The 71,844-nt window shown below is 44.3% G+C and overlaps 1 protein-coding gene across 1 annotated transcript; it reads left to right on the top strand.

Annotated features, from left to right (window-relative positions):
* The first annotated feature begins 24,842 nt into the window (after nucleotides 1–24,842).
* On the top strand, nucleotides 24,843–69,986 carry LOC143285665 (lysosome membrane protein 2-like). Its single transcript, XM_076593061.1, has 9 exons — nucleotides 24,843–24,853; nucleotides 26,816–26,904; nucleotides 29,353–29,422; nucleotides 34,201–34,385; nucleotides 44,275–44,405; nucleotides 45,314–45,387; nucleotides 61,038–61,089; nucleotides 62,310–62,471; nucleotides 65,366–69,986. The coding sequence occupies exons 1-9, from the start codon at nucleotides 24,843–24,845 to the stop codon at nucleotides 65,549–65,551; spliced, it is 960 nt and encodes a 319-aa protein (XP_076449176.1). The 3' UTR covers nucleotides 65,552–69,986.
* The last annotated feature ends 1,858 nt before the right edge of the window (nucleotides 69,987–71,844 follow it).

The following is a 71,844-nucleotide window of genomic DNA, read 5'->3' as shown; positions in this document are numbered from 1 at the left end:
AAGTAACATGTCATATGCCTGTCTGCATAACCTGTTTGTAGGGAGCTGAGTAAGTCTTAACCAATACTTGATGCATTTAACAACAGTTTTAATATAAAGAGGATAGCTTCCAGAGTCACCGTATGCCATCGTATTAGACGAGTGTAATGGAATATTCATGAATCTCTTTATGGCAAAGGTGTGTACTTTTTCCATTTCAAGATTTTCTTCAAGGCCCCATACTTCTGCTGCATAAGTTATCACTGGTTGTATTTGTGTATCAAATAACTTCCAAAATAAATCTGGATCAATTGTTCTCAGTTTCTTAGTAGATTTTAGAATTTCTGTTACTCCCCTTTTCCCTTTCCTACACATTTCTGACCATCCCGTTTTTAAACTCAACCTAGTCGTAAATACCATTCCTAAATACTTGTATGCGTTGATGACTCGTACTTCTACATTACCATACAACCATTTTTCCCACTGTGATAAATGACCTCCGTTACGAAAAACAATAATATTTGTCTTATCCATATTAACAGTTAACTGTTAGTAGTTTATCTGCTTCGTTTTTTAATTCATTAAGCTGATTCTGTAATCCAACTACAGTGCTAGAGAGCAAAATCACATCATCTGCAAACATCAACAAAAATATTTCCACAGCACCAGGGATTAACTGAATACCATGCCTACCTTTCTCTGACATTTCAATAGCTAATTCATTTATTAAGAATGCAAATAGTTGAGGACTTAAGAGACAGCCTTGTTTTACCCCACGGGGGCAACTATAGAAATCAGAATATACTCCCTTTTCGCGCACACATGCCATGACTGAATTGTATATACCTCGCAGTGCATTGTACAATTTTCCATTAATACCAGTTTTTCTCAAAACATGCCACAATACATTTCTGTTCACAGAGTCAAATGCCTTTTTAAAGTCAACAAAAGCAACATATAACTTAGTATTCTTCATAAGAAATTTCTGAACCAAAGCATATAAAGTAAAAATATGATCTACAGTACTAAATCCTACTCTGAATCCTGCTTGTTCTTCAACAATTATTTCCTCTCTTTCGGCCCACTGGACAAGCCTTCTATTCGAAATATGTGTATATACTTTACTAATTACGCTTGTTAGAGCTACACCCCTATAGTTGTCTGGATTATTAGTGTCTCCTTTCTTATGAATTGGTACAATAATGGATTTACACCAAGTTGTCGGAAATAATCCATCATCAAACAATTTGTTAAATAGTGACACAAGAAAATAAAAAAAAACAATTGCATTGACATTCTTCAGCATCTCACCGATTATCTTATCTGGGCCTGCACTTTTTCCATTTTTCAGACTTCTTACACTGGCCTTAATTTCATCTATAGTTATAGGATCATTAAACAAAGGTTCATTAAAGATTTCTTCTTCGTCTTCTTCTTCTCCTGTATCTGCGGTGTCTTGCCCCCCATCAAAGGAATTAAATACATGATAAAAATGATCGTACCATTGCTGTGAAGTGATTTCATTATAAATGACTGATTTCCTATTGACTGATCTAATAGTTGCCCAAAATATTTTTGAATCCTTTATTGATTCTTTTAACTGTTGCAGTTTCTTTTCATCAAAATCTTGTTTCTTCTCTTTCCTTAACTTAATATACTGTTTTCTTTCTTCTACATAAATGTTTTTCGCTTCAGCTTTTCCTTCAACTGTTTTAGCTCTTTGAAACTTTTGCAACAGTCTCCTTACCTGTCTTTTCTTTTCCCTACATTCATTGTTGAACCATTCGTTAACTGTTTGCTTTTTTCTGCCCACTGCCCTAACCATGCATGCAGCAGCTCCATAAAATGCATTGACAAAGAGCTCAATAGATTTGTTGATATCTGTAGCCAGAGTCTCCATGACTGTATTCATGCACATTTTAAACTTATCAGAAGTCAGTTCATCTTTAAAAGTCTGTATATTTTCCTCTGACCACACCACCCTTTCTTCGCCACATTGTGCTACACATGGTATAACTTTTTTGTCAGTACATTGTTTCCATGTGAGCTGAACTGGCAGATGCTATGAAAAAAGAGAATAATTTATTTTTAAATCACAGTTTGAAACAATTTCTCTAGACACCAGAAAATAATCGATAACACTACATCCATGAGGAGATACAAAAGTAGATTCTCCCTCTGAATCAGTAATACAGGACCCATTCATGATGAAAAGATCAAACAAAAAACAAAAATCTAACAAGGATTTGCCAAAACTGTTCACAACTGTGTCTTTCGAACAACGCTTTCCACAATCATAATCATCATCATTATCATCATCCGTACTCTGTATATAACTAACCATTTGTTCCTCTTTTGGTTGTTCATTACCTGTCCTGGCATTCAAATCTCCACAGACAACAAAATAAACATTATCATTACAAACTGATTCTAAAATATTTTCTTCTAAGATAAGGATTCCACCTTTTAATTGTGTGCGAATGTAAGCTGGCCCACCCTCTGGCACAACATAGCAGGCAACAAGAACATCATCTTTATTAACACCAAACACACATTTATCAATATGCACAACCACCACATTGTCACAATTTAACTTAATTTCTTTAACAAACTGAGCAAATTGCTTTCTTATCAGTAATAAAACCCCTCCTGAATGTCTTCCATGAGCTGATAATTTTTTCACAGGGGCACTGAATTTTATATAATCAATAAAGATTGAATATAATCAAATGAATCATTCACGAATGTTTCTGTCAGACACACGAAATCATAGTTAGTAACAAAATTCATGAAAGAAACGTCTAAGTTTGCTGTACAAATTTTCTACATTATAATTCAGAAATGTTAATTCCGACACTTGATGATCAGGCCTGTCCTATTTACAACTGTTCGACCGCAAAGTCCGGCCACTGCTCCCAGCAGGTGACTTGTTCAGATGACGGGTCTGCCCTCTCAAGTAACCATGGATACCTGCTTGCTGTCCACCTCTGCCCGTCAAGCTTGAACCACCAACTGAACGATGCCCCACGCCCTGCCTGCCAACACGCGTGCTGCTGTCACTGCGGGAGTGAGCGCTGTCACCGGTGTCACTTTGGTCAGCTGCACGTGGAGCGGGGTCTGTGTTGTCACGAGTCCGACCTGTTGAGATGCCACTGCCATTGGCTGCAGCCCGGTCACATGGTGGGGAACCCTTTCAATTGACGTCACCAGTGACGATGGGTGGGAATTCCTGGGTGGGGAGAAGGGAGGGGTGACTGTGATCAAGGCCACGGCGGGTGCGGGTGGGGCTAGGGGTGGGGGTGGGACTGATGTTGCTCTGTGGTACAGCACTGGAACCAGCTGTCCCTTCAGCATGATGCCTTGAATCTGGTCTGCGAGGTCCGATCGTCAGCTTTCCCCTCACAAAGAACATCACCTTCCCTTCTCTCTTTGCTGCCGCTACCATGCCTGCTTGTCTGCTGGTCAAGTCGTTTGCCACTCTCACCCCTCTATCCTCTAACTTTGTTCGCAACTGTCTGTCTTTGATCAGCATCATTTTGTCTCTCCAACACTTAAACTTAACGATCATTGTCTTTGGTTCTCCTGGCTTTGCCTGTCCCACTCGATATGCCCGCACTGGTGGTGTGTCCATTGAGATCGATGATGATCATCGTTGTCATCCAGCTGGGGGATGGGGGGAGGGTGGTGGTGGGGTGGGGGGGAGGATGCTCATGAATCTATCTGTGAATGCGCAGATGGCTGAATAGTCCAATCTGCGCACGAAATGTTCGCTGACAGTTGGGGCAGACAAAGACAGGCATACCATTGTCAGGGAGCTTGTTTGCCCGTGACTTTCTGGCCTGCCTCTTCTGAACAGCTGCAGCAGTCCTGTTGGCCTCGCACAACTTGGCGCCTTTGTGCACAGCAGCGCGCCATTTGTCACGGTCCACTGCAGATTCCTCCCAGGAGTCAGGGTTGATATCAAATGCTTTCAGAGAGACTTTCAGAGAATCTCTGAAGCGCTTCTTTTGACCTCCGTGTGATCTCTTCCCTTGTTGCAGCTCGCCATAGAAGAGCCTTTTGGGCAGCCGATGGTCTGGCATACGCGCCACGTGTCCAGCCCAGCGAAGCTGGGACTTCATCAGGATGGTGAAGATGCTGGGAAGGGTGGCTTTTGCAAGCACCTCTGTGTCTGGGGTCCTGTCTTGCCACTTGATGTTCAGTAGCTTCCTGAGGCATGTTGTGTGGAAGTGGTTCAGCTTCTTGGCATGTCATTGGTACACTGTCCAAGTTTCGCAGGCGTACAGTAGTGTGGGGAGAACTACTGCTCTGTAGACCTTTAGCTTGGTCTCAAGACTAATGCCTCTTCTGTTCCAGACATTTGCACTGAGTCTGCCAAAAGTTGCGCTTGCTCTTGCAATCCTGACGTTCACTTCATCGTCGATGGTCGCATATCATGACAGTGTGCTGCCGAGGTATGTGAACCGCTCCACCGCACTGAGTCTCTGACCGTTGACTGTGATGTTGGGCTCAATGTAGGGTTTCCCTGGGGCTGGCTGATGGAGAACTTCAGTTTTCCTCGTGCTGATGGTAAGGCCGAAGTTCCTGTTGGCAGTGGCAAACTTGTCGACGCTGAGTTGCATGTCAGCTTCAGATCCAGCGTTGAGGGCACAATCATCAGCAAACAAAAAGTCTCTGATGATGTCTGTCATGACCTTCGTTTTTGCTTGAAGCCTTCTGGGGTTAAACAGCTTGCCATCTGTTCGGTACTTTAGGCCGATTCCAACATCGCCATCTCTGAAGGCATCAGTAAGCATTGCAGAGAACATGAGGCTGAACAGCGTTGGAGCCAGGACGCAGCCTTGCTTGACACCATTTGTGACAGCAAAAGGAGCAGATGTTTCGCCATTGTCCTGGACTCGAGCCTGCATGCCTTCATGGAATTGGCTGACCAAGGAAATAAATTTCCGAGGGCATCCGTACTTGGCCATGATCTTCCACAGTCCCTCTCTACTCACAGTGTCGAAGGCCATAGTGAGGGCGACATAGGTGGAGAACAGATCAGCATTTTGCTCCTGACATTTCTCTTGCAGCTGCCTTGCAGCAAACACCATGTCGGTGGTTCCGCGCTCTTTCCGGAATCCACATTGGCTCTCAGGCAAATGACCTTGGTCAAGGTGTGCTGTAAGGCGGCTTAGTAGGATCCTGGCAAGTATCTTGCCTGCGATGGAGAGCAAGGAAATGCCCCGATGGTTATCACAGGCTTGCCGGTTCCCCTTTCGCTTGTACAAGTGAATGATAGATGCATCTTTGAAATCCTGGGGGATCGTCTCTTCTTTCCACATGAGTGAGTACAGCTGATGGAGCTTCTCAGTCAGCACAGTGCCTCCATCCTTGTAGATCTCTGCTGGTATGGAGTCTGAGCCAGGTGCTTTGCCACTGGATAGCAGACGGATTGCTTTATGGGTCTCAAGAGGTGTTGGCGGATCGTCCAGTGCTTCGTTGATGGGGACTTGTGGGAGACGGTCTATGGCTTCATCATTTATGAAGGAAGGGCGATTCAAGACACTGTTGAAGTGCTCAGCCCAGCGTTCGAGAATTTTCTCCTTCTCGGTGATCAAGGTATTCCCATCTGCACTGAGGAGGGGGGATGATCCTGAGGATGTCGGGGCCGTAGACTTCTTTTAAGGCATCATAGAACCTCTTCATATCGTGCCTGTCAGCATATCCCTGGATCTCATCAGCTTTGTCACTCAGCCACTTATCCTGCATCTGGTGTAACTTTTGCTGAACAGTCCTGCGGATGGCATGGCATCGTACGCATCCTTTTTTGATGTGGACTTTGGGTTGCTCAGGTAGGCTTGATGCAGACGGCGTTTCTCATCCAGAAGCTGCTTGATTTCATCACAGTTTTCATCAAACCAGTCTTTGTGCTTTCTGGTCATGGGTCCCAGGGTCTCTGAAGCTGTACTATAGATCAGCTCACGCAGGGTCCTCCAGTCAGACTCCACATTCTGGTTGTCCAGAGAGGCGGATTCCAGACGATCTTCCAGCAGCTCCACAAAGGACTGTTTGATGGTGATGTTTTTCAGCTTAGTGATGTTAAGCCGTTTTGGAGCCTTCTGGCCTTGGGGGCGTCTCTTGGGCTGGATTCGAATATTCAGCTTCGAGACTACAAGGCGATGGTCTGTCCAACACTCGGCGCCGCACATGGTCTTTGTAACATGTACATCTTGCCTATCCCTTTTCCTGACGATGACATAATCGATGAGATGCCAATGCTTTGAGCGAGGGTGCATCCATGACGTCCTGTTACGGGTAGGGAGGCAGAAAACTGTGTTGGTTATCAGCAGTTCATGCTCTGCACAGGTGTGAAGCCAAAGCAATCCATTTGGGTTGCAGTGGCCCACACCGTGCTTTCCAATCACTCCATCCCAGGAGATGTAGTCAGAGCCAACTCTAGCATTGAAGTCCCCAAGAATGATGAGCTTATCTGCTTTAGGGATAGCAGCAATGACAGAGTGAAGGTCCTCGTAGAACTTCGCCTTCACTTCATCCGGGTTGGTCATGGTTGGGGCGTAGGCACTGACAATGGTGAGGTGCTTCTGGCCAGATGCCAGTGGGAGTTTCATGGTCATAAGCCTATCGTTGACTCCCTTTGGGATTCCAGCTAGCTTGCTGACAAGTGCTGTTTTTACTGCAAAACCAACACCAGCCTCACGTTGCTCTTCGCTTCCTCGTCCACTCCAGAAGAAGGTGTAACCAGATCCCTGTTCACAGAGCTCGCTTTCGCCTGCAAGCCGAGTCTCACTCAAGGCTGCGATGTCAATGTTGTATCTGGCGAGTTCAGATGCAACTAGTGCCGTTCTCCTTTGGGGTCTGTCCGCGTTATCTCTGTCCAGGAGAGTCCTTATGTTCCAAGCACCAATGGTGAGAGGAACGATCCTTGTTTTTTTCTTTTCTTTCTTGTTTCGACCGCTGATGTAGGGTCCCCGCCAGCCGCGGTATGCTGGCCAGGGTGATATGGAGCAGGCAATTTTTAGGGCACCTTTTCTAGCCCCTTCCTCATGCCAGGGAGGTGTGCAGTGCATTCCTAAAGAGGGCTGCTCAGACGGCTGCCGAGCTCCATCGCTGCTCCTGTCGACGAAGAACGACCCTATGGCCTGAGCCGCCTGCGTGCAGGTCTGCGGCTGCGACTGCCAGTGTACCCACACCTGTCGTTTCATCGCTCGCCTGTCGCCACAGGACTTGGGGGTGATGAAATGATGAAGGATGAAAGGTCATTTTGGATGACTGATGACTTGCGCGATGAGTTTGTTTAAAGTGAAGAGGAGTTGCGCAACATCAACCTCACTCTCTCGTCCGGGTCCACCAATTTCCAGTGGCAAGACTAAGTCGAGACGACTGGAGGATGAGCACGGATGCAGTGGATGACCAAGATATCCTTTCGGTGTCTCATCTTGCTCTCTGCACTCCACAGTGCGTTGCTGTAACCGCCTTCCTCTCCGTTGAACCGATAGGTTTCTTCCGCAGATTCTGCCGGATCCAGACTTTGCATGCATGGGTAGACACACCCCGGGGGCCAACTGCGTGTGGCATGCACACAGCACGGTGGAGCTAGATGGTCGTCGGTGGCTGTCCTGAGCCAACGCCCTTTTATGGATCTCCATAAGGGTGTCTAGCCACCTGCCTCACCAGTCCCGGAAGGGAGCGGTGGGAGTGCCGGTTTAGTCGCCGGCAACCCGACCCTGAACAGGTTGTACTGGATTACAGGTTATCAGTAGCAGATCTAATGACCTGACCTGACTATGTCTTCTTCTGTCCACTCTCTCTTCTCCTCTACCTTGTTGAGCACCTCACATACTGCTCTGGCACATGAATCATAGTCCTCTTTTTCACTTGGATTTAAGGGAGGAATGCCGAACAATCTAAGGTTGTCTTGCCGTGAAAACTCCTCCAATCTGTCTATCTCTTCATTGATTTTGCACAGTTCTTCTTTCATTTCCTCTACCGTTGATGACACCCTCGCAACCTCCTCCCTCTCTTCCCTGTTTTCCGCAAACAAGTCAGTGAGATCAGCAGACACTTCGTCCACCCTGCCCCGCAACTGACTGCTCTCGTGTTCCAGTTTGTCACATCGCAGATTGATTTCTTCACACTTCTCAGCTACTTTTCCTAAATCATGTTTTATGTCACCCAGTTCTTCTCTAATGGCTTGATGCTGTTTTGTTTGTTCCTCTCTGTGTTGTCTAGTCTGTTCCTCAAACTGTGCTTTGAACTGCTGACTTTGGAGTTGGAGAGCCGCCAGAATTTCCGACACAGCTTGTGAAGTGAAAGTGGTATCCCCGCCCACTGGTGTCTCCTCTGACCCACTTTTCTGACTGTCTTTCCTGTGCTGCCCGTGAAGGGGCCCTGGATTCTCCTCTACGTCATTACTCAGCAGGATTCTCCACACTGACAGCACAGCGTTGACAGCACACATGGAAAACACCACCGGCACGTGCATGGCAAACTTGACCTGGTTTGACCTGACATATTCCTGACTCACTTCCTCGTCATATGGCGTTGTCCCTGTATTTATTATTTGGTCGAGTATTGTCCATTGCAAAGGTACATTGTTCATCATATATAAATATTATGTTCGAAGACAAACAAGAAAATCTTCACCAATGCAAGAAGCAAAACACATGCTATGAGAATGTCACTGAGTGTCACGTCAACTGTGTCGCCGCTCACCTGTACTGTCCCATGCCTGACAAATGACCCACTTTTCACTGACCAGAGAAAAAGGCCAATTCTAGCCCTCCACATGTTCACATGGATCATTTTGTTGTCTTTTCAGTGTCCACACTCAATGTTACTTCCCACCAACAAGGCACTTCACTGTAGTGTTTGTATAGCACCTTAAATTCCTCTTTGAAAAGGAGAACATTCCCGTCAGCTGCTTACTGGTCGCCATCTTGCGCATGCCCCCCGACAGGGCAGAGAGAGAGAGAGGGCAGAGAGAGAGAGAGGGCAGAGAGAGAGAGGGCAGAGAGAGACAGAGAGGGCAGAGAGAGACAGAGAGGCAGAGAGAGAGAGAAAGGGGGAGAGAGTGAGGACAGAGAGAAAGGGGGAGAGAGAGAGGGAGGGGCAGAGAGAGGAATGGGGAGAGCCCATTTTCACTGCAAAAAAAGGAATTTTTAACCCCCCACGCTACTTTTTAAAATTTGTTTTTAGGCCCACCAAATTTTCCCCAAAAAAGGCCCTTTATGTTTTTTGTTTTTCCTCTTGGGGTTTTTCCCCTTTTCCTCAACTGTGTTTGAAACGGAAAAAACCGGAGGGAGGGGCCGGGGGGGGCCAGAAAGACAAGGGGAAGGGGAAAAGGGTACCCGGGCCCAGGGGCCCGGAAAAAAAGGGGAAAAGGGCCCGGGGGGCAAAAGGGAAGGGGGGGTTTTTCCCAAAGGAAAATAAGGGGTTTAAAAATTTTGGGGGGGGAGCAAGGGAAGAAAAGGGGGGAAAGGAGTGGGGGGCCCAAAAAGGGACCGGAGACGGAAAAAAAAAAAGGGGAAAAAGGGGAAAGGGGGCCGGGGTAAAACAAAAAGGGAAAAGAAGGAAAAAGGGGAAAAGGTACAAAAAAAAAGACAAAAGGGGAAAAAAAGAAAATTTCAAAGCCAAAAGGGGGCAAAAAAGAGAAAAAGGAGAGGAAGGGCAAGGGGGCCCCGAGGGGGGAAAGGCCGGACAAAAAAATTTTTAAAGAAAAGAGAAAAAAAGGGGGAAAAAACCCCACGAAAGGAAAAATAAAAAGGGGGGAAAGGGCCAAAAAAGAAAAAGGAATTACGAGGGAAGCCCCTTAAAACCCGAAAGGAGAAAAAAGGGGGGTTAAGGGGGAAAGGGCGAGGCCCGAAAAAAAAAGGGAGGAGAGAAAAATTGGGGGGAAGAGAAAAAAGGGGGAGAGAGGGGGGCAGAGAGGGGAAGAGGGCAGTAAGGAAGAGGGGGGGAGGAGGGGGAAGGAAGAAAAGGGGGGAAAAGGGGGAGGACAGAGAAAAAAAGGGGGAGAGAGAGGGGTTAGGCAAGAGAAAAGGGAATGGGGGAGAGATGGGAGAAAAGGAGAGAAAGGGGAGAAAAAGAGAGGAGGGGCAGGAGAAAAGGGAAAAACCAAGAGGAAAAACAGAGACAGAGAGAGAAAAAAGGGGGAGAGAGAGAGGGAGAGAAAAGAAGAGGGCAGAGAGAGAGAAAAGGGGGGAAAAGGGGGCGAGAGGAGGGGCAGAGGGGAGAGAGAGAGGGAGGAGAGAGGGAAAAAAAACCAGAGAGGGGAGAGGGGGAAAAAGGGGGAAGCCGGAAGAGAAAGAGAGAAAAAGGGGCAAAAAAGAAAAAGGGAGAAAGGGGGAGGGGAGAGGGCAGAGGAGGGAAAAAGGGGAAAAAAGTAAAAGAAGGGGGAAAGAGAGAGAAAAAGGGGGGGTTTAGAAAAGGGGGCAAGAGAGAGAAAAAGGGGGAGAAATCAAAAGACAGAGAGGGCAGAGAGAGAGAGGGGAAAGGGAGAGGGGAGGGCGGGTGGGGGAGGGGAAGAAGAGAGAGAAAAAGGGGGAGAGGGAAAAGAGGGGGTAAGAAAAAGGGAGAAAAGAGAGAAAGGGGGGAGAGAAGAGGAAGGGTGAGAGAGAGGGAGCAGAAGAGAGGGACAGAGAGGCAAAGAAAAAGAGTAGGGGAAAAGGGGAGAGGAGACAAAAGGGGCACAGAGAGGAGAAGGGGGGAGAGAAGGGATTTGAGGGCACAAAAGAGGGGAAAAGGGGAGAGAGGGTGGGGGCAGAGGGAAGAGGGCAAAGGAAGAGAGGGGGAGAGAGTGAGGGCACAGGAGGGGAAAAAAAGGGGAGAGAGAGTGAGGGCCAGAGAAAAGAAAAAGGGGGGGGTAGAAGAGTGGGGCCCGGAGAGAAGGAAAGGGGAAAATGGGGGGAAAGGAGAGAGAAAAAGGGGGGAAACAAAAAGAGGGGAGGAGAAGGGGGGAGAGAGGGGCCCGAGAAGAGAGAAAGGGGGCAGAAAAAAAAGAGAAAGGGGAGAGAGGGGCAGAGGGAGAGAGAGCCGAGAGGGAAAAAGGAAAAAAAGGGGGGGGAGACGCAGAGAGAAAAGAGAGACAGAGGGGCAGAGAGGGGAAAAGAAAGGGGGGAACGGCAGAGAGAGAAAAGCAGGGAGGGCAAAAGGGGGAAAAAGGAAAAACGGAGAAAGGGGGGGGGGGAGAGGGGAGAAAAAAAGGGAAGGGCAAGAGAGAGAGAAAAAAGGGGAAGAAAGGGGAGAAAGGGGGGGAGGCCCGAGGGGAGAGAAAGGGGGAGAGAGAGAGAAAAAGGGGAGAGAAGAGAGAGAGGAGAGAGAAAACCCGGGACAGGGGAAGGGGGGGAGAGAGAGCGAGAAAAAGAGTAAGGGGCAAAAGAGGAGAAAAAGGGGGGAAGAAAAAGGGAAGAGGGGAGAAAAGGGGAAAAAGGTAGGAGAGGAAAAAGAGAGTGGGGGCAAGAAAAGAGAAAAAGGGGGAGAGAAAAAGGGGAAAGGGGGGCAAAGAAAAGAGAAAAAAGGGAGAGAAAGAAAAAGAAATTTGGGGGAAGAGGAGAGGAGAGAAAAGGGGGAGAGAAGAAAGGGGGAGAGAGAAAAAGAAAGGGAGAGAGAGAAAAGAGAGAGGGGTGGGGAGAGAGAAAAGAGGGGGAAAAGGAAAAAGGGGAAGAGAGAGAGAGGGGGGAAGAGGGGAAAAGGGGGAGAAAAGAGAGGGGGGGGCCCAAGGGGAGAGGGGGAAAGGGGGGGAGAGAGGGGGACGGGGGGGGGAGAGGGGGCCGAGAGAAAAAAGGGAGAAATGGGGAGAGGGGGGGAGATGGTGGGGAAAGGAGAGAAAAAGGGAGAGGGGCGGGGAGAGAAGAAAAAAGGGGGAGAGATAGGGGGGCAGAGAGAGGGGGGAAGGGGGAAAAAGGGGGAGAGGGGAGAAGAGGGCAGAGAAAAAGGGTGAAAAAAAGGGGGAGAGAGGGGGAGGAGAAAGGGGCGAGGAGAGAAAAAAGGGGGAAGGGGCAGAGGGAGAGAAGAGAAAAAGGGGGGAAAGAAAATGGGGGAAGAGGGGGGGGGAGAAAAGAGAGGGGGCCGGGAGACGAAAAAGGGGGAGAGAGAAGATTTGAGGGCAGAGAGAGAGAAAAGGGGGGAGAAAAGTGGGGCAAAAAGAAAGGGGGAGGGAAAAAGAGAGAGGGGAAAAGGGGGTGGGGGGGAGAGAGAGAAAAGGAGAGAGTGGGGGAGAAAGGGGGGAGAAGAGGGGGGGGGTGAGGGCAGAGAGAGGAAAAAGGGGGAAAGGGGGGGCAAAAGGGGAGAGAAAAAGGGGGAAAAAGGGGGAAAAGAGGGGGGCGGGAGAGAGAGAAAAGGGGGAGAGAGGGGAAGGGGGAGAGAGAGGGAAAAAAGGAGGGGGGGGGGGGCAGGAGAGGGGAAAGGGGAGAGAGAGAGGAGGGGCCAGAGGAGAGAGAGAAAGGGGGAGGAGAGAGAAAAAAGGGGGAGAGAAGAGGGGAAAAAGGGAGGGGGGAAGAGGAGGGGAGAGAAAAGGGGAAAAAGAGGGGAGAGAGAGGGGAGGGAAAAGAGAGAAGAGAAAAAGGGGGAGAGAGAGAGAGAGGGGGGGAGAGAGAAAGGGGGAGAGAGAGAGAGGGGGGGGGGGGCAGAGAGAAAAGAAAAAGGGGAGGGAAAAAGGTAAAGGGGCGGGGGCGAGAGAGAAAAGGGGAAAAGGGAAGGGGGGGGGCAGAGAGGGGAAGGGGGAGAGAGGGGGGAAAGGGGGGAGAGAGAGTGAGGGGGGGAGAGGAGAGGGGGGAAAGGGGGGAAAAAAGGGAGAGAGGGAGTGGGGGGAGGAGAGAGAGGGGGGGGCAAAGGGGAAAAAAGGGGAGAAAAGAAGGGGAAAAAGGGGAGAGAGAGGGCAGGGAAAAAGGGGGGGAGAGGGGGAGGGGGGGGGTAGAGGGGGGGAAGAGGAGGGGAAAAAAGGGGGAAAAGAAAAAGAGGAGGGGGGCAGAGAGAGAAAAGGGGAGAGAGAGGTGAGGGGAAAAAGGGGGAGAGAGAGAGAGGGGAAAGAGGGAGAGAAAAAAGGGGGAGAGTGAAAAGAGGGGGGGGAAAAGGAGAGAGGGAGAGAGGGGAAAGAGGGGGGAAATGGGGGGGCCAGAGGAGAAGAGAGAGAGGGGGGAAAGGGGGAAGAGAGAGAGAAAAAGGGGAGGGGCGGGAACGGAAAGAGAAAAAAAGAGGGGAGGGGAGAGGGCACAAGAAAAAAGGGGGAGAGAAGAGGAAAAGGGGGGGGGGAGAGAGAGAGTGGGGGCATAAAACGAAGAAAAGTGAAATGAAACAAATTTTTTTTTCCCACGAGGGTAGGGGAAACCCCAATAGGTTTTTTTAAAACCACCCCTAAAAGGAAAAGAAAAACGAAAAAAAAAAGGAAAAAAAAAAGAAAAAAGGCAAAACACACCAACCACCCCACACACACAAAATACACCACGCACGCATGTCACGCAAACACACACACGCATAATCACTATGAAAAAAAAAAATTAAAATGAAAGCATTTACATTCCCAAATTTTTAATATACGAAAAAACAGACAGTTTAACCGTTAAAAACGTTTAAAAACCCACTTTGGGAATCCCTTTTTTTTAATATTTTTAAGTACATTTTGAAATGGGGAAAAATTTATGTAAAAACCCCTAATCAAAAAAACAAAAATAATACAAATACTAAAAATTTAACTACAAAAATCATGGTATTTTATTTAACATTGCCTTTTTTAAAGTAGAAGGGCATTGGATGGGGTTTGATTTACTCATTTTGTTTTTTCCCTTTTTTAATCAAAAAAAAATTTTTTTTTTTAAAGAGTTTTGAATTTAAAACACTATAGTTATCTTTTAAAAAAGAGGGAGAAAAGGAGGGGGGGCACAAAAGAGAAAAAAACCCAAAGAGGGGGAAAAAGGGGGAAGAGAGAGAGACCCCAGAGGGTTTTATTCATTTTTGGGCCCAAACCCCCTTTTGAAGGTGTCTGTAAAACATTTTCTTTTTTTTTATAAACAAAAATTCCCAATGTATGTAACGCCCAAACTTTTAAACCCAAAAAATTTTTGGGAAGAAAAAGGCTACAGTTTAGGGAGAGAGAGAGAGAGGTCCCAGAGAAGATAGGTGACGACAGAGAGAAAAAAGGAAAGGGAGAGAGAGAAGCAGGAGAAGAGAGAAAAGGGGGGGTGGGGGTGGGGGGTGGGGGGGCGGGGAAGGGAAAATTTTGGGGGGGGAAATTTTGTGGGGGGAAAAGCGGGGGTTGGAAAAAAAGGGGTGGGGGAAGGCGTCCTTTTAAACCCTTTGGGGGATGGGAAGACGGGGGTTTGATACCCAACAACGGTGAGCTGGGGGACTTGATTTGTTTTTAAAACCTTTGTGGGGATGTGACCGATGGGTGGGGGGATTTTGGGCCAATTTTCGGGTTGGAAGGCGGGGGTGGGGGATGTTTGGGAGTGCCCTTTAAACCCTTTGTGAGGATGTGAAAGGGTGGTGATACCCAAACAACGGTGAGCTGGGGGACTTTTGGAGTGTTTTTAAACCCTTTGGGGGATGGGAAAGCCCGGTGTAATACCCAACAACGGTAAATTTGGGGGCCGTTTGGATGTTTTTAAAACTTTGGAGGATGGGACAGGGGGGGTGATGGGCCAAAATGAGCGGGTGGGACTTTGGGGATTGCCCCTTTAAACCCCTTTGTGAGGATGGGGCCCAGGCTTTGGGTATAGCCAACAACTGAGTGGGGGGATTTTTTGGAGTGCCCTTTTAACCTTTTAAAAAACCTTTGGGGGAAAGGGGAAAAGGGAGGGTTTGGTGATAGCCAAAACAACAGGGGCTTTTGGGACTTTTGGGGAGGGGACCCCCCCAAATCCCTTTTTACAGCAGTTCTAATGTTCAACCTCCCCAAAACCCCCATGGGGGTAAAGGGCCGGAAAGAGCTTTTGGTCGTGCAGTCTGGGCCAACACAGAAACCGGTCACTGCGGGTGTGTATGGGGGGGAAATTTGGTGTTGGGTGGGGCATGGGGGGGGGTGTGGTTTTGGGGGGGTGCCCTGTTTGTGATGTGGTTTGGGTATCTGTGTGTGTGTGTTGGGGGGGGGGGGATGTGAGTGCAAATGCCTGATGCGGTGTCTGCCTTTAATTCATAAAAAAGGAATCGGATCGGTGATAAGAAATGTATACCGGGGAGTGGTGTTTGTGGAATGGGGACATTTTAATAAAGGGTATTGTTGAATTGCATTGTTTATAATTTTTTTGTTTTTGTCTCCCTTTTATTGATTTCATGCCTATTTTTTTATCCTATGTTTGGATTTTTGTTGACATGGGGTTTGTGTTTGGATGTTTATGATTTACTCTAATTTCCCTTTTTAAAAAGGTTTTCTTTTTGTGTTTTTTTTTTATCTACGGTGATTATTTATTATACCCCAGGGTTCCCATCTAAAATTTTATGTCTTTTATCCCATCCTTTGTTGAATAAACGTGATTTTCGGTATTGTTTAGTTTTTTAAAACACCACACTTTTGACACTACCATGCAAAATTTTGATTGGGGCATTTGGGGTTTTCAGAGAGAGGGGGAAAGAAATAGACTTTGGGGTTCAACAAAAAGGCCCCGGGCCTTCCCGACAGAAGCGAAACCTTCTTTTTTTCCAGAAAACCCAAGTCTGTTGGCGTTACACGGGCCCGCTTAACCACTCCCAACCCCCCCTGTATGGTCACATGGTCCTGTGACGTGGGGGGTGGTTTTTTGGGGCCATTTTGGGCAAAATTAAGGGGGAATTTAATTGTGCAGGGTCCCTTTGATTTAAACCCTCATGGCAAGGGCTCAAAAATTTCTCTGGGGACTGTTTCAGGGGCCAGTGACCAGGGTTTTGTGGGGAAAATTGGGGTGGGGTGTGTGGTGTTGGGGGGGGGGGGGTTGGGTGGGGGGTGGGGGGGGAATGGGGTTTTTGGGGTTTGGGGGGGGGGGGGTGGGTGTTTGGGTGTGTGAAAATTGGGTTTTGGTGGGGGGAATTTTGGGTTTTGGGTTTGTGGGTGGGGGGGGGGGGGGTTGTGGGGTGTGGGGGGAAAATTTGGGAGGTGGGGAAAAATTGGGTGTTGGTGGGGGAATTTGGGTGTGGGTGGTGGGGGGGTTTGGGGTTTGTTGGTGGGGTTTGGTGTGGGGGAAAAATTGGTGTGGTGGGGGAAATTGGGGGGGGGGGGGGAAATTTGGTTTTTGGGTGTGTGGGGTGTGTTTGGGATTGGATTTTGGGTGTGTGGGGTTTTTGGGATTTGGTGTGTGGGATTGGTTTGGTGTGTGTGGGGAAGGATTTTGGAGTGTGGGTTTGGATTTTGGGTGTGTGGATTGGATTTTGGGTGTGAAAGGTTTGGGATGTTGGAGTTGTGTAGGATGGAAAGTGTGTGGGAGGGGGGGGGTTTTGGGGATGTGGGGGGTGTGGGGGAATGGGATGTTGGTGTGGGGGGAATTGGATTTTGGTGTGTGTGGGGTTTGGATTTTTTGGGGTTGGGTTTGGGATGTGGGGGGTTGGGTGGGTTGGGGTGGGGGAGTGGGGGGGGTTTTTGGGAGGGGGTGGGGAAGGTGGGTGGGGTTGGATGTGGGTGGGGTTTGGGGATTCCCCTTGGGTGGGGGGTTTGCATTTGTGGGTTTGGATTTTGGGTTGGGGGTTTGGGGTGTGGGGGGGGGATTGGATGGGGGTGGGGTTTTGGATGTGGGTTTGGGGTTTGGGGGATGGGAAATGGGTTTTGGGGGTTGGGTGGGTGTGGGTTGGATGGGGTGGGGTTTGGGATGTGGGTTGGGTGGGGGAAATTGGAGTGGGGGGGGGAAATTGGTGTGGGGTGGGGGGTGGGGATTGGGGGGGTGGGATTGGATGGGGGTTGGGGGGTTTGGGGTGGGGGTTGGGGGGGGGATTTTGGGTGTAAAATGGGGGTTTGTGTGTGTGGGGGGGGGGGGAAGGGGAAAATGGAAACCAAAGAAAACAACAACAAAAAAAAGGGAAAAAAACTGGGGCACATGAATGCAGTAGGGGGGAAGCAGTGGGGGAGGTGTGTTGCTGTGTGCAGGCTGGGGTGAGGAAGGCAAGTGGGAGGTGTGTTCCCTGTTGCAGGTTTGGTGGGGAAGGCATTGAGGGGGGGTGTTTGGGGCCTTGTTGCAAAGGCCTGTGGTGGGGAAAGGGAGTGGGGAGGTGTGTTCGTGTCAGGGTGGGGGAACTCCCGCAGTATGAAGTCCCTTTTGGGGGAGGAAAGCATTGACGGAACCCTGGGAGCTGTACATGGGGAAAGTTTTTTCATGAGCCCCCTGGGGGGAACTGCTGTGGGGTTTAACAGGGACCCCCCCTCCACTTTTGAACAAACTTTGCCCCATGGTTTTTTAACATGACTTTGTCGGTTTCCTTAAATAAATTGAGTGAGGGCAAACCTCATCAGTGAAAGGGTGTGGGTCCCAAAAATTCAGTGGAATTGGGCTACCTAAATCAGCAGGGAAAAGGGGAAAACCCTCCAATTTTGATGGGGGCTACCTCATCTGCATGAGTGTGGTGTACCTCTTTTTTCCCAAAAAAAAGCTGAGTGTGGGGTCCTTATCGGGTTTTGGTGGGGGGTACCTCATTCGGGGCCTTTGGAGTTTTGGGGTTACTCTTTTCCCCAAAGCGTGGTGTGGGTTAACCCTCAAATTTCCTTCTGAGTGGGGGGGTATTATCGGGTTTTTTTGAGGTGTGGGGTATTAATCATTTTTGTGGGGGGGTACCTCCTTTCGGGGCCCCATGGAGTGTGGGCCCCCCCCTAAATCTGCATGAGTGGGGAAAACCCCCATCAGGGGGTGGGGGTTGGGGTGGGTTTTACCTCATCAGCTGAGGGGGTCCTTTATCAGGTAGTGTGGGGTACCTCTCAGTGTTAGTTTTTGGGGAACCTCATCATGTAGTTGGGGGTACCTCATCGAAAGGGGCAAGGGTCCTTTTAAATGTGAGTGGGGGGCCTACCCTCAATCTTAGGGGAGTGTGGGTCCCTCTCATGTTAGTGGGGGGTTCCCTCATCAGGTGAGTGGGGTTACTCATAAAAACCCCCGTGAGTGGGGGGTTACCTCATCGGTTGATTTGTGGGTTCCCCTCATCGGGTTGAGTGAGGGTACCTCATCAGTATTTTGGATCCGGTGGGTTTTACCTACACGTGAGTGGGGGTCCCCTCTTCAGGTGTGTGGGGAAATCATCAGGTGAGCGAGGGATCCCTCATCATGTGATTGTGCAGACCTCCCCGTCTGAGTGGGGGTTACCTCAGGGGGTGAGGGGGGGGGTACCTATTAATTTTAGTGTGGGGTCCCTCATCAGTGTGAGCGATTGGTCCCTTCATAAATGTGTGTGGGGTTTCCTCATATGTGGGGTGTGGGGGCTATTTCCCTCAATGTGAGTGTGGGCAAACCTCAGGGGAGTGGTTGGGGTTTGCCTCCCCTGTGAGGGGGGGGCTACCTCTTTCATGGAGTGGGGGGTTTTCCTTATCGGGTGTGGAAGATTGGTACCTATCAATGTGAGTGGGGGTCCCTCATCATTTGGGGGAAAGGGCGATTGCCCCCTTTAAAGTGGGGGGAAAGTGTTGGGGGGAAACCTCATCAGTGTAAAAAAATTTTGGTCCCTAACATTTTAATTTGGGGGGGAACCACATTATTGTGAGGGGATTGGAAACCTCACAGGGAGCGATTGGTCCCTCATTAAGTGGATGGGGGGGTTCCCTCTCATTTGGGGAGCAATTGGTACCTCCAAGGGGAAAGTGGGGGGTCCCTCATAAACAGGTCCCGTGGGGGGCCCGGATTGGTACCTCATCAATGTGAGTGTGGGGGTCCCTCATCAGTGGAGCGTTTGGGTTCCCCTCATCATTTGGGGAGTGGGGGGTTCCTCATCGGGGTGAGTGGGGGGGTCCCTCATCGGGGTTGATGGGCTACCTCATCGGGTGTGAGTGGGGTACCTAAACCCTTTTTGGGGGGGGCTACGAATTTAAAAATGTGGGGAAAAGGGGAACCTTAAAAATGTGGTGTGGGGTACCGGATCGGGGTAAGTGAGGGGTACCTCCTCATCAGTGTGAGTGTGGGGTACCTCATCATGTGAGTGTCAGAAACCTCATCAGTGTGAGTGAAGGACCAGTTATCAGTGTGAGTGTTGATACTGTTTTATCACATGAGAAAGGGACAGTGTTTTTAGCCATGTGAGAACAATGAGTTTTTTTTCATTTTTCTTTGTTTTCATCCCATGAGGACAGGGGTGTTTTTTTTTTTTCACAGGAGAAACGGGTTTTTTAAATAAAATTTTTTAAAACATGGGGAAAGGGGCAGTTTTTTTTTTCACAGGGAGGAAAAGGGTGTTTTTTAATTTGGGGGACGGGGCGGGTTTTTTCTTCAGGAGAACAGGAGGGGTTTTTCCTGGGGAAACAGGACAGTGTTTTTCCCTTGGGGTTTTTTAAGGAAACGGGCCCTTTTTTTTTAAAAGGGGAAAAAAGGACGGGGTTTTTTTAAAGGACAGTTTTTTTTTATCACAGGAGAACAAGACAGTGTTTTTTCACGGGGGAAACGTTTTTTTTCACAGGAAAAGTTTTTTTTTCACGGGGGGGAATGGGACATGTTTTACGGGAAACGGGACATTTTTTTTTAATTTCCCGGAAAACCGAACAAGACAGTTTTTAAAACCCACGGGAGAACAGGACAGGACAGTGTTTTTATCACAGGAGAACAGGACAGGACAGTGTTAGCAGAGGAGGACAGGACAATGTTTTTAATCACAGGAGAACAAAAGGGAACTTTTTTTTATACAGGAGGACAGGACTTTTTTTTGTTTTTTTTTTATCACGGGAAAAAAAGGGAACGGGTTTTTTTTTTTTTTTATGGGGGAAAAGAACAGGAGGGGGCAGGGGTTAAAAGAAAGGGGAAAAAGGGGACTTGTTTGTATCACGGGCGGTTTTTTTTATCACAGGAGAACAGGACAGGTGTGGTTTTTTTTCACAAGAGAACAGGCGAGTGTGTTTACACAGGAAAAACGGGGAAGGGACAGGTTTTTAAAAATCACAGGGTACAGGACTGTTTTTTATATCGGGGGTTTTATCAAGGAATCGGAAAAAGTGTTTTTCATAGGAAAAAACAGGACTGTTTTTATTACAGTTGAACAGGACAGGACAGTGTTTTTATCACAAGAGAACAGGACAGGGCAGTGTTTTTATCACATTAGAACAGGACAGGACAGTGTTTTTATCACAAGAGGACAGGACAGGGCAGTGTTTTTATCACATGAGGACAGGACAGGACAGTGTTTTTTCACAAAAAAAAGGGAACAAAAAAAAACGGGCGGGGTGTTTGAAATCAAAAGGGGAAAAGGACAGGACATTTTTTTTTATCACAAGAAAAACGGGACGGGGAGGGGTTTTTTTGGGGGAACAAAGGAAGGAAAAAAAGGAAAACCGGACAGGGGGTTTTTATCAAAAGAGGACAGGACAGGCAGGGGTTTTTTTATCACATGAACAGGACGGGCGTGTTTTTATCACTTTGGGGACAGGAAGGGCATTTTTTAACCACAGGGGACAAAGGCCGGGGAACAGTGTTTTTAAACAATGGGGACGGGAAACGGGACAGGACGGGGCAGTGTTTTTTATACAGGGAGGATGGGCCCGGACAGGTTTTTATCACTGAGGTTTGGGACAGGACAGAACAGGACAGTGTTTTTATCACAAGAGAACAGGACAGGGCAGTGTTTTTATCACAAGAGAACAGGACAGGGCAGTGTTTTTATCACATGAGGATAGGACAGGACAGTATTTTTATCACAAAAGAACAGGACATTGTTTTATCAAAGGAGAACAGGCAGTTTTTTTAATTCAAAGCACGGGGCAGTGTTTTTTTTTTTTAAAAGGGAAAGAGCAGGAAGGCAGGAAAGTGTTTTTATCCATGAGGACGGGAAGGACAGTGAATCAGAGGATGGGACAGGCAGTTTTTTTTATCACATGAGGCCCGGACGGGACTTTGTTTTTTCCATGGGACGGGACAGGACATTTTTTTATAAAGAGGGGGAAAGGGGACAGTTTTTAAAAATCACAAAAAGGAACCCAGGGACAGGACAGGACGGGGACAGTTTTTTTTATCCCATGGGACGGGGAACAGGACATTTTTTTTATCACATGAGGACAGGACAGGACATTGTTTTTATCACATCGGGAACGGGAAACAGTTTTTTTTAAAAAAGAGGACGGGCCCGGACATTTTTTTTTAAATCCATGAGGACGGGAAACAGGACGTTTTTTTTATCACTGGGGGCAGGACGGGGACAGGGGTTTTAAATTAAACATCGGGGACGGGCCCAATTTTTTTTATCAATGAGGACAGGCCCGGACTTTTTTTTAATTCAAAGAGGACAGGACAGGACATTTTTTTTTATCACAGGGAAAGGACGGGCAGTTTTTTTAAATCCATCAGGACAGGCCCGGGGTTTTTTACCCAATTGAGGACGGGTTTTTTTAAAAGGAAAACCAAGGGGTTTTTTTTTTTATCAAAATAAAAAGGGACAGGAATAAAAAACCGGGTGTTTTTTAAAAACCATAAGGAAAAAAGGAAAAAGGAAGTTTTTTTTTATCAAAAAAAAAGGGAAGGGACATTTTTTTTTTAATAAGGAAAGGCCAAGACAGTTTTTTTAAAACAGGGAAAAGGACAGTGTTTTTATCCCCAAGGGAACAGGACATTTAATTTTGTACTAAGGAAAAATAAAAGGTTTTGGCAATGGTTTTTTTAATCTTTGGGTTTTAAAACCCGGTCAACATTTTTCCCCATCCCGGGGAAAAACAGGGATTTGTTTTTTTTCAAAGGGGAAACGGGAAAAAAGTGTAATTATTTTTGGGGAAAAAAAAAAAAAAAACTTTAAATTGTTAATAAAAAAAAAAAAAAAAAAAACTTTGGGTTTATTTTTTTTTTTTATAGTTGTTATGTTTTTTTGGTTTGAACTTTTTTAAGGATTTTTTACCCAAGAAATTAACTTTCCTTTGGGGCCATTTTTTCCTTTTTTGGTTCAATCTTTTTTTAATGGAGTACTTCAGAAAAAAATTTTTATAGGGCCGGGAAGATATTTGGGAAAGGGTTTGATCAAAAGTTTTTGAAATTTTTTTGTTGATTTTGAAAAAAATTTTTTGTTTATATAAAATTTAAAAAAATTTTTTTTTTTAAAATGGGTTGGGTTCCTTTTGTTTTTTGTGGTTTTATGGAAAAATTGAAGGGGTTTAAAGGGTTTTTAATTTTGGTTCCCAATAAGCGGGAATGTTTTTTAATTTTGGTTTACAATAAAAGAAAAAGGGAAAAGGGGAATGGATTGAAAAAATACTTTTTGGGTTCACGGGAAATTGAATAAAATGAATTTTTTAAAGGTTATTTTGGTTAAAAAAGTAAAATGTTTTTAAGGTTGATTTTTTCAAAAAATTCAGAAAATAAAACCACGAATTAAATGAATTTTGTATACTTTTGGGTTTAAACCTGGAAAGTAAAGTCCAAAAATTTGAAAAAATTTGGGGAAAAGAACCGTTTTCGAATACAAAAGGGGTTCTCGGTTAAAAAAGGACAGTTTTAAAAATTGGGGTTTGCAAAAAAAGAATTTTCTAAATGTTTTGCCCTCCTTTAGGTAAAATTTAAAAAAAAAATTTTTTTTTTTAACTTTTGTTGTTTGGTGTACAACATTTTGTTTTTTAAAATTGAATGGTTGTAAATAAAGAAATTTTTGTAAATGGAAAAATTCACAAAAGGAAAACAAAATGTTGGACAAAAGAAATTAATTCAACCCAAAAATTCAGAAATTTTGCAAATGAATGAAAAATTTAAAAAATTTACAAAAAACAGGGCAAAGTTTAAAATAAAAAGTACAATGTGATAGGAAAAATGCAAGGGATTAAAATAAAAATCCAGTAAATTTTGATGGGGAAAATTTGCAATGGATGCATAAATACAGTAAAATTGGATACGGTACAATGCAATAAAAAAAATTGCAAATACAAAAAAAAGTAACCTGTATACGGTAAAATGAAATGGTTTGGGCAATAAATAAGTACAATGTGAAGGAAACAATGCTTTGGATTGCAATACAATACAGCCCAAAATGTGAAAGGTCCAAAAAAAGGATTAAAATACAAATACAGACAATGATACGGAAAAACAATGCAATGGATTGAATAAAAAAAACAGTCAAGTGTTTGGGTAAAATTTAAAAGGATTCATACAATACAGACAATGTGATACGGTCCCAATGCAAGGATTGCAAAAACTACAGTAAAATGTGATCGGAAAATGAAATGGTTTGGGCAAAAACAATACAGTGAAGAAAATACGGAACAATGCAAGGGAAATACATACATAAAGGATATAAATCCCGTTTAAATACTACAAAAATTTAAATACAATCAATTTTTTGAAATAAAAAATTGGTTTAAATAATTTAAATTGAAAATGTTTGGTTGCTTGGTGTTACTCATAAAAATTTGATGGCTCGGGTTTTCTTTTTTTAAAAGTATCTGAAATGGTTTGTCTTTTTCTGTGTACACAATCGGGTTTGGGAGTTTTTTTTGTGAACTATTGAAATTTGAATGTTTTTGGTTTCTGTGTTTCACAAAAATTCAATTCAGTTTTTTTTTGAATTTTTTTAAATTTCCCATTTTTGGGCCCTGTTTTTTGTGTTTAGCTATCTCCCCATTGAGGGGTCTTTTTTCTGTGTTTCATTTATTTTTCCCCATTGATTTGTCTTTTTTTGTTTTTCCCCTATCTGTTTGGAAGGTTTTTTTGTGTTTCACCTATCTGCCATTGATGTCTGTTTTCTGTGTTTAAAGGTTATTTGTTTTTTTTTTGATGTTTTTTTGGGGTTTTTTCCGCTTTCCCTTGATGATTTTGTTTTCGTTTTTTAAAGATCTCCCATTGATGCCTTTTTTTTTTGTTTTTTTCACCAATCTGCCATTGATGTCTGTTTTCTGTTTTTCCCTTTCTGCATTGATGTTTTTTTTCTTTGTTTCCCACGCCATTGATGTTCTGTTTTTGTGTTTACTATCTCCCTTTGAGGTTTTTTTTTCGGGTTTTTTTAGCTTTTCCCATTAAAGTTGTCTGTTTTTTTTTTTCACCTATTGTTAAGGGGCTTTTTTTTTGTGTTTCATTTTTTTGCTTGAAGGATGTCTTTTTTTGGGGTTTTTCGGGTATCTGCCATTGATGTTTTTTTGGGGGTTTTCATTATCTCCCAAATTGATGTCTTTTTTTGTTTTCACAATCTGCCTTTGGGAATGTTTTTTTTCTGTGTTTCAGTTATCCCCAAATGGGGTGGTTTTCTGTGTTTCAGCTATCTGCCATTGGTGATGTCTTTTTTTGGGGTTTCTTTATTCCCAAATTGAGTTTTTTTTGGTGTTTTTAGCATTGAATGTTTGTTGTTTTCGTTTTTACTATCGGGCCTTGGGGTCGGGGTTTTCTGTTTTTCCCACCATCGCCTTTTAAAGTCTGTTTTTGTGTTTCAGATCGCCTTTGATGTTGTTTTTCTGTTTCACCTTTTGGATTGTTTAAATTTCTGTTTTTGTGTTTACCATAAGATGATGTCTTTTTTGTGTTTCAGTTTTTTTTTGGCCATTGATGTCTGTTTTCTGTTTTTTAATTTTGCCTTTGTGTTGTTTGTTTTTTTCACCAAATTCCAGGGGATGTCTGTTTTCTGTGTTTCAGCATCGCCTTTGGGTTTTTCTGTTTTCTGTTTTTCGGGCAATCTGCCTTTGGGTTGTTGTTTTGGTTTCTTTTTTTACTATCTGCCATTGATGAGGGTCTTTTTTCTGTTTTTCATTATTCCCCATTGGATCCTGTTTTTTCTGTTTACAGTATCTGAAGGAAACCCCTCCTTGGGCCAACAGGGTAAAAATGGGGTTCCGGTGGGTGTTTTTGGGGTTTTTAAGTTGTGCTTTAACACATTTTAAAACCAGTTTTGTAACAAAAAGTTAAACATAGTGAAAGGGTTAGGAATTATTTTTTTTCATACAGTGAGCCCAACAGTTGACACAGTTTTGTAAAACCCCTAATTTAAAAAACATGTAAAAAGTTGGGAAGGATGTGTTCTTTCAGGCGACACACAGTTTAAAACATTTTTGGGTCAAACATAAATTAAACCCTGTGAAAATGGTTAGGAAGGATGTTTTCATGTCAGGGTCACAAAAATTTTGAAAAAAAAAACAGTTTTTGCCCCAAAACAAAATTTTAAACAAGTTACAACATAGTGAAAATGGTTAGGGGGTGAGGGTTTTTTTGTAGTGCGTCACACTTTTTTGAACGTTTTGTAAACAAGGTGCTAACACAAAAAAAACCCATTTAACCATGGAAATTTTAAGTTAGACGGGTGGATTTTCGGACTGGGAGGATGGGGTTTTGAGCCCCAACAAAGGAATTTTTTCACCAATGGGCCGCCTCCTCCCCAATTTTAAAGGGGTGTTTATGGCTCAGTAGGCCCCACACAGTAAGGGCAAAAAATTTACGGGGGAAAAAGGGGTCAGGTAGGACACACAGCCCAAGGCTATCCCCCTTTAAAAATGGCTTTGGGTTTAGGGGGCCCACACAGCCCAAAAGGGCTACCCATTTACGTGTGCTATGGGCACGGGTTTTGGGCCCACACACCCAAGGCTATCCATTTCAATTTGTATGGGTCAGGTGGGAAACCAACCCCGCCCCAAGGGCTACCCAATTTTTACAATGTGCTTTGGGCTTAGGTGGTAAACAGCCCCAAGGCTATATTTTACATGTGCTATGGGCTCAGGTGGACCACACAGTAAAGGTATACTTTAAAAATTGTGCTAGGGGCTCAGGAAGGCCCAAAAGCCCAAGGGCTACCCACTTACAGTTGAAAATGGGCTCAGGAAGGAACACAGCCCAAAGCTTCCTTTTTAAAACAATTTTTTTTGGGGTCGGGTGGGCCACACAGTCCAAGGCAAACCCATTTACAGTGTGCTAGGGAAGGTAGGAACCAGCCCAAGGGGGTGTCCGTTTACAATGTTTTTGGGATTAAGGTAGGACCGGGACAGTCCAAGGCAAACCCTTTACAATGTGTTTAGGGCTCAGGTAGGCCCCAAAAGCCCAAGGTACCATTTTTAAAATTGGTTTTGGGATTCAGTTGGCCCAGACAGCCCAAAGGGCAAACCAATTTACAATTTTCTTTTGGAGGTAGGGGACAACAGCAAGGCTATATTTAACGTTTTAGGGGAGGTAGGATAACGTTTGGAGTCTCCTGTGGGGACCCAAGGAGGTAGGCAGGCGGTTATCTGTCGGTATTTGGGGGGTCCTAAGGGGAGAAGGGGCCCGGTTTCTGGATGGAGCATTTCCCCCGGTGTTGCAAGGGAAAATTTTTAAAGTTGACCCCGGGTTCCTTACTAAACGCTTCTTTAAGGGCCCAGCGTTCCCCTTTTTTTAAAAAACCTTTCCCCCTTAGAGCAAGCACCCTCCATGAGAGCGGTAAGGGGCTCAGTTTTCCCGGGAAAGCTTTCATGTACAGGCTTTAGTTTGTTTTAAGTGCCCTTAAAAAGTTGCGGTTTTTCCCAATTTTCGCTGGGTTCCTCAGTGGCCAAAAGGCATTTGGGGATTTGGTCGGTATGGGGACAAATTTTTCCGGGCCAGGGGATTGGCAGGGATAGCGGGGTTTTGATGGGGAAGGCCACCCTTTAGGCCCTGGGGGTTTGGGAAACCCCTATTTGCCACTTTATCCCAGGATTTTTTTTGGTGAAAACGCTAAAGTTGTTGAAGGGGATGGTGATGGGTCATCCAGTTTACACTTTAAAAAAGGTGGTCAGCACAACAGCTCTGTAGGTTTTGATGTTGGTGTTGAGCCTGATGCCCTTGTTGTTCCACAGCCTGTTGTTGATTCCCAAAGGGCGGGAGTACCCTTGGCGATGGGCCCCTTTTTTGCATAAGGGTCCGTTGCTGATGGGGTGCTCCCCGGGTAAAAAACTTTCGATTTAAATTTTTTGGGGTGTTTTCGATCTTTAAATTGCAGGTGGGGGGGAGACACTGGTTTTGTGGGGCCGGGTTGGTACATGGATCAGTTTTGTTTAAGGCGGATGGGAGCCCAAACCCCTTGGGGAGGTGGGAGCCTTCCAAAATTTAACTGATGTTAAAAATGGGTATTTGCGCAAACGAAACATCAAAAAAGGGAATCTCTAAAACAGTCCCTCAAAAAACCCGGGGATGTTGGAGTCCCCGGAATTGAAATTTTTCCCATTGGCAAAATGAAGGTAGACCCCGGGTCAAGTTTTGGGAAGGGGTCAGTCAGCTGGCAGGAAGAAAATGGAGAACAGGTGGGTCCCGGAAACCCCCCTGCTTCATCCGTTTACCACAGGGAAAATCCGAAATGCCCGTCAGTTTTCCTGTACCCTCTCGCCTGCATGCCATCGTGGAATGACGCAATCAGCTAGATTAGGCTCTCTGGGCAGCCAAACTTTAGGAGGACCTTCCACAGACCACAGCGGTTCACCGTGTCGAAGGCCTTAGTCAGATCTACAAAGACCATGTGGAGCTCCTTGTTCTGCTCATGGCACTTCTCTTGCATCTGGCGTACGGCAAACACCATGTCACATGTTCCCCTGCCTGAGCGGAGCCACACTGTGCTTCAGGGATGACTGTGTTGGAGACATGGTCAGCCAGTCTGTTCAGTATGATGCGGGCGAAGATCTTGCCGGTGATGCAGAGGAGAGAGATTCCACGGTGGTTATCGCAGGATGTTTTGTCTCCCTTCCGTTTGTAAATGTGGACAATTGAAGCATCCTTGAAATCCTGGGGGACATCCCCTCTCTCCCAGATAGACTGGAACAGGGCGGTCAGCTTGTCTGTCAGCACCTCGCCACCATACTTGTGGATGTCAGCCTGGATTCCATCCGTTCCTGGTGCTTTTCCTGGCGTTGTCAGCTTCAGGACCTTCTGGGTCTCGGCCTTGGTGGGAGGGGCAGCTAGCGAGTCATTGACTGGTAGCTGTGGGAGGGCTGCAATTACCTCGTCAGATATGGATGAATCCCTGTTGAGGAGGGTGTTGAAGTGCTCTGCCCAGCGGGCAAGGATGTCTTTCTTGTCTGTCAGCGAGGGTGGTCTGGTCCAAGGCTAAGACAGGGGGTTGATCCTGTGACCTCTCGGCCCACACACAGCTCGGAGACCATCATGGAAGGGTCTTCATTCGTGAGCATCAGAGCGGACTGAAGCTCTTCGGACTTTCTCTCCCACCAGGTGTTCTTCATCTCACGCAGCCTCTTCTGTACGAGTTGCTTGGTTTGCAGGAAAAGGTTCTCCTTCCATGGCAGTCTTTTATCAGAAATGTGATCCTGATGCCGTTTTTAGCAGTGTGGTTCAGGAGCTTGGAGATTCCAGAGTTGTTCACGTCAAACCAGTCTTGTGGCTCCTCTGTACAAAGCCGCGAGTGTGTCAGCTGCTGCTGTGTACACAGCATCTCTAAAGTTGCTCCATACCTCTTCTACATCAGTCGATGCAGGAATTTCTTGGAGAGCTACTTGGATTTGCTGTTGCAGCATGTCCTTGGGGACAGGGAGGCGGTGGGTGTTCAGCTTCCTAGGGGGTTTCTGCCTGGCTGGTTGGAGCTTGCGCGCAAGTCTGATGTTCATCTTGCTGCATACCAAGCGATGGTCCGACCAACAGACTGCTTCTCTCATGCAGCGTGTAGTGGAAACATCACCCTGTCCCTCTGCCGGACAATCACATAGTCCAGCATGTGCCATTGCTTGGAGCAGGGGTGCATCCATGTGTTCTTGTACTTGTCCACTTGTTGGAAGAGGGTGTTGGTGATGGTCAGTCCATGCTGCATGCAGAGCGAGAGCAAAAGCAGTCTGTTGGAGGTGCACTTGCCAGTGCCGTGCTGTCCTAGGACTTTTGGCCACGAGGAGAAGTCCACGCTGACGCTGGCATTGAAATCCCCAAGGATGATCAGCCTGTCCTTTCTGTCTACTGCTGAAATGGTGCGGCTGAGCTCCTCATAGAAATCTTCTTTGATGTCATCAGGGTTGGTCATCGTCGGGCATAGCAGCTATGGGCTCAGGTAGGACCACACAGTCCAAGGCTATCCACTTTACAATGTGCTTTGGGCTCAGGTAGGACCACACAGTCCAAGGCTATCCACTTTACAATGTGCTATGGGCTCAGGTAGGACCACACAGCGCACACACACACACACACACACACACACACACACACACACACACATACATACATACTCACAAACCTACACTCTTACACACACACGCACATGCACTCACACACACACACACACACACACACACACACACACACACACACACCCCACCCCCCCTCCCTCACAGATGTATGCATTGCATTTATAATAATATACATGATCATTTTGGATGAGTTGTTTATTTCCTGCTCTCCACAGATGGAACAATATCTCCACCATTTGAGCAGGATTCTCCCACGTTGCCCATGTTCTCATCTGACATTTGCAGGTAGGTTGCATTTCCCATAGACCTTTGGCAAAGACCTGTTTAGCATACAGCGGAATGTGACACATTATGTGACTGATGTGTGGGGTCGGTATGCCAAATTGCCAACGCTTCGTGTACCGCCCCACTTGGAAGTGTTCTCACCACACACATTAGACAATTTGACGTCTGCTTCAACCACGCTCGGATACCTTTAATGAATATCCGTTTCCAAGAACAAGTCAAACATCAGCTATCTCCGGCTATTTCCATGCTCTTTCTTCATGTACCACTGCCCACCAAGTTCACAAACATGCTCTCAAAATCCTAAAACCAAGGAAAGCAAGTAGTAGGACGTGAACTTTAACACAGTTGCTGATTTGATTGGATATGTTGAATAAATTGTGCACTACCAGTGCTGTGAGAATTTAAGAAATCATGTTGGTGACAGCTCAGGTCAGTTTTGACAGGAATCTCCCAGACAGTGTTGTTTGTAGTTAACTCACTCGCTGCCATTGTCCGCATATGCGGATGTCGTCGGACAAAGCGTTGGATGCCGATGTCCGCATATGAGGATTTGGATTTTGAAAAGTCGCGCTGTTGGATTGACGTGTCGGATATGAAAATCAAAAGCAGAACTGATTCTTAAGTTATCTCCGGCCAACTTTTCATTCACACACACTGCATGTGTGAAGTGACACGCTCGTTAGCAGACGACAACAAAGCATACCCTCGGTCAGCTCTGCAAGTTGTTTGACAAGATGGCGTCGCGTCGAAGTGTTCGACACGGTAGGAGAGGTCAAACGCAACACAGCGTTGAAGCTACTTTGGAAATCATCCAAACTGAAGGCTCCGATGTTGAAGGAGATAATGTTGATTCGTCGGACAGTGATTTTGAACCATATTCCGATGAATTAGAAATAGATTCGGCCGCTGAAGAGGGTGTTTGCAGTGGAGAGGAAAGCGAGTCCTGACCATGTGCCAGCTGACCGACACTGACAATGAAATCACTGAGGAAACGTGACGACTTTGCTGGTGTTTTTACCAGTGACTGGACTGAAAATGGTGAGCGTGTATGAATTATATATATGTGTGTGTGTGTGTGTGTGTGCACATGCGCGCGCGTGTGTGTGTGTGTGTGCGCACACACTCGCGCGTGTGTGTGTGCGAAAGAAAACAATGTCACATGCTCAGGTGTACAACTCTGTGTGTGTGTGTGTGTGTGTGTGTGTGTGTGTGTGTGTGTGTGTGATTGCATGCATATGTTTACTTATTTTCTGTTTTACAATAACATGGAGTTTATTTGTAGAACAAGGTGCTACAGAAATGACAGTAATAGTACTAATACTGATGATACTGTCATTATTGTTTGTAATATTGTAAAAAAAATCCAAAAAAAATCTAAGGTGGTTTTCTTTGACTACATGTAAAAAAAAATTACCACATTATGCTTCCATTCACATAAATATTTAGAATAAACAAGGGAATAAGCAAACAAATAATTTAAACAACAATAAGAAGAAAGAGTCAGACCTGCATGATCATTTGTGTGTGTGTGTGGTTGCAGGTCATGTTGCTGTGCTGAAGTGGCAGGACAAAAAGCCAGTTCATGTGCTGACAACAGTCATGCTGCCAACTACCATGGTCAGTGTGACAACACGACACCGTCCTGAAAGACAGAAGCCAGCTGCAGTACAAGACTACATCACCAACATGGCTGGAGTGGATATGAGTGACCAGCTACTGCAAGTGCAAGGTCTGTGAAGACCTGTTCAAGCGCCACAACACACCAAGACACCAAACTGCCAACTGGTGTCCAAAATGTGGAGTTCCACTGTGTGTGAAGCTGTGCCCAGGACTCAACATCACCTGCCATGAGCTTTTTTCACTCCAGACAAGACTATTGTCAGTGATAATACATCAGGTTTTTGTGTACAGTGAACTCCTTTTTTTATGTAGAGACAATATTTTTTTTGTGTGCGTGGATTTCAACTTTCTCCACCATCTGTTCATACTTCATTGCATGTACTAGGTCTTCAGTTCCTCAAATAGTGTTAGGATGTGATGTGGAACATTTGTAAGCTGTTCAAGGACACTTGGTATACCTTTCTGATGGGTGCAAAAATGCTACGAAATACACAAAAAATGGATATCATGATCAACAACAAGATGGTGAGTAAATAATTTAATTTTATGCACAAATATGTAACAACATTCACTGAATACACATACTAAATTTCAACTGCTTGGGTGTTTATTATTTTTTTTGAGAATTTTTTTCCCATCCTATACAAACCCAGGGTTTTCTGGGATTCGCAAGGGGAAAAACTCTTGTCATGGAGTGAGTTAAACCATCAGATATTTTATGTGAGTCTGTTTGCGAATGATGCTGCACATTACTAATGGCTGTGAAAAGTATGTGGGGTGTATGTGTTGAAATGTGTGTGTGTGTGCACATGTGATCAAAACTAATAATACAACAGTCCGGTGCGATGTTCCAATAATATGTCTAATGAGTTGAAGGCCTGCTTCTGTTTTCTTTGTACACATGTACCCAAACCTATCGTTTGCAATCAGACTTGCCTGTTCGCATTTACCCTCAGGCACCCCTGCTATTTCAACTGTTGAAAAAAACATTGAAAAGGAATTGATGAATTTTCCTACTGCAAGTGCAGCCAATTGGAGAAAGCTGTTGTCTGTACGATACACATGTTGAGCTGGTCACTTCGACTGGATCATTCACCATTGGGTTATGCTGCTGGTCAGGCATCTGCTTGGCAGATGTGGTGTAGTGTATATGGATTTGACCAAACGCAGTGACGCCTCCTTGAGCTACTGATACTGATACTGATAGGCCTACCTACCCTGTTGTTTGAATGAATTGTGCATGACCAGTGCTGGGAAAATTTAAGAAAGCATTTTGGTGACAGATCAGAATATCAGTTTCGACAGGAATTTCCAAAAGTGTCGTTGGCAATCAGACCATAGGGTATTTTGACATGGGAGTATTTGTGTGCGATGCTGCAAAGTTACTGAGCCTTCTCAAAAGGGTGGGTTAGTGTGGGGTGTGGGGGAGTGTGTTTAAATGTGTCTTTGTGTGTGTGTGTGTGTGTGTGTGTAGGTGTGATCAAAACCAACAGTACAACAGTCTGGTACAGTATTCCATTAATATGTTGTGTCAAATGAGTTCAGGACCTGCTTCTGTTTTAATTGCACACATGCACCTAAGCCAAACCTTCGCAGTTAGACTTGCACATTCACATTTACTCTCAGGTACCCCTGTTATTTCAACCATTAAAAAAAACATTGAAAAGAAGGAGTAGATAAACTTGTCCTGGTGCAGATGATCGGAGAAAGCCTTCAAAAACCGAGCTACATTTGATGATCATACAACTTGTTATCTGTACAATACACATTGAACTGGTCATGTTGACTGGATCATTCACAATTAGGCCTACCTACCTATTGCATTTACCCAATAGACCTTTTGCAAAGACATCTTTGGCATTTCGGTGTTACCAGGGAAGAAATGACAGGTGTGAGATAGGTGAAGAAATGCCAGGTGTGTGATAGGTGGAGAAATGACAGGTGTGTAATAGGTGAAGAAATGACAGGTGTGTGATAGGTGGAGAAATGACAGGTGTGTGACAGGTGGAGAAATGACAGGTGTGAGATAGATGAAGAAATGCCAGGTGTGTGATAGGTGGAGAAATGACAGGTGTGTAATAGGTGAAGAAATGACAGGTGTGTGATAGGTGAAGAAATGCCAGGTGTGTGACAGGTGAAGAAATGACAGGTGTGAGATAGGTGAAGAAATGCCAGGTGTGTGATAGGTGGAGAAATGACAGGTGTGTAATAGGTGAAGAAATGACAGGTGTGTGATAGGTGGAGAAATGACAGGTGTGTGACAGGTGAAGAAATGACACGTGTGTGATAGGTGAAAGGTGTGTGACAGGTGAAGAAATGACAGGTGTGTGACAGGTGAAGAAATGACAGGTGTGTGATAGGTGGAGAAATGCCAGGTGTGTGACAAGCGTGAAGAAATGCCAGGTGTGTGACAGGTGAAGAAATGACAGGTGTGTGACAGGTGAAGAAATGACAGGTGTGTGACAGGTGGAGAAATGACAGGTGTGAGACAGGTGAAGAAATGACAGGTGTGTGATAGGTGGAGAAATGACAGGTGTGTAATAGGTGGAGAAATGACAGGTGTGTGATAGGTGGAGAAATGACAGGTGTGTGACAGGTGGAGAAATGACAGGTGTGAGATAGGTGAAGAAATGCCAGGTGTGTGATAGGTGGAGAAATGACAGGTGTGTAATAGGTGAAGAAATGACAGGTGTGTGATAGGTGAAGAAATGCCAGGTGTGTGACAGGTGAAGAAATGACAGGTGTGAGATAGGTGAAGAAATGACAGGTGTGTGATAGGTGGAGAAATGACAGGTGTGTAATAGGTGAAGAAATGACAGGTGTGTGATAGGTGGAGAAATGACAGGTGTGTGACAGGTGAAGAAATGACACTTGTGTGATAGGTGAAAGGTGTGTGACAGGTGAAGAAATGACAGGTGTGTGACAGGTGAAGAAATGACAGGTGTGTGATAGGTAGAGAAATGCCAGGTGTGTGACAAGCGTGAAGAAATGACAGGTGTGTGACAGGTGAAGAAATGACAGGTGTGTGACACGTGGAGAAATGACAGGTGTGAGACAGGTGAAGAAATGACAGGTGTGTGATAGGTGGAGAAATGACAGGTGTGTGACAGGTGAAGAAATAGCAGGTGTGTGAGCAGTGTGTGTGCTGGTGTCAGGTCAGTGTATGGAGCCTACCAGAAGGATGTGACAGCCAAACAGAGCATCAGCTTGCGGCGCTATGTGGGCACTGCAGAGGAGCTGGCCAACTACACTGCCAACCCTGACAACATCGGCTTCTGCACACCGGGAAATAACAGCTGTCTACCTAGTGGGCTGTTGAACATCAGTAACTGTCAGATTGGTGAGGACTGTGTGGCTGTTGAACATCAGTAACTGTCAGATTGGTGACACACTGTGTGGCTGTTGAACATCAGTAACTGTCAGATTGGTGACACACTGTGTGGCTGTTGAACATCAGTAACTGTCAGATAGGTGACACACTGTGTGACTGTTGAACATCAGTAACTGTCAGATAGGAGAGGACTATGTGGCTGTTGAACATCAGTAACTGTAAGATAGGTGACATACTGTGTGGCTGTTGAACATCAGTAACTGTCAGATAGGTGACACACTGTGTGGATGTTGAACATCAGTAACTGTCAGATAGGTGACACACTGTGTGGCTGTTGAACATCAGTAACTGTAAGATAGGTGACACACTGTGTGGATGTTGAACATCAGTAACTGTCAGATAGGTGACACACTGTGTGGATGTTGAACATCAGTAACTGTCAGATAGGTGACACACTGTGTGGCTGTTGAACATCAGTAACTGTCAGATTGGTGAGGACTGTGTGGCTGTTGAACATCAGTAACTGTCAGATAGGTGACACACTGTGTGGCTGTTGAACATCAGTAACTGTCAGATAGGTGACACACTGTGTGGCTGTTGAACATCAGTAACTGTCAGATTGGTGAGGACTGTGTGGCTGTTGAACATCAGTAACTGTCAGATTGGTGACACACTGTGTGGATGTTGAACATCAGTAACTGTCAGATAGGTGACACACTGTGTGGCTGTTGAACATCAGTAACTGTCAGATAGGTGAGGACTGTGTGGATGTTGAACATCAGTAACTGTCAGATTGGTGAGGACTGTGTGGCTGTTGAACATCAGTAACTGTCAGATAGGTGACACACTGTGTGGCTGTTGAACATCAGTAACTGTCTGATAGGTGAGGACTGTGTGGATGTTGAACATCAGTAACTGTAAGATTGGTGACACACTGTGTGGATGTTGAACATCAGTAACTGTCAGATAGGTGACACACTGTGTGGCTGTTGAACATCAGTAACTGTCAGATAGGTGAGGACTGTGTGGATGTTGAACATCAGTAACTGTCAGATTGGTGACACACTGTGTGGATGTTGAACATCAGTAACTGTCAGATAGGTGACACACTGTGTGGCTGTTGAACATCAGTAACTGTCAGATAGGTGAGGACTGTGTGGATGTTCAACATCAGTAACTGTCAGATTGGTGACACACTGTGTGGCTGTTGAACATCAGTAACTGTCAGATAGGTGACACACTGTGTGGATGTTGAACATCAGTAACTGTCAGATAGGTGACACACTGTGTGGATGTTGAACATCAGTAACTGTCAGATAGGTGACACACTGTGTGGATGTTGAACATCAGTAACTGTCAGATAGGTGACACACTGTGTGGCTGTTGAACATCAGTAACTGTCAGATAGGTGACACACTGTGTGGATGTTGAACATCAGTAACTGTCAGATAGGTGAGGACTGTGTGGCTGTTGAACATCAGTAACTGTCAGATAGGTGAGGACTGTGTGGCTGTTGAACATCAGTAACTGTCAGATAGGTGAGGACTGTGTGGATGTTCAACATCAGTAACTGTCAGATAGGTGACTGTCACAAACTCTTTTAATACAATAGTAGTCTAGGGGTATTGGTTTATACAAAAGAGCTTATGCAAAATTGTCCTAACAATTTTAGGGGTGGTTTACTTAACCTGTATTAATTTTACTTATCCGGTACTAAATGAAAACGTGTAACAAGACAACATTTATACCAACAACTTTCAAAAAAGGGTGACCACACCAAATTTCAATCTTTAGAACATTTATTGAATCGTTTCCTTTCTTTTAACCCTCCCCTTTTTCCCCAACATTCATAAAACAAATAAAAGTCTAGCGACTCGCGGCCGCACTCATCATTGCCGACCAGGTAAGTGTTAATGTCCGGGGGGGTAAAATCTAATGACTCATCTTCACGATGCGGCGCACAGTTGTCGGAGTGAAGTACACATGCAGGTCCTCCTCTCCAGTCAGCGAAACAGCCTCCCACGTCGTCCCTGGTTGTCCATAAGTAGCGTCAACACAGTCCGCCCACCAGCCAGTCACGCCAGGTTATCAGATCAGACCGCCGAACAGTCACACACATCAGGCTGTCTGGTGAGATTATCTACAGATCCACTACTGGACTCAGCAGAAATCACGACTTCAACCGTCAGCAACTGAACTGGCTCCAAAACCAGTAACCTGTCGACCCGCACTCCAGCAACCAGAACTTGTACTGGGAAACTCACAGTCGACTACATCCTGGATCTAACACTCCAGAAGAAAGAATTTCGACTACATTGATCCTGCAGTCTCCTGACTTGGCCCACTCTAGACCAGTCAACAATAATATGAGATTAGCACTCCGCTTAACTCAAGATCTTCAGGCAATCCCTGGATGGCTTGTACTATAAATATAAATGACGAACTCCCGAACTAAAAAAAAACAACAAAGTCCTGTTCGATAACAAGGCACTTCGCACGACAGCAAAATCACTCCAGTACAGCACAAAACCCACAAGAATCTCCAGCAACAAATCAACATGAAACCAACTTTTACAGCACTAAATCCAACAATAAAAAAGAAACCGATGCCTCTGACTGGCAACACAAGCTTTGGACTCCCGCGATCCAAGGAAGAGAAGTGTCCTTCTGCCTCGAAGTTTAAAACCGGAAGCCCTTCCCGCAAGTCCCCTCACAATGAACTCTCCCAGCAGGGGAGACGGAAACACACAACAAACATGGTTCCACACTACAATTATAGATCCGAATCTACCTGACACCCCTATGTAGAACTCAATTATCAGATCTTCCATCTGACCTTTTCCCAACTTGCCGACATACTCTGACATGTAACACTCTCCTTTCTTAAGTGACAGTATGTATGTGTTTGTATCAGTCTCGCTGTGTCACTGAGTTGCACACACTCGCCGCCGCGTGCAAAAACACTGACATGTGACAGTGACACACTGTGTGACTGTTGAACATCAGTAACTGTCAGATAGGTGACACACTGTGTGGATGTTGAACATCAGTAACTGTCAGATAGGTGACACACTGTGTGGCTGTTGAACATCAGTAACTGTCAGATAGGTGACACACTGTGTGGCTGTTGAACATCAGTAACTGTCAGATAGGTGACACACTGTGTGGCTGTTGAACATCAGTAACTGTCAGATTGGTGAGACACTGTGTGGATGTTGAACATCAGTAACTGTCAGATAGGTGAGACACTGTGTGGATGTTGAACATCAGTAACTGTCAGATTGGTGACACACTGTGTGGATGTTGAACATCAGTAACTGTCAGATAGGTGACACACTGTGTGGCTGTTGAACATCAGTAACTGTCAGATAGGTGACACACTGTGTGGCTGTTGAACATCAGTAACTGTCAGATTGGTGACACACTGTGTGGATGTTGAACATCAGTAACTGTCAGATAGGTGACACACTGTGTGGATGTTGAACATCAGTAACTGTCAGATAGGTGACACACTGTGTGGATGTTGAACATCAGTAACTGTCAGATTGGTGACACACTGTGTGGATGTTGAACATCAGTAACTGTCAGATTGGTGACACACTGTGTGGATGTTGAACATCAGTAACTGTCAGATTGGTGACACACTGTGTGGATGTTGAACATCAGTAACTGTCAGATTGGTGACACACTGTGTGGATGTTGAACATCAGTAACTGTCAGATAGGTGACATACTGTGTGGATGTTGAACATCAGTAACTGTCAGATTGGTGACACACTGTGTGGATGTTGAACATCAGTAACTGTCAGATAGGTGACACACTGTGTGGATGTTGAACATCAGTAACTGTCAGATAGGTGACACACTGTGTGGATGTTGAACATCAGTAACTGTCAGATAGGTGACACACTGTGTGAATGTTGAACATCAGTAACTGTCAGATAGGTGAGGACTGTGTGACTGTTGAACATCAGTAACTGTCAGATAGGTGAGGACTGTGTGGCTGTTGAACATCAGTAACTGTCAGTTAGGTGAGGACTGTGTGACTGTTGAACATCAGTAACTGTCAGATAGGTGACACACTGTGTGGATGTTGAACATCAGTAACTGTCAGATAGGTGACACACTGTGTGAATGTTGAACATCAGTAACTGTCAGATAGGTGAGGACTGTGTGGCTGTTGAACATCAGTAACTGTCAGATAGGTGACACACTGTGTGGATGTTGAACATCAGTAACTGTCAGATAGGTGACACACTGTGTGGCTGTTGAACATCAGTAACTGTCAGATAGGTGACACACTGTGTGAATGTTGAACATCAGTAACTGTCAGATAGGTGACACACTGTGTGGCTGTTGAACATCAGTAACTGTCAGATAGGTGACACACTGTGTGAATGTTGAACATCAGTAACTGTCAGATTGGTGACACACTGTGTGGCTGTTGAACATCAGTAACTGTCAGATAGGTGAGGACTGTGTGGCTGTTGAACATCAGTAACTGTCAGTTAGGTGAGGACTGTGTGACTGTTGAACATCAGTAACTGTCAGATAGGTGACACACTGTGTGGATGTTGAACATCAGTAACTGTCAGATAGGTGACACACTGTGTGGATGTTGAACATCAGTAACTGTCAGATAGGTGACACACTGTGTGGATGTTGAACATCAGTAACTGTCAGATAGGTGACACACTGTGTGGATGTTGAACATCAGTAACTGTCAGATAGGTGACACACTGTGTGGATGTTGAACATCAGTAACTGTCAGATAGGTGACACACTGTGTGGCTGTTGAACATCAGTAACTGTCAGATAGGTGACACACTGTGTGGATGTTGAACATCAGTAACTGTCAGATAGGTGACACACTGTGTGGATGTTGAACATCAGTAACTGTCAGATAGGTGACGACTGTGTGGCTGTTGAACATCAGTAACTGTCAGATAGGTGAGGACTGTGTGGCTGTTGAACATCAGTAACTGTCAGATAGGTGACACACTGTGTGGATGTTGAACATCAGTAACTGTCAGATAGGTGACACACTGTGTGGCTGTTGAACATCAGTAACTGTCAGATAGGTGACACACTGTGTGGATGTTGAACATCAGTAACTGTCAGATAGGTGACACACTGTGTGGATGTTGAACATCAGTAACTGTCAGATAGGTGACACACTGTGTGGATGTTGAACATCAGTAACTGTCAGATAGGTGACACACTGTGTGGATGTTGAACATCAGTAACTGTCAGATAGGTGACACACTGTGTGGCTGTTGAACATCAGTAACTGTCAGATAGGTGACACACTGTGTGGATGTTGAACATCAGTAACTGTCAGATAGGTGACACACTGTGTGGATGTTGAACATCAGTAACTGTCAGATAGGTGAGCACTGTGTGGCTGTTGAACATCAGTAACTGTCAGATAGGTGAGGACTGTGTGGCTGTTGAACATCAGTAACTGTCAGATAGGTGACACACTGTGTGGATGTTGAACATCAGTAACTGTCAGATAGGTGACACACTGTGTGGATGTTGAACATCAGTAACTGTCAGATAGGTGACACACTGTGTGGATGTTGAACATCAGTAACTGTCAGATAGGTGACACACTGTGTGGATGTTGAACATCAGTAACTGTCAGATAGGTGACACACTGTGTGGATGTTGAACATCAGTAACTGTCAGATAGGTGACACACTGTGTGGATGTTGAACATCAGTAACTGTCAGATAGGTGACACACTGTGTGGATGTTGAACATCAGTAACTGTCAGATAGGTGACACACTGTGTGGCTGTTGAACATCAGTAACTGTCAGATAGGTGACACACTGTGTGGCTGTTGAACATCAGTAACTGTCAGATAGGTGACACACTGTGTGGACTGTTGAACATCAGTAACTGTCAGATAGGTGACACACTGTGTGGACTGTTGAACATCAGTAACTGTCAGATAGGTGACACACTGTGTGGCTGTTGAACATCAGTAACTGTCAGATAGGTGACACACTGTGTGGATGTTGAACATCAGTAACTGTCAGATAGGTGAGCACTGTGTGGCTGTTGAACATCAGTAACTGTCAGATAGGTGAGCACTGTGTGGACTGTTGAACATCAGTAACTGTCAGATAGGTGACACACTGTGTGGATGTTGAACATCAGTAACTGTCAGATAGGTGACACACTGTGTGGATGTTGAACATCAGTAACTGTCAGATAGGTGACACACTGTGTGGATGTTGAACATCAGTAACTGTCAGATAGGTGACACACTGTGTGGATGTTGAACATCAGTAACTGTCAGATAGGTGACACACTGTGTGGCTGTTGAACATCAGTAACTGTCAGATAGGTGACACACTGTGTGGATGTTGAACATCAGTAACTGTCAGATAGGTGACACACTGTGTGGATGTTGAACATCAGTAACTGTCAGATAGGTGACACACTGTGTGGCTGTTGAACATCAGTAACTGTCAGATAGGTGACACACTGTGTGGATGTTGAACATCAGTAACTGTCAGATAGGTGACACACTGTGTGGATGTTGAACATCAGTAACTGTCAGATAGGTGACACACTGTGTGGATGTTGAACATCAGTAACTGTCAGATAGGTGACACACTGTGTGGATGTTGAACATCAGTAACTGTCAGATAGGTGAGCACACTGTGTGGATGTTGAACATCAGTAACTGTCAGATAGGTGACACACTGTGTGGATGTTGAACATCAGTAACTGTCAGATAGGTGAGGACTGTGTGGATGTTGAACATCAGTAACTGTCAGATAGGTGACACACTGTGTGGCTGTTGAACATCAGTAACTGTCAGATAGGTGAGACACTGTGTGGATGTTGAACATCAGTAACTGTCAGATAGGTGACACACTGTGTGGATGTTGAACATCAGTAACTGTCAGATAGGTGACAGACTGTGTGGATGTTGAACATCAGTAACTGTCAGATAGGTGACACACTGTGTGGCTGTTGAACATCAGTAACTGTCAGATAGGTGACACACTGTGTGGATGTTGAACATCAGTAACTGTCAGATAGGTGAGACACTGTGTGGATGTTCAACATCAGTAACTGTCAGATAGGTGACACACTGTGTGGCTGTTGAACATCAGTAACTGTCAGATAGGTGACACACTGTGTGGCTGTTGAACATCAGTAACTGTCAGATAGGTGACACACTGTGTGGCTGTTGAACATCAGTAACTGTCAGATAGGTGACACACTGTGTGGCTGTTGAACATCAGTAACTGTCAGATAGGTGACACACTGTGTGGCTGTTGAACATCAGTAACTGTCAGATAGGTGACACACTGTGTGGCTGTTGAACATCAGTAACTGTCAGATAGGTGACACACTGTGTGGATGTTGAACATCAGTAACTGTCAGATAGGTGACACACTGTGTGGATGTTGAACATCAGTAACTGTCAGATAGGTGACACACTGTGTGGATGTTGAACATCAGTAACTGTCAGATAGGTGACACACTGTGTGGATGTTGAACATCAGTAACTGTCAGATAGGTGACACACTGTGTGGATGTTGAACATCAGTAACTGTCAGATAGGTGAGGACTGTGTGGATGTTGAACATCAGTAACTGTCAGATAGGTGACACACTGTGTGGATGTTGAACATCAGTAACTGTCAGATAGGTGAGGACTGTGTGGATGTTGAACATCAGTAACTGTCAGATAGGTGACACACTGTGTGGATGTTGAACATCAGTAACTGTCAGATAGGTGACACACTGTGTGGCTGTTGAACATCAGTAACTGTCAGATAGGTGACAACTGTGTGGATGTTCAACATCAGTAACTGTCAGATAGGTGACACACTGTGTGACTGTTGAACATCAGTAACTGTCAGATAGGTGAGGACTGTGTGGATGTTCAACATCAGTAACTGTCAGATAGGTGACACACTGTGTGGCTATTCAACATCAGTAACTGTCAGATAGGTGACAGACTGTGTTGATGTTGAACATCAGTAACTGTCAGATAGGTGACACACTGTGTGGCTATTCAACATCAGTAACTGTCAGATAGGTGACAGACTGTGTTGATGTTGAACATCAGTAACTGTCAGATAGGTGAGGACTGTGTGGATGTTGAACATCAGTAACTGTCAGATTGGTGACACACTGTGTGGATGTTCAACATCAGTAACTGTCAGATAGGTGACACACTGTGTTGATGTTGAACATCAGTAACTGTCAGATAGGTGAGGACTGTGTGGATGTTCAACATCAGTAACTGTCAGATAGGTGACACACTGTGTGGCTATTCAACATCGGTAACTGTCAGATAGGTGACACACTGTGTGGCTGTTGAACATCAGTAACTGTCAGATTGGTGACACACTGTGTGGCTGTTGAACATCAGTAACTGTCAGATAGGTGACACACTGTGTGGATGTTGAACATCAGTAACTGTCAGATAGGTGACACACTGTGTGGCTGTTGAACATCAGTAACTGTCAGATAGGTGACACACGTGTGTGTGTGTGATGTTGGGGGGATGTGGATGTTACATAGTACTGTCAGATCTGAGTTCCCGGTGGTATTGAACTAGTACTGGTGGGTAAAGTGGACTTTTGTGATGTGGGGCAGGTTACGTCAATGGTTAAGCATAGGACTTGCAATCTGAGGTATTTGGTGTGTGGAATGGCATGGACTTTTGTGTGTGTGTGATGTGGCAGTGGACTTTCGTGTGTGTGTGATGTGCAGATAGAAACTATGTGTGGTGGATGGCAGTGGACTATGTGTGTGTGTGAAGTGGCAGTGGACTATTTGTGTGTGTGTGATGTGGCAGTGGACTGTTCGTGTGTGTGTGATGTGGCAGTAGACTATGTGTGTGTGTGATGTGGCAGTAGACTATGTGTGTGTGTGATGTGGCAGTGGACTCTTTGTGTGTGTGTGATGTGGCATTGGACTGTGTGTGTGTGATGTGGCAGTGGACTATTTGTGTGTGTGTGTGTGATGTGGCAGTGGACTATTTGTGTGTGTGTGTGTGTGATGTGGCAGTGGACTATGTGTGTGTGATGTGGCAGTGGACTATTTGTGTGTGATGTGACAGTGGAGTATTTGTGTGTGTGTGTGTGATGTGGCAGTGGACTATGTGTGTGTGTGATGTGGCAGTGGACTATTTGTGTGTGTGTGATGTGGCAGTGGACTATTTGTGTGTGTGTTTGATGTGGTAGTGGACTATTTGTGTGTGTGTGATGTGGCAGTGGACTATTTGTGTGTGTGTGATGTGGCAGTGGACTATTTGTGTGTGTGTGTGTGTGATGTGGCAGTGGACTATTTGTGTGTGTGTGTGATGTGGCAGTGGACTATTTGTGTGTGTGTGTGTGATGTGGCAGTGGACTATTTGTGTGTGTGTGTGTGTGATGTGGCAGTGGACTATTTGTGTGTGTGTGTGTGATGTTGCAGTGGACTATTTGTGTGTGTGTGTGATGTGGCAGTGGACTATTTGTGTGTGTGTGTGTGTGTATGATGTGGCAGTGGACTATTTGTGTGTGTGTGATGTGGCAGTGGACTATTTGTGTGTGTGATGTGGCAGTGGACTATTTGTGTGTGTGTGATGTGGCAGTGGACTATTTGTGTGTGTGTGATGTGGCAGTGGACTATTTGTGTGTGTGTGTGTGTGTGATGTGGCAGTGGACTATTTGTGTGTGTGTGTGTGTGATGTGGCAGTGGACTATTTGTGTGTGTGTGTGTGTGTGATGTGGCAGTGGACTATTTGTGTGTGTGATGTGGCAGTGGACTATGTGTGTGTGTGATGTGGCAGTGGACTATTTGTGTGTGTGATGTGTCAGTGGACTATTTGTGTGTGTGTGATGTGGCAGTGGACTATTTGTGTGTGTGTGATGTGGCAGTGGACTATTTCCACATCCCGGTGGTGGTGTCGTTCCCCCATTTCTACATGGCAGACCCCAGCATCATCAGCAGTGTGGGCGGCATGCACCCTGTACCTGAGGAACACCAGACTGCTGTTGATGTGGAGCCGGTGAGTGTGTGTGTGTGTGTGTGTGTGTGTGTGTGTGTGTGTGTTTGTTTTGAATGTGTCCAGTGGACATTGTAACCATAGTAGTGAAGAGATGTGACCTTGATGTCCAGTGGACATTGTAACCATGGTAGTGAAGAGATGTGACCTTGATGTCCAGTGAAAGTGTAAGCATGGTAATGAAGAGATGTGACCTTGATGTCCAGTGGACATTGTAACCATGGTAGTGAAGAGATGTGACCTTGATGTCCAGTGAAAGTGTAAGCATGGTAATGAAGAGATGTGACCTTGATGTCCAGTGAAACAGTGTAACCATGGTAACAAAGAGATGTGACCTTAATGTCCAGTGGACATTGTAACCATCGTAACAAAGAGATGTGACCTTGATGTCCAGTGGACATTGTAACCATGGTAATGAAGAGATGTGACCTTGATGTCCAGTGGACATTGTAAGCATGGTAACAAAGAGATGTGACCTTGATGTCCAGTGGACATTGTAAGCATGGTAACAAAGAGATGTGACCTTGATGTCCAGTGGACATTGTAAGCATGGTAATGAAGAGATGTGACCTTGATGTCCAGTGGACATTGTAACCATCGTAACAAAGAGATGTGACCTTGATGTCCAGTGGACATTGTAAGCATGGTAATGAAGAGATGTGACCTTGATGTCCAGTGGACATTGTAAGCATGGTAACAAAGAGATGTGACCTTGATGTCCAGTGGACATTGTAACCTTGGTAATGAAGAGATGTGACCTTGATGTCCAGTGGACATTGTAACCATGGTAATGAAGAGATGTGACCTTGATGTCCAGTGGACATTGTAACCTTGGTAATGAAGAGATGTGACCTTGATGTCCAGTGGACATTGTAAGCATGGTAACAAAGAGATGTGAACTTGATGTCCAGTGGACAGGTCAGGTGTTGCAGGCCTTCAAACGACTGCAGATCAACATGTACCTGACCAAAGTGGAGGACGTCAGGTGGGTGTCTTGTCTCTCTTCACTCTCTCTCTCTCTGTCTCTTCACTCTCTATCTCTCTCTCTGTCTCTTCACTCTCTATCTCTCTCTTTTCACTCTCTCTCTCTCTGTCTATTCTCTCTCTCTCTCTCTCTCTCTCTCTTCACTCTCTCTCTCTCTGTCTCTTCACTCTCTATCTCTCTCTCTGTCTCTTCACTCTCTATCTCTCTCTCTGTCTCTTCACTCTCTATCTCTCTCTTTTCACTCTCTCTCTCTCTGTCTCTTCACTCTCTATCTCTCTCTCTGTCTCTTCACTCTCTATCTCTCTCTTTTCACTCTCTCTCTCTCTGTCTATTCTCTCTCTCTCTCTCTCTCTCCCTCCCTCCCTCTCACTCATTCTGTCTATTCACTCTCTCTCTCTCTTTGTCTCTGTCTCTTCACTCTCTATCTCTCTCTTTTCACTCTCTCTCTCTCTGTCTCTGTCTCTCTCTGTCTCTCTCTCTCTCTCTCCCCCTCTCACTCATTCTGTCTATTCACTCTCTCTCTCTCTTTGTCTCTGTCTCTTCACTCTCTGTCTTCACTCTTTCTCTCACTCTGTGTGTCTCTTCACTCTCTCTCTTCACACCCTCTCTCTCTCTCTCTCTTCACTCTCTCTCTGTCTCACTCTCTTTCTCTCTCTCTCTGTCTCCACTCTCTCTGTCTTCACTCTCTCTTTCTTTCCACTCTCTCTCTCTCTGTCTCACTCTCTTTCTCTCACTCTCTCATTTATGTGTGTGCTATTTGTAATAGATGTAGATTAGCAAGGACAGATTGGAAGAATAGGCTATGCGTAAAATCTTAATCCTTGAATAAAAAACATTTTGGGTTCTGAGTTCTCCGTCTCTTTACTCTTTCTCTCTTCACTCTTTCTCTCTCTGTCTGTCTGTTTCTCTCTGTCTCTTCACTCTCTTTCTCTCTCTCTCTCTGTCTGTCTGTTTCTCTCTGTCTCTTCACTCTCTTTCTCTCTCTCTGTCTCTCTCACTCTCTCTGTCTCTTCACTCTCTTTCTCTCTCTCTGTCTCTCTCTCTCTCTCTGTCTCTTCACTCTCTTTCTCTCTCTGTGTCTCTCCACTCTCTCTCTCTCTGTGTCTCTTCACTCTCTCTCTCTCTCTGTCTCTTCACTCTCTCTCTCTCTGTCTCTTCACTCTCTTTCTCTCTCTCTGTCTCTTAACTCTCTCTCTCTCTCTCTGTCTCTTCACTCTCTCTCTCTCTGTCTCTTCACTCTCTCTCTCTCTGTCTCTTCACTCTCTCTCTCTCTTTCTCTTCACTCTCTTTCTCTCTCTGTGTCTCTTCACTCTCTCTCTCTCTCTGTCTCTTCACTCTCTCTCTCTGTGTCTCTTCACTCTCTCACTCTGTCTCTTCACTCTCTCTCTCTCTGTCTCTTCACTCTCTCTCTCTCTGTGTCTCTTCACTCTCTCTCTGTCTCTTCACTCTCTCACTCTGTCTCTTCACTCTCTCTCTCTGTCTCTTCACTCTCTCTCTCTGTGTCTCTTCACTCTCTTTCTCTCTCTGTGTCTCTTCACTCTCTCTCTCTGTGTCTCTTCACTCTCTCTCTCTCTGTGTCTCTTCACTCTCTCTCTGTGTCTCTTCACTCTCTTTCTCTCTGTGTCTCTTCACTCTCTCTCTCTCTGTCTGTGTCTCTTCACTCTCTTTCTCTCTGTGTCTCTTCACTCTCTCTCTCTGTGTCTCTTCACTCTCTTTTTCTCTCTGTCTCTTCACTCTCTTTCTCTCTGTGTGTCTCTTCACTCTCTTTCTCTCTGTCTCTTCACTCTCTCACTCTGTCTCTTCACTCTCTTTCTCTCTGTGTGTCTCTTCACTCTCTCTCTCTCTGTCTCTTCACTCTCTTTCTCTCTGTGTGTCTCTTCACTCTGTCTCTTCACTCACTCTCTCTGTGTCTCTTCACTCTCTTTCTCTCTGTGTCTCTCCACTCTCTCTCTCTGTGTCTCTTCACTCTCTTTCTCTCTCTGTGTCTCTCCACTCTCTCTCTCTGTGTCTCTCCACTCTCTCTCTCTCTGTGTCTCTTCACTCTCTCTCTCTGTCTCTTCACTCTCTCTCTCTCTGTGTCTCTTCACTCTCTCTCTCTGTCTCTTCACTCTCTCTCTCTCTGTCTCTTCACTCTCTCTCTCTGTCTCTTCACTCTCTCTCTCTCTGTCTCTCCACTCTCTCTCTCTCTCTGTGTCTCTTCACTCTCTCTCTCTGTGTCTCTTCACTCTCTCTCTCTCTGTCTCTTCACTCTCTCTCTCTCTGTGTCTCTTCACTCTCTCTCTCTCTCTGTCTCTTCACTCTCTTTCTCTCTGTGTGTCTCTTCACTCTCTCTCTCTCTCTGTCTCTTCACTCTCTCTCTCTGTGTCTCTTCACTCTCTCTCTCTCTCTCTGTCTCTTCACTCTCTCTCTCTGTGTCTCTTCACTCTCTTTCTCTCTTTCTGTCTCATCACTCTCTCTCTCTGTGTCTCTTCACTCTCTTTCTCTCTCTCTGTCTCTTCACTCTCTTTCTCTCTCTCTGTCTCTTCACTCTCTTTCTCTCTGTGTGTCTCTTCACTCTCTCTCTGTCTCTTCACTCTCTTTCTCTCTCTGTGTCTCTTCACTCTCTTTCTCTCTCTGTGTCTCTTCACTCTCTCTCTCTCTGTCTCTTCACTCTCTTTCTCTCTCTCTGTCTCTTCACTCTCTTTCTCTCTCTGTGTCTCTTCACTCTCTCTCTCTGTGTCTCTTCACTCTCTTTCTCTCTCTCTGTCTTCTTCACTCTCTTTCTCTCTCTGTGTCTCTCTCACTCTGTCTCTTCACTCTCTTTCTCTCTCTGTGTCTCTCTCACTCTCTCTCTCTCTGTCTTCTTCACTCTCTTTCTCTCTCTGTGTCTCTTCACTCTCTCTCTCTCTCTGTCTCTTCACTCTCTCTCTCTGTGTCTCTTCACTCTCTCTCTCTCTGTCTCTTCACTCTTTCTCTCTCTCTGTCTCTTCACTCTCTCTCTCTGTGTCTCTTCACTCTCTCTCTCTGTCTCTTCACTCTCTCTCTCTCTCTCTGTCTCTCCACTCTCTCTCTGTGTGTCTCTTCACTCTCTCTCTCTCTGTCTCTTCACTCTCTCTCTCTGTCTCTTCACTCTCTCTCTCTCTATCTCTTCACTCTCTTTCTCTCTCTGTGTCTCTTCACTCTCTTTCTCTCTCTGTGTCTCTTCACTCTCTCTCTCTGTCTCTTCACTCTCTCTCTCTGTGTCTCTTCACTCTCTCTCTCTCTGTCTCTTCACTCTCTCTCTCTGTGTCTCTTCACTCTCTTTCTCTCTCTCTGTCTCTTCACTCTCTTTCTCTCTCTCTGTCTCTTCACTCTCTCTCTCTCTGTCTCTTCACTCTCTCTCTCTCTATCTCTTCACTCTCTTTCTCTCTCTGTGTCTCTTCACTCTCTTTCTCTCTGTGTGTCTCTTCACTCTCTCTCTCTGTCTCTTCACTCTCTCTCTCTGTGTCTCTTCACTCTCTCTCTCTCTCTGTCTCTTCACTCTCTTTCTCTCACTCTGTCTCTTCACTCTCTCTCTCTGTGTCTCTTCACTCTCTCTCTGTGTCTCTTCACTCTCTCTCTCTGTGTCTCTTCACTCTCTCTCTCTGTGTCTCTTCACTCTCTTTCTCTCTCTGTGTCTCTTCACTCTCTCTCTCTCTGTCTCTTCACTCTCTCCCTCTCTCTGTCTCTTCACTCTCTCTCTCTGTGTCTCTTCACTCTCTCTCTCTCTCTGTCTCTTCACTCTCTCTCTCTGTGTCTCTTCACTCTCTCTCTCTCTCTGTCTCTTCACTCTCTCTCTCTCTGTCTCTTCACTCTCTCTCTCTCTCTGTCTCTTCACTCTCTCTCTCTGTGTCTCTTCACTCTCTCTCTCTCTGTCTCTTCACTCTCTCTCTCTCTCTGTCTCTTCACTCTCTTTCTCTCTGTGTGTCTCTTCACTCTCTCTCTCTCTGTCTCTTCACTCTCTTTCTCTCTCTCTGTCTCTTCACTCTCTTTCTCTCTGTGTGTCTCTTCACTCTCTCTCTCTCTCTGTCTCTTCACTCTCTTTCTCTCTGTGTCTCTTCACTCTCTCTCTCTCTCTGTCTCTTCACTCTCTCTCTCTCTGTGTCTCTTTACTCTCTCTCTCTGTGTCTCTTCACTCTCTTTCTCTCTCTCTGTCTCTTCACTCTCTTTCTATCTCTGTGTCTCTTCACTCTCTCTCTCTCTGTCTCTTCACTCTCTTTCTCTCTCTCTGTCTCTTCACTCTCTTTCTCTCTCTGTGTCTCTTCACTCTCTCTCTCTGTGTCTCTTCACTCTCTCTCTCTCTCTGTGTCTCTTCACTCTCTTTCTCTTTCTCTGTCTTCTTCACTCTCTTTCTCTCTCTGTGTCTCTCTCACTCTGTCTCTTCACTCTCTTTCTCTCTCTGTGTCTCTCTCACTCTCTCTGTGTCTCTTCACTCTCTTTCTCTCTCTGTGTCTCTCTCACTCTCTCTCTGTCTCTCTCTCTGTGTCTCTTCACTCTCTCTCGGTTGCAACAAGGCGTTGGTTGTGAGCAAACTTTTTTGTCATTATTTAAGCAAAGAATGAAAGATATATTTATGCAAGAGTGGGACGAGTTGGTAATGTCTAAAGATATATATCATAACTACAGGCTGTTTAAAACTGGTTTTTGTTAGCAATATTTTGACTTTGTGGATAAAAAGTGTTTTAGGGACTGTTTGGTAAAATTAAGGCTTGGTTTGCTCCCAATAAATGGATCATTTTTTAGGAGAACATTCAAATGTAATTCAGATTATGCAAGTAAATGTTGTAATGTGGTCGAAGATGAAAACCATTTTATAAACAATTGTGTCCTTTACAATGACCTGCGGCAAAAACATCTGAACTCTGAAGGTCAATCATATGTTCACTTGCTGAAGAATGGTTCTGTTTACAGTATTCATAAACTCTGCGTTTATAAGATAAGATAAGATAAGAATAACTTTATTATCTCCAACTGGAGAAATTTGGTCAGGTGCATTATCACAACATAGACAAGTAAAGAACATGGGGACCATAACTGTAAAAGCCAACAACAGCCCCTACAAATATTACGAAGATACAAATGTAAAAAATATCACATACATCGTTTCATACATACATCCACACACTGCAGGTAATAACTAGTATTCTTAATGTAAAAACAGAAAGAATTAAGAAACATTATTTGAATATAATTATAAACATAGCCTACTATACTGCACATTGATTATAATAGACAGATAAAATAAGAATAAAGATGAATTGCGGAAAACCACAACCAGATAATCAGCACACACCCGCACCCCCCACCCCCACCCCACACACGCGGATAACTTGATTAAACAAGAGTAATAAACATATGTTCTCAAATAAAGCATTTCACATATTCGCTTTTGAAAACATTGCAATTAATTATTACATCGTAATTATTAAACAGAAATATATTTAGAATATGGACGTTAGCATTAGACATATTCCATTGTACATTCATCCTGCATATTGCACATTATTCTTCCTACATATTGCACATTCATTATAACCAATTGTCACGTTTTAAGCTCAGTAAACACACACACACACACACACACACACACACACACACTCACTCACACCCACACACACACACACACACACACACACCACAACTAGAACAAGGTACAGCCTATCATGCACAGACTTTCACACATCTCACATGAGAGTGCGCGCGCGCGCGCACACACCCACACACACACAGTTCTCAAGAATTTAAAAGGTGGATTGAACGTGGAATAAAAGTCTTCAGAGCTCTGGATTTCAACTTAAAAGTTCTGTAGCGTCGTCCTGATGGCAATAGCTCATAATACTTTGCTAAAATATGGGTGTCGTCAGTTGCTATCTGCCTGCTTTTTTTAACCACTCGACTTTCATACAGCTCTTGCATACTAGCTTGTTTCACTCCCACAAATTTACTGCATACACTCATGACATCGTTCAAAACACGCTTACTCCTCACTCCCAAACTTCCATACCAGCACATAAATGAAACTGTGAGCACGGACTTGATACAACATCGATAATAACTTTGAAGAATATTTGAATTTATACCAACATTTCTAAGCTTCTGTAAACAAAAAAATTCTAGATTGACATTTCTTATGAATGGAATCAACATTTCTGTCAAAAGTCAGCTTATTATCTAAGATGGTCCCTAAATATCTATATTCATTGACCCTCTCCACTGTTTGACCATCAATAACAAGGTTAGCTACAGGCAAGGGGTCTTTCCGAAAATCTATTGACATTTCTTTTGTTTTCAATACGTTGAGATCCAGATAGTTTTTCTCACACCAGGAACAGAACTTTTTAATTTCACTGAAATAAATAGCATCAGAGTTGGACAGATCTTCAGTTGCTGAATCATCAGAATATTTTATGACAGGAGTTTCCTCTGTGCCTCTGCAGTCATTTGTGTACAGTGTAAAAAGAACAGGGGACAACACTGTACCTTGGGGTGCGCCAGTAGAAGTAGATTTTAGAGAAGAGTGGGCAGAATGAAAGCGGATGGACTGAGTTCTATTGAGAAGAAAACTTACTATCCAAAGAGTAAGCTTCGGATCAACATCCATGCCTAGCAGTTTGAGGGCAAGGAGATGAGGTTGTATTGTGTTAAAAGCAGAAGAGAAGTCAACAAAAAGGATACGAAGAAAAGATCCTGTGTTATTCAAATGAAGGAAAGCATTATGAAGGAGAGTTAGGATAGCATCGTCAGTACTTCTGTGTGCTTTATAAGCAAACTGAAGAGAGTCAAGCTGCTGTTCAGTGAAAGAAAGAAGATGTCGGAGAATAATTTTTTCAAAGCATTTCATCACTACTGAAGTCAGGGCAACAGGACGGTAATCATTTAGTGCGGCTGGGTATATATATTTAATGCCCTGTAATGTGGTCGAAGATGAAAACCATTTTATAAACAATTGCGTCCTTTACAATAACCTGCGGCAAAAACATCTGAACTCTGAAGGTCAATCATATGTTCACTTGCTGAAGAATGGTTCTGTTTACAGTATTCATAAACTCTGCGTTTATATATTTAATGCCCTGAATATACAACAGGAATTCTGTGACAACAATGATGAAAGTTAGAATTAATTTGCTGTGCACAAGAAGCACTTTTGTTCTACAGGTTTAAGTTAGTATGTATTTTACATTTTGTTGTCGCTGCGTGATCCCCATATTGTGTACTTTTGACCGTGAGTAGAGAGGGACTGTGGAAGATCATGGCCAAGTACGGATGCCCTCGGAAATTTATTTCCTTGGTCAGCCAATTCCATGAAGGCATGCAGGCTCGAGTCCAGGACAATGGTGAAACATCTGCTCCTTTTGCTGTCACAAATGGTGTCAAGCAAGGCTGCGTCCTGGCTCCAACGCTGTTCAGCCTCATGTTCTCTGCAATGCTTACTGATGCCTTCAGAGATGGCGATGTTGGAATCGGCCTAAAGTACCGAACAGATGGCAAGCTGTTTAACCTCAGAAGGCTTCAAGCAAAAACGAAGGTCATGACAGACATCATCAGAGACTTTTTGTTTGCTGATGATTGTGCCCTCAACGCTGGATCTGAAGCTGACATGCAACTCAGCGTCGACAAGTTTGCCACTGCCAGCAGGAACTTCGGCCTTACCATCAGCACGAGGAAAACTGAAGTTCTCCATCAGCCAGCCCCAGGGAAACCCTACGTTGAGCCCAACATCACAGTCAACGGTCAGAGACTCAGTGCGGTGGAGCGGTTCACATACCTTGGCAGCACACTGTCACGAAATGTGACAATCGACGATGAAGTGAACGTCAGGATTGCAAAAGCAAGCGCAGCTTTTGGTAGACTCAATGCAAATGTCTGGAACAGAAGAGGCATTAGTCTTGAGACCAAGCTAAAGGTCTACAGAGCAGTAGTTCTCCCCACACTACTGTACGCCTGCGAAACTTGGACAGTGTACCAACGACATGCCAAGAAGCTGAACCACTTCCACACAACATGCCTCAGGAAGCTACTGAACATCAAGTGGCAAGACAAGACCCCTGACACAGAGGTGCTCGCAAAAGCCACCCTTCCCAGCATCTTCACCATCCTGATGCAGTCCCAGCTTCGCTGGGCTGGACACGTGGCGCGCATGCCAGACCATCGGCTGCCCAAAAGGCTCTTCTATGGCGAGCTGCAACAAGGGAAGAGATCACACGGAGGTCAGAAGAAGCGCTTCAGAGATACTCTGATATCAACCCTGACTCCTGGGAGGAATCTGCATTGGACCGTGACAAATGGCGCGCTGCTGTGCACAAAGGCGCCAGGTTGTGCGAGGCCAACAGGACTGCTGCAGCTGTTGAGAAGAGGCAGGCCAGAAAGTCACGGGCAAACAAGCTCCCTGACAATGATATGCCTGTCTTTGTCTGCCCCAACTGTCAGCGAACATTTCGTGCGCAGATTGGACTATTCAGCCATCTGCGCACTCACAGATAGATTCATGAGCATCCTTCCCCCCACCCCACCACCACCCTCCCCCCATCCCCCATCCCCCATCTGGATGACAACGATGGTCATCATCGATCTCGATGGACACACCATACTTTTGACCTCTTTCTAGGGGCCGGAGGCCTGGAGATTAAAGTTATATTCTTGTTCTTGTTCTTAACTCTCTCTCTTTCTTCACTCTCTCTCTCTATCTCACTCTCTCTTTCTGTCTCTTCACTCTTTCTGTCTCTTCACAATCTCTCTGTGTCTCTCTCACTCTGTCTCTTCACTCTCTCTCTCTCTGTCTCTCACTTGGTCTTGTTCTTGACTCTCTCTCTCTCTTTTTCTTCTTTCTCTCTATCTCACTCTGTCTCTTCACTCTCTCTCTCTTCACACCATCTCTGTGTCTCTTCACTCTCTCTCTCTGTCTCTTCACTCTCTTTCTTTCTCTGTCTCTTCTCTCTCTCTCTCTTCACTCTCTGTTTCTCTTCACTCTCTCTCTCTCTCACTTTCTCTTCACTCTCTCTTTCTCTGTTTCTCTTCACTCTCTCTGTGTCTCTTCACTCTCTCTGTCTCTGTTTCTCTTCACTCTCTCTCTCTGTCTCTTCACTCTCTCTTTCTCTGTTTCTCTTCACTCTCTCTCTCACTTTCTCTTCACTCTCTCTTTCTCTGTTTCTCTTCACTCTCTCTCTGTCTCTTCACTCTCTCTTTCTCTGTTTCTCTTCACTCTCTCTCTGTCTCTTCACTCTCTCTTTCTCTGTTTCTCTTCACTCTCTCTCTCTTCACTCTCTCACTCTCTCTTTCTCTGTTTCTCTTCATTCTCTCTCTGTCTCTTCACTCTCTCACTCTCTCTTTCTCTGTTTCTCTTCACTCTCTCTCTGTGTCTCTCTCTGATATAGATTTTGGATATTTTTCTTTGTTCTTCAACAAAATGTAATTTCTTTCTTTTTAAAAAAATGTTTTCCTTGGTGAGAGTTAGAAGTATTTTGTTTAATTCAACCTGTTTCACTTCATGGTAATGTTTTATCATAGCTATGGTAAGTGTTTTGTTTAATTCAGCCTGTTTCACTTCATGGTAATGTTTTATCATAGCTATGGTAAGTGTTTTGTTTAATTCAGCCTGTTTCACTTCATGGTAATGTTTTATCATAGCTATGGTAAGTGTTTTGTTTAATTCAGCTTGTTTCACTTCATGGTAATGTTTTATCATAGCTATGGTAAGTGTTTTGTTTAATTCAGCCTGTTTCACTTCATGGTAATGTTTTATCATAGCTATGGTAAGTGTTTTGTTTAATTCAGCCTGTTTCACTTCATGATGATGTTTTATCATAGCTATGGTAAGTGTTTTGTTTAATTCAGCCTGTTTCACTTCATGATGATGTTTTATCATAGCTATGGTAAGTGTTTTGTTTAACCTTTCCCGTACGTCGCCTAAAATTTTGCGCGCCGTACATCGTGGGTGTGCAGAAACCCATGGTTTCTAAGAAGGAATGACCCCTCGCTGTACGTCGTGGGTGTGCAGGCACCCATGGTTTCTGTGTACGAACTAACCCTTCGCTGTACGTCGTGGGTGTGCAGGCACCCATGGTTTCTGTGTACGAACTAACCCTTCGCTGTACGTCGTGGGTGTGTAGGCACCCATGGTTTCTGTGTACGAACTAACCCTTCGCTGTACGTCGTGGGTGTGTAGGCACCCATGGTTTCACTGAAGAAATAAGACCTTGCCGTACGTCGTGGGTGCACAGTAACCCACACCTGTCCGTAAAGCAAATTTGACTTTTCTTCAGCAGACTTGCATGCGCAGTTTCCACTTGTGCGTGTAGGCTATTTACTCCAGTGCTTGACCAGGCGCATTGTGAATAAGTTTTGCCCGTGAGAAGAGAGTGTTGTTACTTACAAAAAACGTTGTTGTTTTTTTGTTTTTTGTTTTGTTTTTGTGTGTGTGTGTGTGTGTGTGTGTGTTGTTTTTGTTCTTGGTTTTGTTTTTTTGGCTGGCTGGCTGGCTTTTTTTTTTTTCTTTCTTTTTTTAGCCATAGTCGGGTTTTCTCTACTTTGAACAGATTGGGATAAGAATAAAATTTCTATATCAACTATCTTTCTTTTTTTAGCCATAGTCGGGTTTTCTCTACTTTGAACAGATTGGGATAAGAATAAAATTTCTATATCAACTAGATTTTAGATCAATTGATTTCAGACTTACAAAAATATCCGGTTCTTAGAAAGGCACTTTAATTCCAACTAGATAAAAAGCTATCAATCAGTTGCTCCCATCATTCTCTACAAGAAAAATAGTTCATTCAATATTGTTGAAGATATCTAGTGCAATAAATATTCTTTTCTGAAATTAGTTACAACTTTAGAGTAAAACTTGCCGCAGACTTGAACCGGGATACGATCAACAAAAGACAAGGTCACTCTGATCTCTCTCTGTAGCGAGCCCAAGTGACGTCACGTCGACAACGCGTGGCGCCCAAGCTTTGCATGGGTGGCTCCACACCCACGACGTACGGCGTGCAAGGTTTATTCTTTGGGAGTATGGGTGTCGTCACACCCACGACGTACTGGGACATTAATTGATTAATAACTTCTTTGTTTATGTATAAAAGAAAATAATGTTCAGTGGATATGTAGTAAACTATATTATGGACAAAGTCATGAAATTATGTGGAAGTGGCTTCAATATTACTTGAGTTACAGAGCAAAAACACTTGTCTGGGTGATTTCACACCCACGACGTACGGGAAAGGTTAATTCAGCCTGTTTCACTTCATGGTAATGTTTTATCATAGCTATGGTAAGTGTTTTGTTTAATTCAGCCTGTTTCACTTCATGGTGATGTTTTATCATAGCTTTGGTAAGTGTTTTGTTTAATTCAGCCTGTTTCACTTCATGGTAATGTTTTATACATAGCTATGGTAAGTGTTTTGTTTAATTCAGCTTGTTTCACTTCATTGTATTGTTTTTAGCAGATGTGGTGTAGCATATTTGGAGCAGTCCACTTTATGTGGGGTAGCATGTTTGGGTCAGTCCATTTTATGTGGTGTAGCATATTTGGATCAATCCACTTTCTTTATGTGGTGTAGCATGTTTGGGTCAGTCCATTTTATGTGGTGTAGCATATTTGGATCAATCCACTTTTTTTATGTGGTGTAGCATGTTTGGGTCAGTCAACTTTATGTGGAATAGCATATTTGGATCAATCCACTTCCTTTATGTGGTGTAGCATGTTTGGGTCAGTCCACTTTATTTGGTGTAGCATATTTGGATCAATCCACTTTCTTTATGTGGTGTAGCATGTTTGGGTCAGTCCACTTTAAGTGGTGTAGCATATTTGGATCAATCCACTTTCTTTATGTGGTGTAGCATGTTTGGGTCAGTCCACTTTATGTGGTGTAGCATATTTGGGTCAATCCACTTTCTTTATGCCTCCCGAGGGGACACTACCTTGTCGTGGTCGGGAGGCTTAGTGGCCAGTGATCGAGCCAGCTATGTCGGCGGGGGCATCAGTGCTTCTGATGGTTTACTGCTCTAGTTCCAGGTATTAATTGACAGCCTACATAGCCATTGTAGCTGTTCAGGCTCAGTGTGTGGTGGTTTTTGTACTGATGCCCCTGATAGTTCTTCCCATGCCGAACAGGTCGTGAGTAAGGCCTGAACTAAAAGTGACCCACTGTCCCTTTCGCTATTCTCTCTTCTTCTTTTTACCACCTCTTTTCTGTCTTCAGCTCCCCATCAAGCCTTCTTTTTTCTCTGTGGCCTTCTTCAGGCCCGCCATGTTCGGCGTGCGGCGCGATCTGTGAAGGAGGGGAATGAAATCCTGGGGAATGAGAGAGCACACTGCTGGTGAAACCCAGCTGGAGGAAGTTGGAGGGGGCTACACCTTCTACTGCACTGGGAAGCCAGATGGCACCCCAAGAACCTAGGCGTGGGCTTTGCCATACGAACCAAACTTGCATGACAGCTTGACAGCCTTCCACGTGGGATAAACGATAGGCTGATGACCCTGCGTCTGAAACTGTCCAAGGATCACTTCTCCACAGTCATCAGCTGCTATGCCCCGACGATGACCAACCCTGATGACATCAAAGAAGATTTCTATGAGGAGCTCAGCTGCACCATTTCAGCAGTAAACAGAAAGGACAGGCTGATCATCCTTGGGATTTCAATGCCAGCGTCGGCGTGGACTTCTCCTCGTGGCCAAAAGTCCTTGGACAGCATGGCACTGGCAAGTGCAACTCGAACGGACTGCTTTTGCTTTCACTTTGTGCGCAGCGTGGACTGACCATCACCAACACCCTCTTCCAACAAGTGGACAAGTACAAGAACACGTGGATGCACCCCCGCTCCAAGCAATGGCACATGCTGGACTATGTGATTGTCCAGCAGAGGGACAGGGGTGCTGTTTCCATTACACGCTGCATGAGAGAAGCAGTCTGTTGGTCGGACCATCGCCTGGTACGCAGCAAGATGAACATCAGATTTGCATGCAGGCTACAACCAGCCAGGCAGAAACCCCCAAGGAAGCTGAACACCCACCGCCTACCTATCACCAAGGACATGCTGCAACAGCAAATCCAAGTAGCTCTCCAAGAAATTCCTGCATCGACTGATGTAGAAGAGGTATGGAGCACCTTTAGAGATGCTGTGTACACAGCAGCAGCTGACACACTTGGCTTTGTACAGAGGAGCCACAAAGACTGGTTTGACGTGAACAACTCTGGAATCTCCAAGCTCCTGAACACACTGCAAAAAACGGCATCAGGATCACATTTCTGATAAAGACTGCCAAGGGAAGGAAAACCAGTTCTTGCAAACCAAGCAACTCGTACAGAAGAGGCTGCGTGAGATGAAGAACACCTGGTGGGAGAGAAAGTCCGAAGAGCTTCAGTCTGCTGCTGATGCTCGCAACATGAAGACCTTCCATGATGGTCACCGAGCTGTATATGAGCCGAGAGTCACAGGATCATCCCCTGTCCGAGCCTTGGACCAGACCACCCTCCTGACAGACAAGAAAGACATCCTTGCCCGCTGGGCAGAGCACTCCAACACCCTCCTCAACAGGGACTCGTCTGTATCTGACGAGGCAATTGCAGCCCTCCCACAGCTACCAGTCAGTGACTCGCTAGCTGCCCCTCCCACCAAGGCCGAGACCCAGAAGGTCCTTAAGCTGACAATGTCAGGAAAAGCACCAGGAACGGATGGAATCCAGGCTGACATCTACAGGTATGGAGGTGAGGTGCTGACAGACAAGCTGACCGCCCTGTTCCAGTCTATCTGGGAGAGAGGGGAGGTCCCCCCAGGATTTCAGGGATGCTTCAATTGTCCGCATTTACAAACGGAAGGGAGACAAAACATCCTGCAATAACCACTGTGGAATCTCTCTCCTCTGCATCGCCCACCGCGGACCTTTAAAACACCTGAGGTATGATTCAATCTGGCCTCGTACCGTAAAGACTCCACCAGTTCACTGGCCTACAGAACTTACTTTTCAGAACTCTGCCACAAATTTCCCACTTTCCAAAAAAATCTTCACTGATGGTTCCAAGTTGGAGGACGGAGTCACTGCGTCTGTGTTCTGTCCCACCTTGCCTGACCAGCCCTCAATGGAACACATCCTATTTGACAGCTCAGTGTACACTGCGGAACTGAACGTACTTGTTCTGCCGGTAAAAATGGTTCTCTGTTCGAAACAAAAGAGATTCATGATCTTTTCCGACTCCTTGTCAGCCCTGGAGGCGATTGCCTGCAGGAATCTCACTCATCCCAAACTGCTGGAATTCTACGATGCTTTTACTCACGTAATGAAGAAAGGATATGATGTGTTGGCCTGGGTTCCTGGCCATGTTGGCATTCGTAGTAACGAAAGGTCAGACCAGCTGGCCAACAACGCTGTTAAGGAAGAATTATCGAGATCCTTTGTACCATACACAGACATTAAATAGAAGGTAAACACTTACGTTAAGGATCTTTGGCAAGAGGAGCGGAACACCCAGACGGACAACAAGCTGTGTCAAATCAATCCAGACCTAAAAGAGACCCTCTCATCGGGGGTGAAGAACAGAAAGGAGGAGTCTGTGCTGTGGAGACTGTGAACGGGGCACACTTTTTTTTTTTTTTTTTACTCATTCTTACTTGTTGAAGGGGGAAGAGGCCCCTCGATGTATTCCCTGTGATGAGCCTCTTACCGTGAAACACATGCTCCTTGACTGTTGGGATCTGCATGATGTTAGACACAGACATTACACGGCTGTTTCTCTGAAGACTGTGTTTCATGATGTCCCTTTGTGGACGCTGATGGGCTTCTTGAAAGAAGTGCACATTTTAAATCAGATTTGAAGGTTTTAAACTATGGAAGATTTTTAAACTTTGAGTGGAAAGCTTTAAGCGGTGACTAGTTTTTATTGGAATTTTTTTTTTTATATTTACCCTTGACTTGTAGTAGGTATTAACATGGCGATAGCCTTGAGATGGCCTCAGTGGTCAGCGAGGCTCTAAGCACCATAATTTGATTTGGTTCCATGTTTCAATCAAAAAACTTTACAGTGGGTTCTATGTTTTAATTGGTATCAAATAACTTTAAGTGGGTTCTGTGTTTTAATTGGTATCAAATAACTTTACAGTGGGTTCTATGTTTTAATTGGTATCAAATAACTTTACAGTGGGTTCTGTGTTTTAATTGGTATCAAATAACTTTACAATGGGTTCGATGTTTCAGCAAATAACTGTTCTTTGTTGATTCTTTCCTGCAATGAATGCTGCAGCAGTGTGTAAACTGTCTGTTGTTGTTGCTGCAGCATCACTGGGAACATTCAGTGTAGCAGTGTGTAAACTGTCTGTTGTTGTTGCAGCATCACTGGGAACATTCAGTGTAGCAGTGTGTAAACTGTCTGTTGTTGTTGCTGCAGCATCACTGGGAACATTCAGTGTAGCAGTGTGTAAACTGTCTGTTGTTGTTGCAGCATCACTGGGAACATTCAGTGTAGCAGTGTGTAAACTGTCTGTTGTTGTTGCAGCATCACTGGGAACATTCAGTGTAGCAGTGTGTAAACTGTCTGTTGTTGTTGTTGCAGCATCACTGGGAACATTCAGTGTAGCAGTGTGTAAACTGTCTGTTGTTGTTGTTGCAGCATCACTGGGAACATTCAGTGTAGCAGTGTGTAAACTGTCTGTTGTTGTTGCAGCATCACTGGGAACATTCACAGCGTCTTCCTCCCTGTGTTCTGGCTGAACGAGGTCAGTCCTTGTGTCTTTCTCTTTGTCACTGCCCCAAGACAGGGGGTTGTAGTTTTGGAAAAGAGATTTCCTGAAGTGTTGCTCTGTGTGCAGTGTGTTGTCCTGTGTGCAGTGTGTTGTGCTGTGTGCAGTGTGTTTTCATGTGTGCTGAGTGTTATCATGTGTGCTGTGGTTGTCCTGTGTGCAGTGTGTTTTCATGTGTGCTGAGTGTTATCATGTGTGCTGTGGTTGTCCTGTGTGCAGTGTGTTGTTCTGTGTGCAGTGTGTTGTCCTGTGTAAAATGTGGTCTGTTGTCCTGTTCTGTGTAAAGCGTGTTGTCCTGTGTGCAGTGTGTTGTCCTGTGTGTTGTCTGTTGTCCTGTCCGGTGTAAAGTGTGTTGTCCTGTGTGCTGAGTGTTATCATGTGTGCTGTGGTTGTGCAGTGTGTTGTCCAGTGTGCTGTGGTTGTCCTGTGTGCAGTGTTGTCCTGTGTGCAGTGTGTTGTCATGTGTAAAACGTGTTGTCCTGTGTGTTGTCTGTTGTCCTGTCCTGTGTGCAGTATGTTGTCCTGTGTGTTGTCTGTTGTCCTATGTGCAGTGTGTTGTCCTGTGTGCTGTCCTGTGTGCAGTGTGTAAAGTTTGTTGTCCTGTGTAAAGTGTGTTGTCCTGTGTTCAGTGTTGTCTTGTGTGCAGTCCTGTGTGGAGTGTTTTCCTGTGGACAGTGTGTTGTCCTGTGTGCAGTGTTTTCCTGTGGGCAGTGTGTTGCCCTGTGTGCAGTGTTGTCCTGTTCTGTGTAAAGCGTGTTGTCCTGTGTGTTGTCTGTTGTCCTGTGGTTGTCCTGTGTGCAGTGTGTTGTCATGTGTGCTGTGGTTGTCCTGTGTGTTGTCTGTTGTCCTATGTTCAGAGTGTTGTCCTGTGTGTTGTTTGTTGTCCTGTTCTGTGTAAAGTGTGTCGTCTGTTGTCCTGTCCGGTGTAAAGATGTGTTGTCCTGTGTGTTGTGGTTGTCCTGTGTGCAGTCCTGTATGTTGTCCTGTGTGCAGTGTGTTGTTCTGTGTGCAGTCCTGTGTGTTGTGGTTGTCCTGTGTGCAGTGTGTAAAGTTTGTTGTCCTGTGTAAAGAGTGTTGTCCTGTGTGCAATGTGTTGTGATGTGTGCAGCGTGTTGCCCTTTTTGTTGTCCTGTGTGCAGAGTGTTGTCCTGTGTCCTGTGTGCAGCGTGTTGCGATGTGTGTTGCCCTGTGTGCAGAGTGCGGTGGTGGATGAGAAACATGCCAAGATGCTGCACAACCAGCTGTTTGTTCCCATGGAGATCGTGTCGGTGGTGGAGAAAGTGCTGATGGCCGTGGGTGCCTTGCTGGTCCTGCTGGCCATTGTGGCCACCATCAGGAAGTGTGTGAAAGGCAGGGAGGTGAGTGCCACAGGTGTGACAGGCAGGGAGGTGAGTGCCACAGGTGTCGTAACCAGGTGTGACAGGCAGGGAGGTGAGTGCCACAGGTGTCGTCACCAGTTGTACACATCAGGCTTCACCATTTGGAAAGTGTAACGTGAATTCTGCATGTCTTCCCTGTGTATGTGTGTTGTGTGTGTGTGTGTGGATCATGAAAAAAATAAAAAAGGAGAGAAAAAAGAATCGTTGAATTGGGTCCTGTATTGTGTATTAATAAGCTTTGAAAAAATACAAACCCCAAAAACTGCCTGCTCATGGCATCGAAGCACAGATGTTCTGTTTAGAAATAAGTCGTCAAATGCCCAACGCTATGCCGCTGCTGACTTCAATCGACCAAATGTTATATTAAAAGCTTTGGGTCTTTTCTTAGTGCGATAAAAATATTATCATATTTGAGGTAATAACATTTAAATCATGTTTTCTTGACATATCTCAGTTATTTAAGACATTCTTTTGATTTGGCCATAAATGAGACATTGACATCATCTCTGGCACACTGCAACATGTATAGATCTGAACATACCTGTCCCACAACAGGCACACTGCAACATGTATAGATCTGCACATACCAATCCCACAACAGGCCCAGTGACCGGAACTGAGTTTTTCTTTTATCTTCATTCCAGTTAATTCAATATCCACTTAGAATATTCATATGCAGAAAACACTTCAGTGGTGTTGTTAGTGTAATTGTATGTTTTCTGTCCACAATTTGTATTTCTTTTCTTGTAATTGCAAACAAGAAAAACAAGGTAATGCCACCTTCTTACCAAGCATAGTGTACATTCCAGCAACTGGGAAGTTGTAAATGGCGGTCTCCTGAAGTCCCTTCAACATAATAAATGGTTAATGATCTGGAAATACAGCTTAATTTGGGAGATTTACATTTTATTATTGGTATGACTGTGAAGATTTTTTTTTTTTTTTTTTTTTGCAATATGTTGAAACTAAATTTGGTATTGGCAGACAAAGTATTGCCAGAGAAAATGGCAATGTTAAAGTTTACCATGGACACACAGACATACACAGTCAACTGAACACCGGGTTGTAACGTAAGACTCAGTCTGTTGTACTGTGGTGTTTGTGTTGTGTGTACTGTGGTGTTGCATTGTGGTAGTTTTGTATTGTGTTGTGTGTACTGTGGTGTTGCATTGTGGTAGTTTTGTATTGTGTTGTGTGTACTGTGGTGTTGCATTGTGGTAGTTTTGTATTGTGTTGTGTGTACTGTGGTGTTGCATTGTGGTAGTTTTGTATTGTGTTGTGTGTACTGTGGTGTTGCATTGTGGTAGTTTTGTATTGTGTTGTGTTGTACTGTGGTGTTGGTCTCAAGAGATGTCACAGTGTGAAGTTGAGGTCTGCTCTCAGAGTATGGGCATCACAGTGTGAAGTTGGGGCCTGCTTTCAGGTAGAGTGTGGGCATCACAGTGTGAAGTTGAGTCCTGCTTTCAGGTAGAGTGTGGGCATCACTGTGTGAAGTTGAGTCCTGCTTTCAGGTAGAGTGTGGGCATCACTGTGTGAAGTTGAGGCCTGCTTTCAGGTAGAGTGTGGGCATCACTGTGTGAAGTCGAGTCCTGCTTTCAGGTAGAGTGTGGGCATCACAGTGTGAAGTTGAGGCCTGCTTTCAGGTAGAGTGTGGGCATCACTGTGTGAAGTTGAGGCCTGCTCTCAGGTAGAGTGTGGGCATCACATTGTGAAGTCGAGTCCTGCTTTCAGGTAGAGTGTGGGCATCACAGTGTGAAATTTGGGCCTGCTTTCAGGTAGAGTGTGGGCATCACAGTGTGAAGTTGGGGCCTGCTCTCAGGTAGAGTGTGGGCATCACTGTGTGAAGTCGAGTCCTGCTTTCAGGTAGAGTGTGGGCATCACTGTGTGAAGTTGAGGCCTGCTTTCAGGTAGAGTGTGGGCATCACTGTGTGAAGTCGAGTCCTGCTTTCAGGTAGAGTGTGGGCATCACAGTGTGAAGTTGAGTCCTGCTTTCAGGTAGAGTGTGGGCATCACAGTGTGAAGTTGAGTCCTGCTTTCAGGTAGAGTGTGGGCATCACAGTGTGAAGTCGAGTCCTGCTTTCAGGTAGAGTGTGGGCATCACAGTGTGAAGTTGGGGCCTGCTTTCAGGTAGAGTGTGGGCATCACAGTGTGAAGTTGGGGCCTGCTCTCAGGTAGAGTGTGGGCATCACTGTGTGAAGTCGAGTCCTGCTTTCAGGTAGAGTGTGGGCATCACAGTGTGAAGTTAGGGCCTGCTCTCAGGTAGAGTGTGGGCAGCACTGTGTGAAGTTAGGGCCTGCTCTCAGGTAGAGTGTGGGCATCACAGTGTGAAGTTAGGGCCTGCTCTCAGGTAGAGTGTGGGCATCACTGTGTGAAGTTAGGGCCTGCTCTCAGGTAGAGTGTGGGCAGCACTGTGTGAAGTTGAGGCCTGCTCTCAGGTGGAGTGTCTTCTGCCTGCAAGTGTGTGTGTGTTTTTACAGTGAATTTGTCCTGTTTATGTTTGAGATAAATGCCCTCTCACTTTTTGTTTGTTTTTACAGTGATTTTGGCCTGTTTACCTTTGAGATAAATGCTCTCTGACTTCTGGCATGTAGACACTGTACAATGATTTATGGCTTGTATGTTACTTTTTTCTTCTCTTTTCTTCCTCAAAATCATATGTCTTGACCAAACAGTTGGCATGGCCATCGTAGACAGTTCTGAGCACAATACCAAATGCTATTTATGTTGTATTGGTAACATGAAACATGTCACATTTTCACGTGCCCCCATGGGTTTTCCTGAAATAAACACGACTTGTTTTCCTAAGTAGATTTTTCTGCAGAATTAAACACCAAGACCACCAGACCAAAAGCAGACCCATCTGTCTGTGTCAGGTCCAGAGGCCTGGCTCGGCACCGCCCCTGAGAAGCACGGACAGAGTGCGAGAGCGACGTCCCCAAGGGAGACCACTCAATGGAGGGTCAGTGCAGATGGAGAGGGGGGAGGAAGAGCCGCTGTTGCAGGATGGGGGAGGGGCGTATGGCACGGCTGCTGGTCCTGCAGACCACAGCGCTCCCTAGCAGCAACGTTGGCATTGTTGTGTGACCTTTACTCTGCTGCTACTGCCGGTTTTTTTCCCCCCTCCTTATTGTTCTTTGTAGTCGTATTTAATTTGAATCATTTCTTTTGCACATCTTTCATTTGATCATATTGCAATATATTTGTGTATCTGATGGTTTTTTCTTGTTTTTAATTGTTTCATTGCCTTTTAACCACAAAAGTGGGTAGGCCGTCAGCTGTCTGACCAATGTGTTGGGTTTCTGTCTACGTCGGGCATCAGCTGCTACATTCTACTGCTGTGGTATGTGTAGCTCTGCGTTGCTCTGTAGACTGTGACTGTGTTGCTCTGTGGTCTGTGTAGGTCCATGGACTGTGTGACTGTGTAGGTCTGTGGTCTGTTTGTGTAGGTCTGTGTGGCTCTGTGAACAGTCTTACAAACCATGGACGACTGTTCACTTGGCCCTCTCTCTTGGATGTGGAAGTATGAAGAAAGATAAATCATGAATCTAGTCTTGTCCTCAATCTAGTCTTGTCCTCAATCTATCTATATGTATATATGTAAAATGATCAGGTGTTTATGTGTGTGATGTGGATCAAAATATATAATTGGCCATCAGCCACCATCGCTCAGGTGTATATTGGAATTGGCTGAACCTTTGGCTATGGGAGTGTGCATATAAAGTATCAAAGATGTAATCACAAAGTACTCATGATTGTTCATAGCATATTTAGTATTAATGATGTGATCACAAACTCATGATTGTTCATAGCATATTTAGTACAAAGGATGTAATCACAAAGTACTCATGATTGTTCATAGCATATTTAGTACAAAGGATGTAATCACAAAGTACTCATGATTGTTCATAGCATATTCAGTACAAAGGATGTAATCACTAAGAACTCATGATTGTTCATAGCATATTTAGTATTAAGGATGTAATCACAAAGTACTCATGATTGTTCATAGCATATTTAGTATCAAGGATGTAATCACAAAGTACTCATGATTGTTATAAGCATATTAAGTATTGAGGATGTTATCACAAAGTTATGATTGTTCATGGCATTTTAAGTATAAAAGATGTAATGACAAAGTAATGATTGTTCATGGCATATAAATTATAAAAGATGTAATGACAAAGTAATGATTGTTCATAACATATAAAATATAAAAGATGTAATGGCAAAGTAATGATTGTTCATGGTATATTTAGTATCAAGGATGTAATGACAAAGTAATGATTGTTCATGGCACATAAAGTATAAAAGATGTGATGGGTAAGTAACAGTGATTGTTCATGACATATGAAGTATAAAAGATGTGATGGGTAAGTAACAGTGATTATTCATGGCATATAAAGTATAAAAGATGTGATGACAAAGTAATGATTGTTCATGACATATAAAGTATAAAAGATGTGATGACAAAGTAATGATTGTTCATGGCATATAAATATAAAAGATGCGATGACAAAGTAATGATTGTTCATGGCATATAAAGTATAAAAGATGTGATGACAAAGTAATGATTGTTCATGACATGTAAAGCATAAAAGATGCGATGGCTAACGGTGATTGTTCATGACATGTAAAGTATAAAAGATGTGATGACAAAGTAATCATAGTAGGCAATAGAACCTGTCTCAAGGCTCTGGAACTGGAGGCATTTTCATCCTTTGGGGGGTTGTTTCAAAAAGTTTTTTTCTTTCTTTCTCTTTTTTGTTTAAGTTGGTTTATACCCTGCAGAAATGTCTCATTTTTTGGTGCTTTTTTTTCTTTTTCAGCTTTCAGTGAGTGATATGACGGATGACATGTGGGACAGAAATGATGATAGTAGTTTTCAGCTTTCAATGAGTGAGGTACAGAAATGATGATAGTAGTTTTCAGCTTTCAGTGAGTGAGGTACAGAAATGATGATAGTAGTTTTCAGCTTTCAATGAGTGAGGTACAGAAATGATGATAGTAGTTTCAGCTTTCAGTGAGTGAGGTACAGAAATGATGATAGTATTTTTCAGCTTTCAGTGAGTGAGGTACAGAAATGATGATAGTAGTTTTCAGCTTTCAGTGAGTGAGGTACAGAAATGATGATAGTAGTTTCAGCTTTCAGTGAGTGAGGTACAGAAATGATAGTTTTCAGCTTTCAGTGAGTGAGGTACAGAAATGATGATAGTAGCTTTCAGCTTTCAGTGAGTGAGGTACAGAAATGATGATAGTAGTTTTCAGCTTTCAATGAGTGAGGTACAGAAATGATGATAGTAGCTTTCAGTGAGTGAGGTACAGAAATGATGATAGTAGCTTTCAGTGAGTGAGGTACAGAAATGATGATAGTAGCTTTCAGTGAGTGAGGTACAGAAATGATTATAGTAGTTTTCAGCTTTCAATGAGTGAGGTACAGAAATGATGATAGTAGCTTTCAGTGAGTGAGGTACAGAAATGATGATAGTAGCTTTCAGTGAGTGAGGTACAGAAATGATGATAGTTTTCAGCTTTCAGTGAGTGAGGCACAGAAATGATGATAGTGGTTTTCAGCTTTCAGTGAGTGAGGTACAGAAATGATGATAGTAACTTTCAGTGAGTGAGGTACAGAAATGATGATAGTAGCTTTCAGTGAGGTACAGAAATGATGATAGTAGTTTTCAGCTTTCAGTGAGTGAGGTACAGAAATGATGATAGTAGCTTTCAGCTTTCAGTGAGTGAGGTACAGAAATGATGATAGTAGCTTTCAGTGAGTGAGGTACAGAAATGATGATAGTAGCTTTCAGCTTTCAGTGAGTGAGGTACAGAAATGATGATAGTAGCTTTCAGTGAGTGAGGTACAGAAATGATGATAGTAGCTTTCAGTGAGTGAGGTACAGAAATGATGATAGTAACTTTCAGTGAGTGAGGTACAGAAATGATGATAGTAACTTTCAGTGAGTGAGGTACAGAAATGATGATAGTAGTTTTCGAATCACTGACACCATGGAGCATTGCAGTACTTGGCAGTGTGATCTAATTGAACAGCAAAATCCCAAGGTAGGAATTCAGAAATTGTTGTTTTTCTCCATAATGAATTAGTGCAATCACTTCAAATTTTGCCATTGTGAAAAGGCAAATGTGAAGTAATATACCATTTCTATCCCACAGTTATTTTCGCTTTTAATCAAACCAGATTCTCAGTGGCTTGTTGTAAAGTTCTTATGTCTGGATGGCCAGTTCTACCAAATGTGCTTAATGGCAAGTTCTAAACAAATGTGCTGAATTGCAAATTCTTGTTTTTGAATGGCAGGTTTTATTAATTGTGCTTGAATGGCAGGTCATGTTTGAATGGCCAGTTCTTATGTGTTTAAATGGCCAGTTCTTATGTGTTTCAATTGCAACTTATGTGTTTGAATGGTATGTTCTGATCATGTGTGTTTGATTGGCAAGTTTTTATTCAATGTGTTTCAATGGAAAGTTCTTATGAAAAGTGTTTGAATTGCAAGTTTTTATAAAATACATTTGATATTCATGCTCTTATTAGAAGATTTGAATTTTGTGATTTTACAAATGGAAGCATGCAATTTTCAATTGTACGAATAATCATTTCTGATGAAAAGCAGAAACTATTATTTGGATCGATATATGTTAATAGGCCCACTGGTAACACTAAACAAGAGCTGGTTTATTCTCCCACAAGATCAGTCAGTGAATGAGATGTTTGAAGTTAAACATTGAGGATTTTGCTGACCTGAGTAAGAAAGATGCTGTGTCAAACTAACTGCCGAAGTTACACCTTGCCTCAAAAGCTCACAATTCGAACTATTTCTACTGTCTGATCAGAGTAAATAAACAGCGGAGTTATTACACACTTGTTCTTTCATTAAAAAAACAAAAACCAAAAACCAAAAAAAACCAACCATCAACACTGGGAATCCCCAAACCAAAAGTATGTGATATTCTGCAGTTTCAGGACTGTTCCATTTCATTTTACATGGGTTACTGTGTGACGTCAAGTCAGCCATGGCACGACCACTTGCTTGTTCATTACACCAACCTTCCACCCCTTCATGTCAACTGAATGGACTATTCTGCAACAGTTATTTTTAGACAGGCGGTGAGCAGTCAAAATACTTTTTGGTACCTCGAAACATCGCTGTCAGCTAGGAGTTGCTTTGCACATTTGTAGTTAGCCTCCAAACCATATGGAAAACAGACACATTTAAGATTGTTACTGTTAAAAAAACGTACATCTTTCAAAGCTGGGTAATATGTGTTATACTGATTTCCACACTTGGACTACTATAAACACACACACAGTTGGCATAGGTCACAGTGGTCTTCCTTCATGCATTCAGAATGTGACGAAATATAATTGACAAATTGTGCTTGGAAAATCTATTTTGTGTATTTGTATGCTTGTTGGGAATGTTTGTGCAGTATGTATTTTTTTAGGCCTGTGTACAAATCTCTCTGAATAAAAACTCAGCTGCCTTCTTTGCCTCCTGTCAATTATATGTTATTGCTAATTATTAAGTGAATGTGGCACACTGTATTCCAAGATGTCCGGCTCTGTCAATTCATGTGGGGTCTGTTGTGTACAATTTCCGTTATGTTTATTCTAGTTAATGTTGTAACAACTGTAAAATATTTGTATGCAGTAAACACATCAATGTTGTAGTTATTATTATGAGCATTTACGCCTAATCTTGAAAATAAGCCCTAGACATTTACAAATAGAACACATATGTAAATATCAAAAAGGAAAAAACTGAACACAAGATACCAAACATTAAAAAATTATTATTATTAGGCCTTCACTTGTGATACACTTTAAAAAAAGAAAAAAACTTAATCGTTTTTAATCGTTAAAATGTGTTCTGCATGTGTTATTGTAAAGCTTCGTGTTAAAAAAGTAAAAGGCCCGAGTGCAGGTTCAAACCCAACATGTTCGGGTGGGAAGAAATTGTCTTGGTCACTGTGCTAATATATCAGCATGTTTTATTAAGGGCAATAAATCGATTGCAGAATTCGAAGTGATAACGCTGTTTGAATCATGTCATTTTGGTATATCTCTGGCATTTAAAAATTCTTTAATTGGTGCAGTAAAGGAGACATTGCCATGCCACAATTACACTGCAACATTTAGCCGTTTTCTCTGGATCTAGATTGATGTATGACAAGTTTAGTTACACTCGCTGGGAAAGTATGACACAGTTGATTCAATTTCTCTTTCATGTTCATTCTAGTTAACTAAGTATCCACTTTAAAATATTCAAATGCAGTAAACACGTTGATGATGTAGTCTGTGTCACTGTATGTGTTCTGTCCAGAATTTGTATTTCTTTCCATTTAACTGCGAAACAAGAAAAACGAGGTCATGATGTCTTTTTACAAAGCATCACCGATGCTACTGCAACTGGGATGCAGTTTTCTGAATCCTGGAAATGGCCTCAATGAAATAAACTGTTAATGATACAGGAAACATGGCTTCATTCGGGAGACGTACAGCCTACTGTTGGTTATGACAGAAGATTTTTTCTCCTACCAGTACTATTTTTTAGCTGAATTTGGTACTGATGGACAAAGTATTTCCAGAGAAAATGGCAATGTTAAAGTTTACCACAGACATACATACAGACAACCAAACATCGGGTTGTAACATACTCACTTTGTTTACACAAGTGAGTCAAAAATGTAACAGTAATTTTTTGGTGAAAATATTCAAATCTATTTTGTGGCCTTTTCAGAGGTGCAATATCATTATGATTAGAATGTATGGATAGAACTGATCATTTGCTATTTTTGTGCCAAATTTGGTATCAACTAAGTATTTCCAGAGAAAATTACAATCTAAAAGATTACCATGGACACACAGACAACCAAATATCAGGTTATTACATAGACTCACACTGTTTACACAAGTGAGTCAAAAAAGGAATAAGTATTTAGGCAGCTGATGGAGAGTCTGTGCAGTGTGAATACTGCCCCACATGACGATTCTAACATTGTTCACAGTCTTAATGAATGTCATGTACTTGTCCAGCAATGTCTGTGTAACAAATCCTGTGTAGTGTGTGAATTAATGCCCCACATGATTCTAACATTGTTCACAATCTTAACATTGTTCACAATCTTAGTGAATGTCATGTACTTGTCCAGCAATGTCACTGTGATAATCACTGTTCAGAATTATGTATGGATGTTGTGAACTTGACCAAGTGACTGAAATGAAAGTAGAGTTCCAAACTGTATTCATCACCAGTACTCAATAGTCATTGTATCAATTCCAATTGTGATATGACTGATTTCAATTGTCACTGTATCACAATTCTAATTGTGATATGACTGA

Source organism: Babylonia areolata, chromosome 9 (assembly GCF_041734735.1).
Source record: "Babylonia areolata isolate BAREFJ2019XMU chromosome 9, ASM4173473v1, whole genome shotgun sequence".
Classification (NCBI taxonomy): domain Eukaryota; kingdom Metazoa; phylum Mollusca; class Gastropoda; order Neogastropoda; family Buccinidae; genus Babylonia; species Babylonia areolata.
The sequence above is the reverse complement of the archived record's forward strand: the minus strand, read 5'-3'. Positions and strand labels throughout refer to the sequence as shown.

Coding starts and splice junctions, on each gene's coding strand:
- LOC143285665 (XM_076593061.1), top strand. Junction 44,406..45,313: donor CTGCTGTTGATGTGGAGCCG/GTGAGTGTGTGT, acceptor CTTGATGTCCAG/TGGACAGGTCAGGTGTTGCA. Junction 45,388..61,037: donor ACCAAAGTGGAGGACGTCAG/GTGGGTGTCTTG, acceptor TTGTTGTTGCAG/CATCACTGGGAACATTCACA.